Here is a 55,012-nt window from a genome sequence, read left to right as displayed (position 1 = left end):
ATTTATATTTTTTCCCTTTCCCTCTGTTTCTGTCTGTCTGTCTCTCTGTGTATGTGTGTGTCTGTCAGTCTCTCTCTCTCTCTCTCTCTCTCTCTCTCTCTCTCTCTCTGTGTGTGTGTGTGTGTCTGTCTCTCCCTCTCTCTCTTTGTGTCTCTGTCTGTGTGTGTGTGTGTCTCTCTCTCTCTCTCTCTCTCTCTCTCTCTCTCTCTCTCTCTCTCTCTCCTCTCTCTCTCTCTCCTCTCTCTCTCCGTGTGTCTCTCTCTCTCTCTCTCTCTCTCTTTCTGTCTCTGTGTGTGTGTGTGTCTCTCTCTCTCTCTCTCTCTCTCTCTCTCTCTCTCTCTCTCTGTGTGTCTCTCTCCCTCTCTCTCTTTGTGTCTCTGTCTCTGTGTGTGTGTGTGTGTCTCTCTCTCTCTCTCCCCTCCCTCTCTCTCTCTCTCTCTCTCTCCCTCCTTCCCTCCCTCCCCCTCTGTCTCTCTGTCTCTGTCTCTGTCTCTCTCTCTCTCTCTCTCTCTCTCTCTCTCTCTCTCTCTCTCTCTCTCTCCCTCCCTCTCCCTGCTTTTTGTTTAATGTGTTGGGGTGGTGGTGGTGTTTGGGGGGTTTCAAACTCAATTTTTACACCTCCAACAAAATTCTTGAGAGGTAAAATTGTTTAGCTACTAGTCTACAGACATTCAAGGAATAATCAAAATCAAATTTCATATCAAATCATTAATATACAAAACAATGTTATTAATACATAAGTTTATATTTTTTAAAAGCTCTGTTAGTGGGAAACGGGTTCCAGTGGTTAAAGAAATAGTAATGTTCACTTAATAATGAACTATTAATAATTACTATAGTTATGAAAGACAGAGGGAAGGAGAGAGAGATGGAGAATGAGAGAGGGCATATTCAATCTACGTTTCACATAGTAAGCCTTCATAAATTAACCATACATTATATTTTTGAAGTCATAATTTATGAATTGGTAGACGTGTATATTAGTTTCCTGATCAATACTTTTCATTTCCATGTCACGCAGTGTCACTGCTTGTAGTTGAAGCCAAACTACACGCAGTGTATTGCAGTGTAAATCAATACTCATGGTGACAAACATCTTTGGTGTGCAAATCCTTAATTACAGAGATATTTCTCCTCACTGGTGTAGTATTCCAGCAGGGGCTAGGTGGTGTTTATATTATATGTACATGTTGTAGGGTTGGGTAGAATACTGTTTTCACTTAATGCTGAGGCAAGTCTGCCTTGGCTCAGTTTACAAAGTATCATTCAGCATTCCATATTGTATGCTGTATTTCGTAGTATACTATATATAGAATGATACCTTGGTTGAATTTTTAAACATTATTATTAGTTTGTTTTTAAGGATTAGTGGTTTTATAAATATATCTATTGTAGTGTGGTACTGGTATCATAATTATATTTACATGTATATTATTATTGTACAGGGCTGTAGCTAGGATTTTTTGTTGGTTGGGGGTGGGGGGGGATTAATTCTTGGAACAAACAAGCATGGAAGGCGCAAGACACTAGGGGGTCCGGGGGCCTGTACCCCACTCCCCCAGTACATTTTGAAATCTAGAGGCTCTGAAATACCATTTTGTAACCATTTCAGGGAAGTTACATACTTAAAACATCAATATCAATAATCAGTATGTTTCTATTATTTTTATCAGATTTTGTTTTTGTTTAGCCTCCCCCAACCCCCCACCCCTCACCCCCATGCTAGCTACAGCCCTGTTGTAGTAGATTGAACCAAAAACGGGAAGGGGAATTATTGTTTGTTATAGCATGTGAGACATCCAATAGCCTTAACAGTGTGCTTGCAGTGTCATTAAAACAGATATTCCTTTCTTTTCTTCTTTGTTGTCGTCATGCATATTGTATGAATCCGAACTTAATGAAGCCATTTTCATGAATTTCATTAAATTCATTTTAAGGGCCTCAGTAACTTTTACCTGGTACATTGAGACCATCCTTGAAATTAATATATAACAGTGCCATATCAGATATACACGAAGTATTCAAGATTTAAATAAAAAATTGACTTTTACATTTGTTCTAGCTTGTTTTATTTTTATCGTGTACAATTACATTTTATTCAGAAACCTGGTACGTTGTTAGATTTTTATGTTGTAATAGTGTAAATAACTGAGGTTGGCCAATCCCAGATTTGATCTGCAAATAAAATTGTGTTTACATCAAATAACTGAGAATTTATTGTGCTTTAGGAATAAAGAGAACATTGTGTTCAATGTCAGATCACAATTCCCCATGCAGGAGTCCGAGATCTCTGCACAATTTTAAAACATTAAATAGTAGTTGCTTCTCAATTTTCAAGCTGATCAACATTTTTAAGGCACCATGTTCGCTGGAATAAAGTCTAACTTTGAATATGATATTTAAAGCTACAATTTTGCCATGATTATAAAAAGACAATCATGTCTGAGGTTGTTGGTTTTTATACACCTGGCTTTGACAGGTCATATTATGGTATCATGTTGTCCATCCATCTGTCTGTACATATATCTGTTATGTGTTTATCTTTCTTGTCCAAGGCATATCTTCCTTATAAATGTTTATAGTTTGGCATTGTCCGTCCATCTGACTGAATATCAAAGCATATGTTTGCAGCAATCATTTACATAACGTGTATATGTAGCTAAATCTGGCTAATCATTGGTGCTTGAACCTTAGTTGGATATAAGTACAAAAATAAATTGAAATTAGGACACATGTATGTACTATTATAACTATTTTTTTTATCTGTGAACAGTGATTTCAAAGTCATAATGAAAGAACAGTTCACTAAGTGGTATGCCGACAAAGTTGTAGCGAGCTTGAACAGTAAAAACAGAGAAACGGTCAACCTCAGCATTATAGTGTACTAAAACCCATTCACACGCGATGGATCATGTCGGCTGTTGACAGGGTGGCCAAAGACACGACAATTGTAACACATGGCTGGCATCTTGCTGGACAATTGGACAATTTGGCATCTTGCTGGACAATTGGACAATTTGGCATCTTGCTGGACAATTGGACAATTTGGCATCTTGCTGGACAATTGGACAATTTGGCATCTTGCTGGACAATTGGACAATTTGTCTATCTCGCTTAGGGTGATTGTTTTCCATTAGAATTTTAATATTTGTTTTGTTTTAATAATGTGGGATACATAGACAAAAACAGAGAAATAAATGCATCATATTAATGCGAATAACACAAACTCGCAATTTTCGCATTAATATTATGATCACATTCTTTCAGGATCTACAGTAATTGTTTTAATGTGGAATATGTTGCAGTAGATTGACCATGGAGTATAAGCATGTTTATCATTAAATCATGTGTAGGATTTTATTGAATTAATCATGTTGTAGGCTTCCTCATTTACAAGATTATAAGGAATCAAAGAAAATATACTATTTTAGATAAAACTATATAATTAAATGATGAAGTGTTATCTTTTCTGAATGCCAGGTATATGTGATATCCTTGTGTGTTGTTCTCTGTATATATTTTAACGTTTATGTATTGGTGGCTTTTGTTTAAAAATAAATTATTTCTTTAATTTTCTTATCGACTTATTTTATATTGTTAGACTAGCTGGAACAAACATTTCCCTGAAAAGGCCTAAAATACTTCATGGGTCCAGTGATATGTTCTCTCAGAACATATTCGACTCATAAGGCAATGTCACATGATACGAGTGCCTTTGAAGAGGATAGCCATGAGAATAACCCATTGAGACAAGACAATAATGTTATCATTTTATTGGTTATGCAATCAGCTATGTTTATCGTGTGGTTTCATCTATAGACACCCTTCAACAACGATATGCCCGAAACCTTCACAACTTTCACTTGTCTGCAGGACAACCACCAAGGTACATTTCGCTTGTCAGAATATATTTTTATTTGTCAGGACAAACGGACAAGTGCTTATTTCGAATGCTGATGACATGAATGGTTTCATCATGATGTAGGGGTGGGATGTAGCCCAGTGGTAAAGTGCTCACATGATGTGCGGTCAGTTTAGGATCGATCCCCACCATTGGGCTATTTCTCCTTCCAGCCAGTACACCACGACTGGTATATCAAAGACAGTGGTAGGTGCTATCCTGTCTGTTGGATGGTGCGTATAAAAGATCCCTTGCTACTAATGGAAAAATGTAGCAGGTTTCCTCTCTATGACTATATGTCAAAATTACAAAATGTGTGACATCCAATAGCTGATGATTAATAAATCAATGTGCTCTAGTGGTGTTGTTAAACAAAACAAACTTTTTTTCATCATGATGTATGTGTTTGTTTTTTTTGTTTGTTTTTTAGGGGGGTTTGTCACATGATTATAACGGATAGCCTAACCAATTTTTTTTTTTTTTTTTTTTTTTTTAATGTCAGCAGTGATGATAAAACATTCCTTTCTCATTGTGCTCAGGTTAGATCTATACCTAGAGTATAATCTTATTTTTAATGTTATCTTAAACATGACCTTGTTTCTGTGCTGCAAGATGGTTGTTAAGGGTCACATCAACAATGTGTAGTGGTGGTGTCATTTTTTCTCTCTCCCAAATCTCCCACCGTTACACTCATATTTTTAAACTTCTGACATGGTATTTGCTTTTTCTATGTAAACCACCTTATTGTCATGATTATTTGGTTTCTGTGGAAACTGTAGGTGAATAAGATAAACGGAATGTTAAAGCTGACACCTGGAGTATAATTTTAGTATTTAAGTATTATCAAGATTAGAGGGAAGGATCTAGCTCAGTCTGAGGTCATTGGGGTCAAAGGATCAAATCCCCATATTCTCTGATTGTTTTTTCCCCTATCCTATGCAGTGTCACACAACTGGTATATCAAAGGCCATGGTATGTGTTGTCCTGTCGGGGGAAAATGCATATAAAAGATCCCTTGCTGCTAATGGAACAATTTAGTGGATTTTCTGTGAAGACTATGTATCATGAAAACCAAATGTTTGACATCCAATAGCTGACAGTTAATAAATTGGGGTTCTTCAGTGGCATCACTAAACAAAGCATACTTATCAGGATTTTGTTTTTTTCCTGAGACGAATATCTGTTAACAATGACTGCAATCTCAATTGTATACCCATAATGAACATGTTTTTTTCTTTCTTCCCAACCAGAGCCCCCACATCTAGTGTTTCAAAGACTTAAGTATTAAACATATGGTGGTATAAAAGAATAAAAAGGGTTGGGTGCATTGTTAAATTACCGTAAACATTATGGGGCAGGTTTATGAAGCCTGGGTTTTTTTCAACGCAGGTGTTTAAGCATTGTAAGTGTATGAAGTTGCACGTGTTTAAGTCAAAAACAGTCATTGTAAATTTGGCCGTAAATGTTTTGTTCCTTTAAGTTACTAGTTTCAGTAAATCAATCTGTATTTAACATGCAGAAAAGATACATGCCTTGGGAACTGAACCTATTTTTCTATTGGTGGTGACAATGAGGGTGATCAGATCTCGCCATCGCAACAAATGCTTATGTTATCTACCGGTATGTATACATAAAAAAAAGGTAACTCAGACTTGTCAATGATGTACATGTATGTATTTGGACTATTGTAATACATTATATAATAATTACATATAATAAAATTTATGTTACATTCATTAAATATATAACGTCATCCCATTGGTCCAGCCATAGAAACAGGAATTTGTTCATTTCACATTGAATGTAAAAATTACATCATCAGGGAACGTCATACCTGATGACATCATTTTCTATTGGTAATTTGTCTTACTGAGCATTATCTTTTTAACTAAAAAAAATAATTCAAAATAAAATATGAACTTTTAATGCTATTATTAGTAAGTATGTTTCAAATTTAATTACAAGTATTGTCTTTTACGTTCATCGGGGTATGAACAAAAACAATCATCGGCAAACTGTGTGAATTGGCAAAGAGACAGCGATAGAGGGATACAGAGTGTGACAGTGTGTGAAAGAGAGAGAGACGGAGAAAGAGTTTTCTTATATGTACCCATTTCTTTATCACCTTCATTCCATATTAAGTAATTGTGGAAATACATCATATATTTTCCAGACATTCTGAGAAGTTTTGGACATACATGTATTTGACTAGTTCTAGACTTGTATAAAAACAAACCGGCATTACAAACAAAATGCTCTTTTCTTCTGGTGGGGGCAGAATTTAGCTCAGTCGGTTGAGTGCTCGCCTGAGGTGCTTGCGTCACAGGATCGAACCATCTCAGTGGATCCATTCAACTGATTGGGTTTTGTCTCATTCTAACCAGTGCACTACAACTGGTCAACGGCCGTGGTATGTGCTTTCCTGTCTGTGGGAACGTGCATGTAAAAGATCCCTTGCTACATTAGGAAAAATGTAGCTGGATTTTTCTGATGACTACGAGTCAGTATTACCAAATGTTTTACATCCAATAGCTGATGATTAATTAATCAATGTGCTCCAGTTGTGTTGTTAAACAAAACAAACTATAACTTTTCTGGTAGCACTAAACCAAATAACTTCCGACTGGGTCAAAGTTTGAGGTGCACCCAACTTTTGATAGAGAAGTTAACACCACAAGTCCTGTGAGTGTGTTGGTTGTAAAAAAAAAAAGGTTTCATCTGGGCAAAAAATGTATGCAATTTTATTTCATCTAGTACCACTGTTTTGCAGGAGAACACCCTAAAGGTATATAACTACATGTATGCCATGATTCTGTCCAATTTCGATTCCATCCAGTACTTTTAATACAATTTTTAATATTATCTATCTGTGATATTTTTATTTTTGCACAGTTCTTTACACTTTATTTTTATTTAACTGTTGAATTTTTATATTGCTGTTAAATATTACTAAGTTTTGCCTTTACCATAGTTTGACATCAAATAGCCGATGTATTTTTCGTGCTGGGGTGTCGTTAAACATCTATTCTATTCTATTCTATTCTATTCTATTCTTTTGATTCTTTTAGTTTCTTTCTTTTTAACACCCTCCTCCCCCCCCCCCCCCATTATTTTAGGGTAGGTATGGCCCTGGGAAATTGCCCATGCATCTACGCAGTACACAAAGATATCTAACAAAGATAAAGACTGTCCAACCCTTAGCGACAGTCTGATATCCTCTGACTTGACTGTCTTACTTTCAGTTAAGAAGATTATCAGTACCGGTATATTCTAGAATTGGAACTTATTGTTTCACTTAAATAAACTGCACCACAAACATGTCAGTATATTTTTAATCTTGACCAGCAGTACTTTGAACTAGGAAGAACTTGAATTAGTAATCAACTCATAAAAGGAGATATCACAAACAAAGGACAGGACTTTTATGTTTGTGAAGGGAAAAGTAAGTACTTGGTATTGTGACTCTTACCTTTTTTTTTTATATGAATGATTGTATAGAATCTTGTAATAACCTGACAATAAATGTGTCCTAATTCGCAATTTGATCAAAATTTATTTTATTGAAGGAAGGAAATGTTTTATTTAACGACTCACTCAACACATTTTATTTACGGTTATATGGTGTCGGATATATGGTTAAGGACTACACAGATATTGAGAGAGGAAACCCACTGTCGCCACTTCATGGGCTACTCTTTCCAATTAGCAGCAAGGGATCTTTTATATATGCACCATCCCACAGATAGGATAACACATAAACACTATGCCAGAACCCGAATCCATGGTGGGCGTGCCCGAACTGTAAGGATGTGGGCACGTTAATATAGTTGCCTTCCCTTCCTTCCCATAAACACTGTGCACTGGCTGGAACGAGAAATAGCCAAATGGGCCCACCAACGAGGATCGATCCCAGACCGACCACACATCAAGCGAGTGCTTTACCACTGGAGCTATGTCCCGCCCCCTGAATGGATGGAACACAAACATTTACTCCACTATATCATCAGATTACAAAAGTTCCAACTTTTATATGTGTATGAAGATCAGAGAAAGTTTTTTAAAAATTTATAATAATAAAAAAACTAATTAATTTTCTCGTTCTGTTTCAGCCAGTGTCCATATTCGGCAGACTGATCAGAGAAAGTTTTTAAAAAAATTTATAATAATTTTTTTTTTTTTTAATTTTCTCGTTCTGTTTCAGCCAGTGCCCATATTCGGCAGACTGTTCTGTCTATGTGAAAATGCATTTTAGTAGCACACCACGACTGGTATATCAAAGGCTGTGGTATGTGATATCTTGTCTGTGGGATGGTGCATATAAAAGATCCTTTGCTACTAATGGAAAAATGTAGTGGGTTTCCTCCCTAAGACTATTTGTCAAAATTACCAATTGTTTGACAACCAATAGCTGATAATTAAAGTTACATTCTCTGGATACCATATTATAACATCATGTACAAATATGAAATACAAGCACAAATGCACTTTTAAAAAAACTTGTGTGTGTTCGCTATGAACGGAGATCGTCAAAAGTATACGCTCGATTCGTCGCCTGTACCGCCATTGTTCGGCAAAGCACAAACGACAGCCTGTTGTCAGTTTCAGTTAACATGTGCGCTTGTGGATTTGAAATTGTAGGGTTTGTCTCAAAAAATGAAATGAGAAATCTTGCGCTGTATGAAGAACGTTCAGTTAAGTATACGGTACTAGAGTCTTTCGTTAAAACCGGTTTGATCTTGACAACGTATTATCGACAATCGTACCTTCCTATTTCAGAATTAATATTTTATAAAATGTTAGTAGAACTTTCAAAGTTTAGTTTATATACTAGTAACACATTGATCATGTTTATATTTTTAAAATAAAATATACTAACGTAGACAATGAACGTTTTCATTTCTTAATTTTAAGTGTGTTAAAATCGACAAATTCAAATAAATATTCTTTCATTTGGAAAGGGTAAAGTTAGTTTGTTTTGTTTAACGACATCAATGTTAGAGTATATTGATTTAAGAGGAAATGGGTGCATGTGCAGGGGGCGGGTATTGGGCGTCGAAATCTTTTCCTGCCCAAGCTAAAAAATAAATAAAATTGAAATATATTTTCTGGGGGAGCATCACCCCATATATAAACTTCGCTCAACACAGTCTATAACCCCAACCCCGCTGAAATCCCTGCACATGCGCCTTTTGATTTTTTTTTTTTTTTTTTAGCAAGGTATCATTTATATGTACCATCCCACAGACAGGATATCACATACCACGGGCTTTTATGTACCAGTTATGGCGCACTGGCTGGAACGAGCCCGCCGATGGGGATTTATTCTAGACCGACCGCGCATTTGAAAAAAACACCTTTTTAGGTCTAAGTAATGAATAGAAATAACATATAGTCTTGATAAATGTTACATAAATCGAACACAGCACCCTCTTCCTCTACCCCTAGAGCGTTACGTAATTATTAACACCCCCTTACATGTAACGCATATGCCAACCGCTGGCCACTGTCAAAATTTCAAGACAAATTCCCTACCGACCCCTGGAAAGGTGTTGTCCTATACCTCTGTGGATATAAATATGTTTTGGAGATATGAGACAACTCCTTAAGCAAGACAGTTAAATTTGTTCAAAATCACGTGAGAAGCTCCGCGCGTGCGCAAATCAAGTAAAGTCCCAGTTCTACTGGCGTCCCGCTAAATGAAGAAAAACAAAGCTGGCCATTGAGTTTGTAGTTGACCTAGATAATGTAGATAAGCGAGCATTGCGAAACTATAGCGATGCGGTGGACCAAACAGAACTGAATCATCTATTCTAAATGACCGGCCTCGGTGGCGTCGTGGCAGGCCATCAGTCTACAGGCTGGTAGGTACTGGGTTCGGATCCCAGTCGAGGCATGGGATTTTTAATCCAGATACCGACTCCAAACCCTGAGTGAGTGCTCCGCAAGACTCAGTGGGTAGGTGTAAACCACTTGCACCGACCAGTGATCCATAACTGGTTCAACAAAGGCCATGGTTTGTGCTATCCTGCCTGTGGGAAGCGCAAATAAAAGATCCCTTGCTGCTAATCGGAAGAGTAGCCCATGTAGTGGCGACAGCGGGTTTCCTCTCAAAATCTGTATGGTCCTTAACCATATGTCTGACGCCATATAACCGTAAATAAAATGTGTTGAGTGCGTCGTTAAATAAAACACTTCTTTCTTTCTTTCTATTCTAAATGCTTAAATAATAAAAACATTCCAGGGACTGTAGTTTTAATAAATCAATGTGCTCTAGTGGTGTCATTAAACAAAACAAACACATTTTAGTACCATTGTGATGGAAGTCGATATTATCTCTCTCTTGATATAACCCTAAGTTTCAAAATAACTTTAAGCAATGCATCCAATAGCTACAGGGGGCGGGATGTAGCCCAGTGGTGAAGCATTCGTTTGATGTGCGGTCTGTGTAGGATCGATCCCCGTCGGTGGACCCATTGGGCTATTTCTCATTCCATCCAGTGCTCCACAAGTTAGTAACAAAGGCTGTGGTATGTACTATCCTGTCTGTGGGATGGTGCATATAAAAGATCCCTTGCTTTTAATCGAAAAGAGTAGCCCATGAAGTGGCGACAGCGGGTTTCCTCTCTCAATATCTGTGTGGTCCTTTACCATATGTCCGACGCCATATAACAGAAAATAAAATGTGTTGAGTGCGTTGTTAAATAAAACATTTCCAACATCTGCTGAGGTTTTGTCAAAGAAATATTTCTTTTCTTTCTTTTCTTTCTCTAGTTAGACAAAAGAGGTCACTTCTGAACTTAAAAGTGAATTTTAACATACTGTTTTCTGGGGGTGGCCGTCTCATTCCACTGGACACTGTCCATAATTAATGTTTTATAGGTAAAGAAATAGGGACAGGCCTGTTTAATAAAATGAATGAGAGGATAGACTCTATTTGCCACAGAATCCCTGCTGTTTCAAGCGGGGGGCGGGGGGCTGGAGTGCCCCTCCAATAAGTCTCAATAAAAAATATTATTTGTAGTAAATGTTCTAACACAGCGGGTTTGCATGCTAATACAAATGTACTAGCAACATTCAGTGTTTAATATTGAGTACTTAACTAAAGAACATTTTGATCAAGAACCATTGATGGATGTATGAAAGGATAGATTCTGTTGCCTGGTTAATTTAAAATTTAACTTTATCCACATGATCAGTAACCATTTTTGTTGTTGAATAATAAGATTCTTGTAATACCTGTATAAAGTTGGGGGCTTTAGTGGATGTTTGTTGGGAAGGCTGAGGGATGCCAAATTATGTTTTGCTCAGGTGCCTGATATTCATATACTATTATATTCTGGTCACTAATAGAATTATTTGGGACTTTTCAAATGATACTAGTATGCACATTCTAGTACATTTTTTTCTTTCTTTCTTTTATTTTTTTCATTATAGAAATCTTATTTGAAAGGCAAAAGCAAAATGGATGATTCTTTCAAGTACTACTCTGATAAAAGAGACCAAAGATCTCTAAACAGTCATCGTAACAGTGACGTTATCACAAGAAATGGTTTACATGGAGAACTCAACTACCGTGCCTCCGTTCCCATCCATGATTATAGCACAAACTGGCAACTTTCTGGCAGTCAGGAGTCTACTACTAGGAGAATGGATGGGGGTAATGTCAACTACGGTTTTGAGAACCCAAGTGATGGATATATGATTTACAATGGAAGAGAAAGCATACCTATCACACACCCACCAGTGCCACTTGGAGAAAACGTAACTGTGATGCCAAACCGGGATTCAAGCCAGCCGATGTTCAGCGGTTTCAGTACTGGCATCCCAACAGATGACATAGAGCTTCAGGCCTTTGGACAAAGATCACAAGCAGGGTCTCTGAGAAACGAGGATTGGAGGAACTCTCAGTTTGAGCAGAGGCAACAACACCATGTGGGGAGAGATACTTGTGGACTGAATACGAGTACTGATATTTCCGAGTACGAATCTGACATCTCTAAACGGGAAAGAGCACTCGGTTTGACCTTCTTTAAACTGTTTACCATTATTGTGATTCTTTGGGACACTGTTGCTGATTGGATGGTTGTACTGAAGTTTGATGACCATACTTGCTATACAAATACTGAAATCGATAAAACATTACTTATGCAGAGACCAATGTGTGGCACAGATAGAGAAAAAATGCGTCAGGTCTTTTCTGTAGTCACGATGTTAGGCTCTGTAATTGGCACCCTTCAGATTATCAGCATCATTCTTGACATTTTGTACAACTGGGGATTGGCGACGTTCAGACTAAGCCATGCTCAGTATGACCTATATGTAAGTTTGTATTTTGAAGAAATCCCACAAGCCATCATCCTTCTAGTTTTCAACTACAACTGCACCTGCGATGTCCAAGGCCGCACTCTTTCACTTGTGGCAATGATCAGTGGATTTGCAAGCTGCGCATTTCGATATGGGTCAAGTTTTAGAAGCCTCAGAGGAAACCGTGGCTGCTGCAACACCTGGTGGAGGTGCTGCTGCTGCCGACAGCAGGAATATTTTTGCCACATTGGTTTTGAGGATTGCTTCTGCAAGTGCGACATCCCCTGCCCGTTGTTGTGCTGCACACTGCGCTGTGACGGCTGCCGCTGGACAATAAACACATGGTGTGCTGGATGGCTGCAGATGTTTTCATGCCTCTGCAGCGGTTGCTCGGAGGATAAGACCATGTTTGGAGTACGCATCATGAACAGTCTGGGCGTAATATGTTTGTTCACTTGCATTTTGGCCATTGGTATTCTTTGGGGTGTCGTACCTCATGCAGGTTAGCAGTCATTGAGAGCCAACTAAGCTCCAAGCTGGCAGCTAGATTGTGATTCTGTGGGGAATCGGGCAGAATTACAAACATACATTCATTATGTGCATTGAACTAACACTAATTACTTTTTGTTCTAAATGTTAGAGTTGTGTAGGAAAATAAACCAATAACTAACACGAGAGATGATTGTGTGTGTGTCTGTGAGTGAGTGTGTGAGAGAGACAAATAGAGCCAATAACTGGTTTTTGTTTTAAGATATTGGCTTTATTCTGCGAAGGATCATTATTTATTACAGTTTTGTGTACATAAATAGAGTATTTTGCCGTATGATGTTATACAAGATACATGACGTCATTATTTGTAAGACGCTAGCTACATTTTGTCACAATAAAAAAGCATATATAAAGTTGTATATTGTTATCGCAAAATGAAAAGTTATTTGTAGGCCTATTTACTGCACTTCGGCAAATGATTTAAAGAGTATGTTTATTGAAAATGTACTCTGAAATACTCAAGTCGAGTTGGGCTTATGTCACGTGACCTATATTTTTGGTCAGTGACCGAAAATATAGAGATTTATCTACTAGTCATCATATCTTGCCAATGTATACAATAATTGCTGGTTAAATAGGGATACAGAGTGGGACAGTGTGTGAAAGAGAGAGAGAGAGATGGAGAAAGAGTTTTCTTATATGTACCCATTTCTCTCTCACCTTCACCCCATATTAAGTAAGGTACCATGGCATTCCACCTTTCTTCTTTAGGTACTACTAAATGCTATACGAGGACAAATTTATGCAGAAGAATTTATGCATTCATATGGCAGTGTTCACAAAGATGTCAAAAGGTTATCACAATATTATAAAGTTGTGCACAAGGCATCAGAACCGTTTTCACTCCCACACATTTGTACTTTTAAAATATTTAAGGATTGATGGCAATTGTTTTTGGTTCATGCAAGTATGAACCGAAAAAACACAATGTATGAGTGTGTAGATAGTCATACAAAACTGTGCACATTGTTGCAGTCAATTCTTATAATTAAATTTATATGCATATTTTGACCATACATGTCTGAATTTGTTTTGTTTAGCTTTTAATAATGTAGTATTGTTTGTGCAAACTTCATTGATACTTATACAATCATTCATTCACTATTATTTGATTCAGGTGAATTTGAATTTGGTAAATGACGTAATTTTGATCAATGACTCCATTTCCACTAATCTTAGCTGTTTGCATTTTGACGTCTTGTTTAGTTATGTTTGAAGAAATTGTTCGATTTGTGTTAGTTTATATTTTATAAATGTGAATGAAGGGAACATGTCAAACATGTTGGGAGAAACCATTAATTTTTGTTAACAGCTGTAGAACAATGCTTACAAGTAAGTTTCAGACATAAACTTCCCTACATTTCTTTGGCTGCTGTCCGACTCCTTTCATTAGCGATGAGTTTTTCATCAATGCATATGCCTACTTTGCTATATCATTTTCCATTAATTTATCATATAAAAAAAGTGTAGTAGTCCTGTGCCACAATTTTATTGCTTTTTGATTCTTTGTTGTGTTTTCTTCAAAATATCTAAATATGGTTGCCTGAATAATCCAGCTACTTGCAGATAAGTAGTGTGAGTCAAGCAGGTGTAGGGGAGTGGTAGGCATGGCTTAATCTTTTTTAGTTCATCAAGATACAAACGCAAAAAAGTAAGCATCTCTCAACCAATCAGATTGTAATAAAGTGTATAGACGCAAAGAAAATTTAATTATTATAGAAAAGCAATAATATCCAGCATAACACCAAATGGCACAATTTGTAATCTATTCAGACTTTTTTTTATCAAAAAGTTCATGACCTTCATTGGCAAAACTATAGTCAACTTTGTGCTCCATGAATAAATGAATAAATATATAATGACACAGGCAAGTACATTTTTTTTATTAATTTGCATAATGATAATATGTCATAGTATATTAATTGAGTCCCTCTGGACACATGTTCAACAGAATGTGAAGAATATAAGGTAGACCTACTCCAGAATGTTTATTCTAAGTCCAAAACTAACACTAACGGCAAGTCTACATGCCCATAGGAAATGCTATCTGAATAAATGAATGAATATTTAATGATTTCCCCAACTTGAAAAGCACACTGTCTATTGGGTATCAAAGATAAGTGTATGAATATGATTTACATTAAAATAAACATATAATTATGTAAAAATATAGTGTTAAACAGTTGAGGGTGGGGGATACAAATATCGCAGGTAAGTACATTTTTTAATTTTTCAAAATAGAAATCAAATACATGTAGTTTTGAAAAACTTTGGATTAAATTTACATATGTCACAAAGGAATCATTTTTCAATTTAACTTATAGAGCAATAAATTTTAGTCTTATTCATTTCACTGGATGGTATGATTGTGGTTACCAGGTCATCATCACCTTGGAGCAGGCAGTCTGATATCAAATCAATGATTTATCCCACAAATGAGAGATCTCTCTGCGGTACCAAAAACCTCACACATTGTTCTCTGTAACAGGTGTGTAAGAATATATGGATGAGCACATTTTAATACAGGTGCATGTAATTAGCCTAATATGTAAATAAATATTGCTGGTTTGTTTATGTTTGTTTTTGTTTTTTTCCATTTCATAAATGTTTCATTCATATCCAATTCATCAATATTTAGTAGTTTTTAAGAAATGCACATCAAATGTTGAATTATGTAGCAAATGTTTATCAACATTTTTGTTTTAAATGCATATGCTAACATTAATCCCATCCCTCCAAGTGTTTGATTTGTATACTTGTAAAAATTGTTAATAGTCCCTTAATTATATTATATTTCAAAACGTTAATTGTTCCTATTTTTCTTTTACCATCATTAAAACAGAAGTTTTGTAATTTAACTTTGGTAATTACTATTAGAGGATTTTATTTCAAAATGACGTTTATAGTGAAACTAGTTTTTATGCATATAAAAGGCAGTTATTTTGCCCAACTGTCAATTCATCAAACTTGTGACTTATGTACGGGATAGTTAAAAAAAGTTAGTTTTAACAAAACAATCTTGAACTTTTATGTACTGGATAGTAAATAGTTGAAAAAAAGAAGTGGGATTGTGGTTATTAGTTTCAGCATACATTCTGTTGTACTCTTATACAGGGTAATATCACTTCCCCTTATAAGCTCGCGTTCCATTAACACAATTTCACGCACAATCTATCATGTGCATATCTGTGCACTGAAATGTGATTTTCCATATGTGCATTTTCGCAAGTGTATTGCTTTACAACATTTTACATTGTCAAAATATACTTTGATGCCGCTAGTAAATATTTTGTGTTTTGACATCACAGAAAATTGCTCCAGCACGCTCAATACTCTCACATGGAAAAGTAACTGTGTATGCACTATTTTAATAAACTCCCTCGTGAAATCATGTTGCAGTTGCAGCTTCCCTAATAACTTGAAAAGGTTTTCATTTATTACTAAATAATTTCAACCATGGCCAGATGTCACCATCGCTTATAATGGAAAGAACAACACGGCATATTTTAACTGTTTGGGTTTCAAACTTTGGTCGAGAGGAAACCTGCTGACACCACATACTCTGAACAGTGAATCATGGCAATAATGATTTATCTCTCATCCTCAGGTATATAGGACAGAGCTATCCCATGAAAGAAAGCCATGTAAGAAATTTCTATCTTACAATGGGATATCACGCGCTTGCGTTTAACACAACGTTGTTGGTAATATATGACGTCATATTAACGTGACGTGGTGACGTGAGGTCATTAAACAGTTTTAAATTAATATTTTGTTATTAAAACCTTCATTTTAAAAGCTATCTTGTTAATTTGTAGTGTTAAATTTTATTTAACACATGAAACAAACACAGCAAATCAGGGCCGTAGCTAGGATTTTTTGTTTTGGGGGGTGGGGGGCAACCAAGTAATTAATAGTCTAAAACACCTCAAACGGTTAAGAAGAAAATTTTCTTTAAGTTTCTATAATGCTTTCCAAATTTTTTACTGCCCTCTTTCTAGCTACGGCCCTGCAAATATGATATTGTAGTCAAATAAAAAAGTTACTTGTTCAGCCATCTTTGTCTGTTCATGTAAAAGAATGGTTTATTTATTTACTAAAATGAATGAGATAAAAAGACTCCCATCATATGCGGTCATGTAGGATAGAAAAAGTACACTCTCGGTGGTCAAAATTTCGACCATGGGGACTCGGCAAGACTCATCCCAGGTTGAAATTTCCACCACCTCGGATGTACTTTTTCTATCCCACATGACCGCATATGATGGAGTCTTGTAATCACAGATGGTTGTTGGATGACCACTAATTTGGCATTAATGTAACAAACATACAAATGAAGATGTGTATATGTATGTATTGTAACCTCAACCAATAAATCCACTTTCATGACAACATATGCCTCGCCATTTTGTTAATTCTAATGTTTCACCTGTCACATAATTAGGGAATAAATGAAGATGTATACTGGTAATGGTCAGGGTCCTGTGATAATCATCATGTGTGCTAGATTTGGTTGAAATCTGCATGGTGGGACTGAGAACAAGAAAATCTCTTAGCCAGTCAGAGGTCAGGGTAGCCATATTATATTTCAAATTGTACAAAGTTGGATTTAAATCTGCATGGTGGAACTTGAGAAGTAAAAATGTCGACTACACAGAGGCAAGGTGGCTATATTGGTTTTTGAATTGGCCTCAAAAATAACATTTGGTAAGTTTTTGTTAAAATCAGACTTGTAAAACTGAACAAGAAGTTGAAAATTGTTTCAACTAATCAGAGACCAGGGCAGCCATCTTGCATTTCAAATCTGCCCAAAAGTAATACATGATCTGGGCCATGAGAGGATCATCTGGACAAAGTATGATTTAAATCTCCACTAAAAGTGTGGTCCCCTCCACCTACCCCATATGGAATCTCAGCTATGACATCGTTTTTGTTTTGTATAAAATAAATTTAGAGTTCCCACAAACATCAAGATGACCAGAAACACATTGGACTGACTAAAATTGATACCTTGAGCAAGACTAATTTAATTATTCAAAAGGAGGAAAAAAAGAAAAAGTAAATTGCCCAACTAAGGTTAGTGTCATTAAGAATTACTTTATGTATCTTATCGCAACACACATATTAGGATACATATTGTATCGTGACCTACCAGTATCGTTACTGGTAAACATCTAATACATGCAGACAAGAATGAACGTTTTTAAGTTTTCAAGTCAATTGAAAATCATATTAACTGGTTTCCTCATTATATTTGTAAATTCTATGGATTACCACTTCAGTTCCCAGAATGCTAGCAGTTAGTCGAGTGATGTCAACAAAACATTTTTACCAACTTATTAAAAAAACTCATGCATCCAGACTTGCATCTGAACAAACTCATGATTAGGAATCTTGCAAAGCCATGGCATGTCATCAATCAAACAAGGACTCTACAGTCATCAGTGGTTTGCATCACTAACATTGGGTCTTTTCCAGCTAAACCCACATTAACTACATATTTTTCAAGATGTGGCCTTGCAGCAGGGGTGGGGAAAAGCCCTTTTCTCCTGGTCTGGGACCGATTCTCGATCTCGGAGATGTGCGTTTGCCGGGCCCACTTTTGTCATTCTTGTCGGTACAAAGCACCTATCCATTTCTATTACTGGAACAAATTCAAAGGCTTGCAGGGCTAGCTCTAGGTGAGCAAAACAATTCACCAAATTATCTTCAAATGTGCAAAATCCAGTTATTTTTCAACAAAATACCAATTATTACATTAAATGTTTCGCCAGATCAAAATAAAACTTGCCAACTATTCCTGAAATTTGCAATTGGCGAATTTGGCGAGTGGCAGAGTTGGCCCTGGCCCTGGGATATTTGGTATTCAACAGTGCTAGTTGCACCCTATGTCATAAGATATCTGCTGCAACACAGCTAAATTTGTTAATCAGTAGCAGCTAGTGGTATTTAACATGCACTTTTCAACACAACTCACCCACTTTCCCCACAGAGGATATCATAACATACCCACTTTCCCCATACATAAGAAAACACAACACATCTACTTTCCCACTTAGAAAATAACATCACACCCATTTTCTCACACAGAGAAATTGAGTAACATAACACACCTTGTTGTAAAGCGGTCTGTAACGGAGAAAAGTTTCCATCTACAGGATCGATCCTTTGATCCATTGCACCTCGAGTGAGCACTGTACCAGCGAACTACATCCTGTTCTACTGATTTGATGCATCATAAGACACTAAATGTTAGTGTCATGCAGCCATCAGTAGTACCTGTTAGTCAACAACAATCATGCTTATACTATTGAAAACCTTTATTTTTCTGAAGAAAATCTTACACAAATGTTAAGAATAGAAAGATATTAAAATTATTTTAAAAATATAAATAACGTGTTAGCAGCAAAAAGATCAAACAAAGCGACCATGAATTTTTTTTTTCTATTTGGAATAATTTTGACAGTGATGAATGCAAAAATTCAAACATTAAGCAATAAATAATAATAATTTTAAAAAACAGAAACAAGCTACCAATGACACCAGTGCAGTGTTCATTGTTAAATAAAATAAAAACAAGACTTGTTTTATTAAAACATAGAAACTTTATAATCCGTAACTGCATTCAACAAAAATGCTAAGAAAACTCCCCATATACAAAACACAACAGGTGTGAAATTGGTCAAGAAATTTTAAGATTATACATGCAAATAAAATATTCACCATTAAATACTTAGCTAACTGATGGTACAAACAGTTCAATTTACAAGATTCCAAATAAATAGCAACCTACAATATATACTTTCCTCTCTTAAAAAAAATACAGCTCCGAAAATAAACAAAATATAGCATAATTTTCTTTGTTTTTCAAACTCGGTTACATATTACAGTGTATTACAAAATATGAAACATTCTAATACTGAATCACTTAATAAGAATAAATAAATAAATACACAGCATACACAGTAAAACTAAATCTTTTTTTAAACATTAAAATGCTTGTACATGCCGTGTTCTAGTACATAACATAGGTTTCAACATTTGACAAACCGTTTACTGCAACACAAGACTATGATAAATCTTGACTCTGACAAATATTTACTATAACCTCAATAATACCACAACCACATGAACTGAACTGTTACAAAAAAAAAAGGTAGGTGAAAATGTTCGTTGTTCAGCACATGCATGGGATATGGATATTTAACAAATTTAAATCTAACTTGAGGACAAATATGTTTTATTATTTTAGATATATGAATCATTTCACCATTCATGGGTCATCAATTTCAAGGATCTATGTATTCATGTACTTAATTAAATAGTCATACATATACCATTTGAAAAACCATCTACTGATGAATTACATTTGAAAGTGATTTGTTATTACAAATGAAATGTCAGAAGATAAAGGAAAAATATAGGATGCCTTAATGATAGGAATTAGTACAAGCAATCTTTGGCATATACACCTAGTTGTTGTTAAAATGAAAATTATGCAAATCTAAATATTTGTGTTTTGTTTAGTTTGTTGAATATGTTAACTGGCACATTAATATTATACACATTTTAAAAAAGAAAATCTCAAAACCAAAACGGACACGTTTGCCACCCATGATGAACTCAACGCAGAGGAGAGCTGTAATGGTACTGCATGTGTGTTTTCTTATGTGAAATTATGCTATATCTTCATTGACAGCAATTTTATTTCAATTTAACAAGTCTTATTTTAACCCAGGTTAAATCTTCTGACCACATGATTTAACAGTCAACTATAAAATGACATATAACCCATTGTGGAGTATCGGATTAAATTTTAATTTTCTCCCATCCCTCCAACCCCAACCTTTGTACTGAATAGACATTTAGGTTAAAAACAAAACATTTTATGTTGTAAGTTTAGCCCTGAACAAGTCGGTTTACATGCAATTTACCCCCACCCATAATTTTGCCATATTTGTTACAAAAACATCAATCGTCAAATATTGAAACCTATGTAAACAAGAAAACAATTGAGACATGCCAGTGATCCTTGTGATATATAAAATCATGTACTAAAAAAAATAACAGCAGCTGTTTATTTATTAATGGAATATTATAGCATGCAAATGGGTATATATCTTGGTTAAAATCACAATATTGATACAATCACTGTACTGACATATATTAAGTGCTATAAAAATAAGCAATACGAATACAATGACATAATAACCAAAATAGAACATCTCCTGAAATATTGCACTTGTAAGTTTCTGCTTAATCCCAACACCAACAGAATAAATATGGAAACAGTGACTTTTAACAGGCAACTTGAAAATGAAATCCTCGACTAAGATGTGTTAGTGAGCTATATTAAAAAAAAATAAAAAAAATGCAGAAACAAAAAAAGACAACACTTCTAGTAATTTGTATTTATGTGTATGTGTACGTGTACGTGTGTGTGTGCTCACACACATCAAAGCAGATGAAGGAGAACATCTAATATTGTTCAATTCAAATTAACCACGTTTAATAATTCTGTTATCTAAAGAAAATATATCTAGTTATGCTTACCAAAATTCACATAATTAATAACTCTTCTGTTAAGACTTAATTAATTAGTTAATTAATTGAAAGAAAATAATTCAATTGTAATTTATTTGCAGTGAAAAAGATGGAACAAAACAACCATGAAATTATCTACTTGTAAATTTTAATATATTAGATGGAATATATAATAAACAAGTTCATGCTGGTGAAAAAATAGATAGAGACAGAGACAGGGTTAAAGTGGCAAGCACTGGGATTTACACTTTCTGTAACAATCTGTAAATAAATAAATAAATAATGGTATCTTCAATTTGCCCATTCTTTTAGAACAAGCAAATTGCAGCACCATTTTAATCTGTTCTCAGAATTTTTCTTTATTCAAACAAGAACAAAAAAAATATATAAATAATAATAATAGTAATAATAATAATAATAATAATGTGACAACAAGTTGCCACGTTATTGACTAGCATTTGTATTTGCACTTAAAAATATCATCTGATGGCCTGTACTCTAATTAAATATAAAATTCACATGCAGAAAAATATAACTGGCCACAGAAAAATAAATACAGGATAAATACATATCTACAAGTGAAACATGAGTAAATAATTTTTAATTATATCACTGTCGTAATAAATTTTATTTCCACCAGTCCATCAATCTGCCACTAAAAGCATAACACACTTTCATTTACACAATAGTGACAGAGAGATTCACAGAAAACTGAAACAACATTTAACGGATACACTCTGCTAATTTTAATACAAAAACATAATAAATATATTAAACTGAGTATCAATGTAAACGGATAACAAATAAGACACTTTGTGTTTCAGAGTTTTGTGAATACCAGTTGGCAGAAAAGTAAAACAACAAAATAAAATTATAGCTTTGTGGAACCATGGTTTAAAATAAAAAAACCAACATGTATGTTTATAATCACTACCCAAGTTTTTTTTTTTTAACTTTAAATTTCATATTTTTAATGTTCAACAAAATCTTGTTGGCTCGAACTCAGTTTGGTCAAATTCTCTATACTTCTTAAACAAAGCATGGAATTTTAAAAAATACAATCTTTGCTTTCAATCATTGGTCAAACTGTCTACAGGTTGAAGTCACATCTTCCACTTAATAATCAAATCAAAGATTTAGCAGTGTCCATTATGTTTCATTCTGTTTCAAACAGTTAAATTAAATAACAACATAACACTTGTGTTGTCACATATTTAAACAGTTATTGCAAGCTCACAACTGATTTTGCTGCCAACTTTAAATGCATATCAATCCTTCCCCCATCCAATAACACTGTTTGTATATGATATAAATGCAATGTTGGATTACTATGTACTGATATAATTCCTTTAAATAAAGTTAAATGAATAAACTTAACAAATTTATTTACTGTATCAAATGTTCATAGTTGACACTGATAGGAATGAAAAAATATCATGACACTGCCCTTCGGCAATCTTTTTATTATCATCATCGACATAAACTTTGTTTTGTCTCAATTACCATTCATATTCACTATCTAATCAATAGTGAAAACAAGGATTAAGCATTTGTTCACAAACTGTGTTCAAGGCAAAAGTTACCTTACAGTATTTTTAGTTATTTGTTAATTTAGTTTTTCTTCTTGGGAATTACAAATCAAATCAAACAGAAAAATGTTGCAGATTTCGGGGGGGGGGGGGGAAACCCCCATTCTTTCCACACATTTACAACAGAACTTGTAAATGTTTAGTTTGGTTCCACATTCAAGCGTAGGTAATTTTGTTTTGCTAGTTTTACCATTTATACAACTTAAAAATAAAGTGAATAAAAAATATGACTCTTTCTACATTAACAATGATAATATAAAAAAGGAAATATAAAATGTACTTCAAAAATAGCAAAATTGTAACAAACAAAAAATCATTGAAGCTAATGATCAATAAAGGAAAATTTACAGTAGTGTGCACATTTTGTTTTTAACATCTGATTAGAACCATTGTCCAACTGGACTCAACAAACATGTTTCAATGCTGAAACAAACAGCCAACCTGGTGTACATGTCAAAATGGTATTATTTCATTTCTGAATTTTTTACAAGATTCACTTAATGATCACAGTTAATGTTATTTAACCCGCAATTGTTTCAGTGTGGAAAAATATAACCGTACAAAAGTCTTTTGTAATTGTTTCATTGTGAATGAGCTAGCAAGTTATTAGAAAATGATCACAGATCTGTGAATAAAGGCAATGTTAAGCACTGTCAACTAAGTCAACAACATAAGGAAAGACATCAACTAAGGATAATAAATAAAAACAATCTGAGTAGATCTCACAATTGTAGATTATGTGCATCAATACCCTTCCTAATGTTAAATATGGAAGCATATCATTTGTCTCACTGCTTAATTGCTAACAATATAAAAAACAGACAAAAGTACAAAATACCCAACATCTAGTTATTCAAAATATGTTGTAGATAAAAAATAATGTGAATTTTTTTTTTTATTATAAACATCATGCAAAAATTGAAAAAGTTCAAAATTCAGAACAGCGTAACAAATTCTGCAAACTGCAAAACATTAATTATAGTCGATGCAATGGTTCATATTTTTCAATATCACCTAAAAATTATTTTATCATTCATACACGCAAATAACATTCTACTTGGTGAAATAATAAAAGGTACCAATGCTACATATTATTTAACACCGAGCCCCTATGGAAGCCAAGTAAGTCTGAAATTTGTGTACGAATTTCATTTAAGTAATCAACTGTATCAATAAATAGTAACAAAGATTGGAAATCAATGCATTCTAAAATGCACATTGTCACAATCACAGATCCCAAAATTAAAACCGAAACCAAAACTAACATACAAACTGAGTCCACTCTAAAAGACTACATACCCCCACTGTAATAATTCATCCTCACCTCAGAATATTATCAGGTCATTTTTCATTAATACACGTAAATGACAAGAAGTCTCCATGGCCACAACTGTGACAAATGTTTTCACTTTTGACCATCACCAGACTTCATACGGTAAATACGTCAAATGTCCAGTTCTTCAACTGTCTCTAACTTCAAATGTTACATTTATATACCCCCACACACCTAACTTTTACATCAATTTCGAAAATCCTGAAATAAAGTATATTAGTTAGCAAAAATAATGATTTGAGGAATAATTATTATGTATCTTTTGTACTTACTACTGCAGTAAACAACTGAGAATAATCCGAAACGGTAGAACACCAGTAAAGATGATGGTAAAAATATTGTCTGTTATAACACTGACAAACTGATGTCAAAGTATGTTGACATACATGCATGCATATTACATAATTCTACCATTTTAACATAGTTTATACATGTTTTTCACGTATTGCTATTTCATCAGTAGTGATTATAAAACAAATCAATGTAATTCTTTATGATTTAACAACAAAACATTAGTTCATCCTCTTTGAGCAAAATATAACTGTTATCGCACAACCTTTAAATAAATTGCACAATTTTTGCTCAAGAGCACATTACTTTTAAAAAAAAAAAACCCAATAAAATATATGCTTAAGTCTCACTAGATCATAAGATGGGCATTTCCAAAGCCTTATGGCACTATTAACAGGGAATGCATGTGGGGTAATGCCATGGCACATTGTGCCCTTGATTTATATTCCTAGCTAATTACAATCATTATAAACTGATTTCATTTGTCCAAGGAGGGCATTCTATGATTCATGACGGCTTCGTACAAAAAGTGAATGTGTTAAGTGAAATCACAGTAATTGTTATAAAAAAGAAATGGCAATTTAGTAACAAAAATAGTTTCTGCATGCAATGAAAGATTTCAGTTTTGCGCAAATGTATAAAACTGACTATATAAATAGTAATCTTACAAAGTGATAAATGCTGAAAGTTCAAACGAACATGTTACAATTAACATACAATTCTCTCTACAAAATATATTTTCCCTGCAAATTTACACATATGCATAACCACATTATGGAACTGGAAATTCATTTTTGACTAGATATGATATCCACACAACAAGAATTTTTTTTTGTCTAATCTACAAATGTTAAATACGGCCCAAAACAATTAGTCTACGTATTCTCTCAACTTTGACCAAAACACCAAAATGCAGACTGAATCTCTAATACATATTAATAATATATATTTATCTCAAAAAAGACTATAAATTTGACAAGATTCACCACTGGCTTGCAAACCATCTATTTCATAAACATACATGAAACTTCTTTGGTATTTTGAGATCATGCCTTTGTCTTAATAGCAAGCACAGATGTAAATATTTTTCATCTTGAGGCATGTGTCACTTTATGCATTCACTGGCAAGTAAGTAGTATCACTCTGTGGATAGCATACATGTATGTTTTGCTGAACAATGGCCTACGGTTAACAGGATAAATATGTAAAGTAGTATCAATCTGAAACAATTATTTTAAAGACAATATCACAATAATAATAATGAGGCAACCCTGAAAACATTAAAACATATATAAAAAGGTGGATGAACTTGAAAAAAGCAGAAGCCCTATTAAAAGATGGCAGTTCATTAGTTACTTCCTGTTTTGTTCATCCACATGATCAACAACCTAGCACCAACGAAATGGCACTGCTCTTGGCCTATCAGCTCCCTCTTTGACAAGAGGCTTGTGAAATTCTCTTCCTGGACGAGAATGAATTTGTGCCCAACAATACTCGCAGTAGTACTGCAAGCATGTAACATTTGCACAAAAGAAGGGTGCAAACTTGCCTCCGCACCTTGCACCTTGGCATTCATCACACATCTGATCATCAAGAACGTACGGCTTTACTTCAACCTAAAATAAACATAGGAATGTGTAACAACATCATGTTGCTTTTTAAACTATGGTGTAGTTAGGGGATACCTATATTGTATCTGACCAATTATGGGCGTTAATGCTGGTTTTACTGTCACAATTGAATTTTTCCCCCTGCAACTCAAATCCATTAAAATTTACTTAAGTATTGCAGTCATCATCACACACAACCCCTGCAATTGCCCGTGGCAATTAAGCAATGCTGTGGAGAGAAAAAAAAGAGAAAGAAATGTTTTATTTAACGATGCACTCAACACATTGTATTTACGGTTACATGGTGTCAGACATATGATTAAGAACCACAGATATTGAGAGAGGAAACCTGCTATTACCACTTCATGGGCTACTCTTTTCGATTAGCAGCAAGGGATCTTTTATATGCACCATCCCAGACAGGGTAGTACATACCACAGCCTTTGATATACCAGTCGTCGTACACTGGCTGGAACGAGAAATAGCCCAATGGGCCCACCGATGGGGATCGATCACACACCGAATGCGCATTAAGCGAGCGCTGTACCACTGGGCTACATCTCGCCCCCTGCTGGGTCAAAGACAATATTTTAAAGTACGAATGTCCAAATAAACAGAGAGAATGTGTAAATACATTTTTGGAGAATGCCTATAATTTCTGAAATGTTAATGTTGGTTTTAATGCCACAAATGGATATGATTAGCCGATCAAAATTCGCATCAAGCAGATTGAATTACAATTGGTGTCTCAACATAAACCCAAAATAAACAAGCTACTATATTAAAACATTATCTAAAAACATTCAACATAATAATGTCTTGCATTGATCTTTCAGAAAATGTACACAGTAATTAAATTTATAAAATAACATTTAGTGAAATATCGAACATATTTGTGAAATAAGAGTTACTAGCCACTGGCGAGTTTTGATGTTATCACCAATTTAAACATGGTTTGCACCACTCACCAAACCAATATCGTTGGTTAGGACGATTTACACGAATTGCATATGAACATTTGGTGACTAGTTCTTTGAATATAAAGATAAACTGATGCTAAAAAACAACAAAAAGAAAATTTCATGTGTTCAGACTATTCTGTTTGCTTCCAATGTAAAAGTAACTGTTGCACTCACAATTTCATTTACTAGAAATATGAACATTAAGTTAACATTACCAGAATTATGTTAAATCCAGTCCAAGAAAGGAAAGAATGCTGTGATGCTGTGAAATTTTGGAAAGAGTGATGACAAAATAATTGACAATCTGCCAGGGGTGGGGAAAAGCCCTTTTTTCCTGGTCTGGGACCGATTCTCGATCTCTGAGACCGAAATTATTTTTTAAAAACACGCGTTTGCCGGTCTCACTTTTGTCATTCTTGTCGGTCCGAAGCACCTGTCCATTTCTATTATTGGAACAAATTCCTATCAGTTAAGCGGACCGGCCAGCCCAGACATTGGTATCTCGTGCATGATTTAAAATAATAAATAAATAGTGGTCAATAGTGGTCTGGTGTTTCAGACGTTTGTGATTTTAAAGTCTGCCTAAGTATATCGCCAGTCACTGAAGTCGGACCTACAGTAGTGTCAATCGACTGCCACTAGGCTAGACATTTGTCAAAGTCGCTGAGTCGGTCAAGAGATTACACAGACATTAACGATAGCACCATTCTTGGTTTAGAGAGCCATCAAGGCATTACACTCCAATTAAAACAAAGGACCCAGAATTGGCAACTGGTTACAATCAACATCTGTCAACACCTGTGTACGGAGCTCTGTCTGGTCGAGTGTCCTAGTCCGAAGCAAGAGGCTTTTGTGCAATACAAACTGCTTAAAATAGCATAAAATAAAATGAAATAATCTATAAATGTATTTATTGTTGACTGTTCAATGTAGTGTATCCAATAATTATAAAGGATTTTAAAATTAACAAACGGTTTTCACCTTTTTTTTTAACAAGTGGGAGTAAGCAGAACAGCTACATGTACTGTTATCTCAAGAGCCAGTAGAGGTCAAATTTCATCCAATCAGTGATGACGTTATTACTCCATTTGTCTAAACATGTGCTAGCTAAGGCTGTCAAACGCTTCAACGGTGCCATCTTTTATTAATTTTCAAGATACAGTACTGAGTACGCGTACTTTTTATACATATATGGGAATTAAAATTCATAACTTTTATTCCTTTTTTATATTATTTATTCTATTATGTAAAATATATACAATTTGTGTGGGTTTTCACTGATCATATGTGATTAATTTTTTTTTTTTTTTTTTTTTCATGTTAATCGTTTCGCGTTCATGATTCAAGATAAAACTATACAAATATCACTATGATTTTTAAAAAAACTATTTGGCAAATATCGTTTTTTTAATTTTTAATTTTTTTTTTTAATTCCTCCTCTCCCAACTGAAAGTGATTTTGAGAACATATTGGTGCCAATTTACACTACTTTTTATAAGCTTACCCGTTTGTCAATATCACCATGCTGAAGCTGGACAAATCTTGCACTAATAGCAGCAATATAGCTCTGTTGATTAGAAAATGCCACTCGTCCTGCTCCCTTAGGATATTTTAACTCAGGATCTGTATCAATCCCTGCATAGCAGACTCCACCATATAAACGATCCATAATCATTGCAAGTTCAACTGCAAAACAATGTGAGCCACAATACAATAATTGCAAAATTACTAAGGACATGCAGCAGCTATTGCTTACGACAAGAGACAGCATTGACCAAAACATATAATTAGTATAGTTTGCATTAATATGACATTTGGGAGAACATAACCTAACTGTAACAGCATACATATGACCTTGGATAAGAAACGCAGAAAACACTGTTAGGTCTCGTGATGCAGGGGCATAGCATAGTATAGATGGGGTAGAGGGTGGGGTTTTGAATTGAAACCAGTGGACTCTTTTTGTCTATTTTCCCAGGACATCTATATGAATAGCCCAATACTTCATTAAAAAAAGTTATAGCTGAACTCCTCCAGTCTATGCCTGAGAAATGGGGTGGGTACTTTGAGGTTTTTATTAGAGACTAGAGTTTGCTGTTGTTGTTAACATGTATCCAATTAACAAAACCTTTTTAACCTTTAACTACTGGATTAATTTTTGACAAAAACCACATTGAGTGGGTACAAGTTTACAATTTTTTTCTGACATATATTCACTTAAATGTTTTATAAATACATGAAATAAAGTTCATATATGAATCGGTAAGTATTATTTTCGTGGGTTTTTGTAAATTTTATGATTTTTAGATCAGTTAATGGTGATTAAAATTAGGGGAAAAAATCTAAAAAGTTGCATTTACTTACAGGCATTTGTGACCAGCTGTCCAGTTTTTATGTCCATTATTCCCGATAACAGTGGGTTTCTGACCAGATTTTTTTTAAAACCCGAACTATGATTCATATTGGAATATTTGGTGATTTTCATTGTTGGTAAAACGATCAAATTTATTATCAAATTAGCTGTCACAATCAGCTATCGATCCCTGAAAATGACTGCGACATGCCGCCATTGTTGTCAAGCAAAAATACTTGCCGAAAACCACTTTTTGAACTTTCAAGGTATTTTTCAATTGAAAAAATCAAAATAAAATCAAAAAGATTTTTTTTTAAAATGGTGGCTTTTGTGTTGATTTTTTTCAATTAAAAAATACCGTGAAATTTTTAGTTCAAAAAGTGGTTTTCGGCAAGTATTTTCGCTTGACAACAATGGCGGGACGTCGCTGTCATTTTCAGGGATCGATAGCTGATTGTGACAGCTAATTTGATAATAAATTTGATCGTTTTACCAACAACGAAAATTACCAAATATTGCAATATGAATCGTAGTTCGGGTTTCGGGAATAATGGACATAAATACTGGACAGCTGGCCACAAATGCCCGTAAGTAAACGCAACTTTTTCGATTTTTTTTGGGCTAATTTTAATCACCATCAGCCGATCTAAAAATAATAAAAATTACAAAAAAGACACGAAAATAATACTTACCGATTCATATATGAGCTTTATTTCATGTATTTATAAAACATTTAAGTGAATATATGTGAGTAAAAATTATAAACTTGTACCCACTCAAAGTGGTTTTTGTTAAAAATTAAACCAGTAGTCTAAAGGTTAAATCATACTTTACTTAGATTTTATTGTTTAGATTTTCAATTTCTGTACATTCGAAGTGTTTTTGGTCATCCTGGTGTTTTTAATATCACAAAATGCATTTCTCATATTTTTTAAAAAGCATGTGCGTCTGATAAATGAGTTATGGAGTCGAGTTTTAGTCTATTTTTAGAAGGCATTTCACCATTTCAAAGTCACAGACTCCTGTTTCACTCATTTGTAACTTTATCCAAATGTGTTACAGGTTTGTAGATTAACTAAACTTAGTGTTAATTTTCATGGGTTAAAACTAGGGTATGTCCCTTTAAGAATATATGCAAAGCATCAACCAAAATCATATCGTAAAGGTTAAGAACAATAACAGGAAACTTTCTGGTACCTCTAAAATGAGGTATTTCATGAAAATCAACCTTTCGAGTATTCACATTATCAACAAACTTAATAATAGTAGTCAAATAATAAAACCAGAGATAACAAAATGTAGCTTTTTTGTCCATATATTAATAGCAGTCATTCTCATAAGCTTTTTGACACATTCATATCTTAGTATTATTACCAAACACAGAAGGAAAAAAAAGCATAACCTTCACATACACTTTTATTAGTTTTGGATTGTATGTACCTAGTTTAATTATCAGTCTTGGTTCAGGATTATGTAACAGATAATACCACCACTGACAGTGATTTTAGTTCATATACATGTAGAAATATGTAGGCTTTTTATAACTGCCCTAAGTTATGAGTGGTTATAGCTGTTTTACTGCTGAAGAGTGGTTCAAATTTCATATTATAACAAAATCTGAATGCTCATTAATTAACGACAAGTTTAAAAACACACATGACCAAAGTGTATTATTTTAATTTTGGCAAGTGGAGTTTTCCTGCCTAATTTTATTTTATTTTGGAATTAAAACTGTTCAGAGGCCTTGTTTAATGGTTAGAAAAATATTAGTTTGAGACGTATATTTACCTGCACGCAATGGTCTTGGTACACCCCCAACAAATATTGTTTTTCTAGGATCCAGTGGTTGTGATCCATCCATTACAAAATCAGAATCACTTAAATTCCATGGTCGAATTTGAACCTGTTTAAAAGAAAATAATATAGAAAAATTTCATGTACTAAACAGTTGTTAATACTTTCACAAGCATACAAAGTGTACTCGTTTTTATTAACCACTTAAGGGTACATGAAAATTGTCAATTTTGAAAGTAAAGTTTTATAGATGTCCCCCCCCACCCCCCAATTTTAAATGCACATTAACATACACACACAAACACCTCCCCATTTCAATGTTTTTTTATATGATATGCATGATATAAAATCAAACATTAATTTAGAAATTCTGATTATTAAAAAGAACAAATTTAGAGGAAAAAACAACAGAAAAAGTTTAGTTTATTACAAGAATTAATTTTAGGAAACTGTTCTTACTACATAGTTGCAAGTGACATGTTTTACATTGACAATAAATAGCTACAAATTAATTAATTACATCACAACAGTAGGTAACAGACTTACTGGTTTATCCTTCATTGTAGGGCTGGAAACACACCAATACAATTTATCCTCATCCATTAAACAAGCTTCAATCAGATGCTGTACTGACATTTCATCTTGAAATATCAAAAAGCAATATCCTGAAATTAAAAGTGCATTGAATAATAACAAATCAATGTCAGTTGTTAAAAAATTAGCTAGCTTAACCAGTGATTAAAAGACATTTTCAAAACCAAGGACTCTATCAATACAAATAATAATTAAAAACATGAATGTTCAGATTTGACTTACAACAACCAAAGGTATACATTCATTAACAAATCTAAAGTTACCGTGACATTGCCAGTGATTTGGGGATAATAAAGGCTTAGAAGGGGGAAACAAATGTAAAGTTTATTTTGCATTTGTGCAAAGATAATTTGAAAGAAAATATTAAGATAACCAAGGGTTAATTTAACTAAGCTCTGAACAATTGGACCTAGATTAAATTAGTACATGGCAATAAAAACAAAACTAGGAATCTCTTTCAAACGGATTACAAAACATAATGATACAATCATCTAAGTGTAGGATTACTGTCTCAATTAAAATCTGTTAGATGCTAAACATAAACAATTATTATTAACAGATGAAAATTGATTATTCAGAATTCAATTAATGTTTTTATGAGTTCATAGGTTCTAGAATACGGTGGTCCAATGCCATTCTGTTTTTAGACTTGGACCACCAAATAATTCCTATAGACCGTCCAATGGCCAGTGGACACACACAAAAATTTTATAAAAATATTTTACTGTTGATTATTTCACAAACAGCAATTGTGTGACCATAATCACACTCGTTCCTATTCCATTTATGTCTATCTTGAGAAGAAAAAAACATGACACTAAAGTAATATTTAAATTATATTTGGATTAAATTATATATTTGGTTTATCATTTATTTAATCGTAATATTAAAAATCATAGTTATATGAATAAAATAAATGGATTTTAGTATAACTTAAAAAAAGAAAGAAATGTTTTATTTAACGATGCACTTAACACATTTTAATTACGGTTATATGACATCAGACATATGGTTAAGGACCACACAGATAGAGAGGAAACCCACTGTCGCCACTTCATGGGCTACTCTTTCCGATTAGCAGCAAGGGATCTTTTACACGCACCATCCCACAGGATAGCACATACCACAGCCTTTGCTATACCAGTCTTGGTGCACTGGCTGTGACGAGAAATAGCCCAATGGGCCCACAGATGGGGATCAATCCCAGAACGACCGCGCATCGAGCGAGATATAACTTGAAACACCTTTTTTTCTATACTGAAACACAATGAAAACGCAAAAACAACTTTTCATTGCAAATAACGACAAACTATTAATGACTTGATGGATAATGTAATATGACATTAATGACTGGTATTCATGAGATACATTCACATGGAAACATGGCCAGTTATCGTCAGTAATAGAGTTGCATTCATAATCAAAAAGTTCAACCCCTCATATATCAAGGTCAGTATCTGGTGTGTCCACCATTCGCCCGTGAGTATGCGTGAAGACAACAGGGAAAGGATTGGCACAAATAAGCCACAAGAATGTTCCTCCACTCCTCCTGCAATGCCTGTGCAAGCTCAGCGACGTTACGCGATGGTGGCTGGCGGTGACGTACACAACGTCCTAAATCTGGTGAAACGGCGATACTGGCTTGTTGCAGGAATGCCTGGGTAATTCTTGCAGTATGTGGATGGGCATTGTCTTGTTGAGACAGAAGGGGACCTCCTGGTCTTCGGTGACGCCGCAAAAGTGGCTGGAGAACTGGTCTTAGAATAACATCAACATAACACTGAAATCACAGTTGATTGCCCCCAATACCATCAGACAACCGCCGCCAAACCGATCACGTTCCCTCACACTTCCGTCAGCGTACTGTTCATGGAGTCTTCTGTACACATGTGCTCTTCCATTGGCAAAGGAGACAGATAAACGGGACCCATCTGAGAAAACAATGCTCCGGTAAAAGGCTGGTGGATGATTACCATTCTGGAGAGCAAACTGTAGTCTCGCAGCACGATGTGGCGGTGTCATGATGTTACCGTTGTACGGGCGTCTGCATCTGAGACGGATGACCGTCATCGGATGGATAGGCCTTCCATGATGTCCTATGGTGTTGCTTGCTGTCATCGTTGCAGTTCTGAACTGGCCACGGAGGTGGTGTTGTCGAATCTGCCGATCTTGGCGTGGGGTCGTAACAGGATGTTGACCAGGTCGAGGTAGATCACGGACACTCCCGGTCTGTTGATGACGTTCAACAAGTCGTCCAATAGTTGAAGGTCCTAGCAACTTGGCTTTGCGAAGTCCCCCCTTGAACCATGCCCAACGCTCGCTCCCTTTGTTCTTCTCTGAGTTGTGGCATTCTTAATGTGACGAGGAATACGACACCGTTAAGTGACTTTTATGTGTCCACATACTAGCATTTCATGTGCATTGCATACAGCATGATTGAGCATATAGTGAATACATTTCACACCATTTTGTGTGTTTCTGCTATTGTATGTCTAACGAGAACAAAACCAGGATTAAAACCCAGACAAAAGTACCAATCAATGGCTTCCTCTCATAAATTGTTATTTTAAGTCCAATAAATATATTTTTCATTAATCACAACAAAATATTGAAAAATATGTTTTGCATTTTCATTGTATGTCAGTATAGAATGACAAAATATTTTGAATTTTTTAATATAATTATTATTTTGAAAAAATAAATCATAATACCTTTTGGAGGGAAGTAACTTTTGGATTCTGCTTTATGAGGCCAGTCAACAACAAGCGGTCCAAACCTCCTGAATGCTGCTGTAATTTCATCTGTTAAAAGCAATGTAATATGTGTGAAATAAAATCAACACATCTATGATCAAATTCATATGACCACAATTTTGAATATGAAGCAATAGGTTTGTGAACAGTGTTCTTGCTGGGTTTGTTTCATTTTCAATTTTGTCACAATAGTTTCAGAATTCTCACTAGATCTGAAATACTGTCAAAAATAAGACGGAAAGCAAAACCTGCTTGTTTAGTTAATTATTAGAAAGTATATTATGCACTTTGAATGGCATTTGATGGTCCTGCATGAAGTAGTAAGAAAGATATGTCCTAGACAAGGATTTATTTTAATGTGCAGTACACCACAAAAATGTAGGTCACAGTGGCCCAGTAATGGCAGGAAACATTTTAGTTCAGTATCAATTTGCTATGTAACTTTTAGAGATCGCTACACAATTTTGAAACATTAAACAGTAGTTGCTAATCAATTTTCAATTGACTAGAAATATCGCTAATCAAGATTTTGAAAACAAAATGTTCAGTGAATGGTATGCAATACCACCGCCTCATCCCAAGTTGTTCCTGCATTTGAGGTTTGATGGTTCTGCTACATTAGTAGGACAAAGATTTCTTTTAATATACAGTTATTTTTAAAACATAGGTCAGAGTGACCTAGTAATGGTATGCGACACATTGCCATCTTAAGTTGTATATTCATACAAGGTTTGATGATCCTATACAGGGATTTATCCGGGCATTCTGTGGTACCGAACATGGACCCCATCCGAAAAGCATGTGACACTGGAAATTCTCAATTTAATGTGTAAATATATCTTTAATTGTGTAAGTTCTGGTAAATTAGTTTAATAATGCTGCATTGCCTGAATGAATAAATTGAAAAACATCCCAGTTATGAATAAATAGTGCTAATTTTCCCAATCCCATCAGGCATAGGACCCTGTAAAAAAAATCCATAATATGGTGTCCATATTTATTCTGCTGGAGTTGAACTTTGTTTTTAGCAGTCCAGTTTGTTCAAGATGCTAACATTTCAGTACAAAAAATCAATCCATTTCCAAGACAGGGTAGGTCTTGGTTTTAATTTTTGGGTACAGAAAGTTAGTCAGTTATAACAGGAGTCCAGTTTTGTCAGTATTTGGTTTAAGCAGGTTCCACTGTATCACTAAGACATATTTTTAAATGAATACCACATTAATTACAATCAAATGTGTGAAATATGTCTTACCTTCATCAATATCTGGTGGTAATCCACCCACAAAAACTTTTCTAGAAAACCTTTCCACTCTTTCGCCACCATTTTGAGAATTTGGAGATGACTGTGGAGAAGCCAGATTTGGAACAGTCTGGTCGAGATTTGCTGAAAGATTTTCATCTAGTTCAAATGGAGATTTACCTAAAATTGTAAATGTTAACATTAGAAAAATACTAATTTAACTTAAAATAACTAAAACTAAATACAGAATTATTTCAGAATGAGCTGAAAGTATTGTTTATAAATATATGAGACCAGTTGTAAAGTTTATATTGCAAACTAAAACAACTGTCATTATTTGTCATTGCAAAAGTACAAAGTCTACTTTGTGTTCAGGAATTAGTGTGGCACACTTATGGGGCTACCAAATTTTACTGAGGGCTACCCGATTTTATAACCTGGTATCCCGGTTGGCTACCACTGAAAAAGGTAACGGTCAAGGCCTGTTAGGATCACCAGAAATACACTGAACATAAAGCACTGATTTTCTAAACAAAAAACTATATTTAGTATGTAATTTTAGTCGTTAAAAGATTTTATTAGTCGGAAACATCTTACAATGACAGCAAACTTAGTAACGTATATTGCCATGTATTAACCAACTCTGTGGATAGGCCGACCCCTTAGTTTGCCCCTTAATATCTGGTACAAAAAGGTTGGTGTGATGTATAAGCCGACTCAACCAGTAGTTGAGCCAGATGAAAATCGAATTAATGTCGATCTCACTGTTGCCAACAGTCAATCACGGGCATTTGTTTTGGTGAACTGATCCAAGTACAAATACTACTTTAATAAAGATTTCAAGTATGCTGAAAAAGAATAAAGGTTTTTAAAAATAATCCCCTAATGTGGGATAACTTTGATTTGTTGTTCTTTTATTTCTATCTTCATCTAAAAAATTTATCACATGGACATCGCTAGATTATAAATGTAGTTTTGTTTATGAAGGCTGTGGAAATATTATTTAGCACCCAAGGTAAACAATGGTCATGAACACTACCATATCCATTGAAAGTACAAATCATCAGAAATGAGTTTAGAAAAACATCCGCTAGGCGGGTTTATGCACTTCACTCTAAACAGAATGACAATGTCGGGAACCAGTCAAATTAGTTCGCAAACGTTGGTGACAAAGTTTAACGGCTGGCTGGACTTCGGGCAGTTATGACTAATAAAATCTACAATGAGGACAAAATATCAGTAGTCACGAAAGATTTTTTTGACCATTCTGATCACATGACAAATTTGGCACCAAATAGGTCCTACTAGGCTTTAGTCGGAGATTGCCAATCAATAAAAAGAAAAGAAATTTGTTTTCATTTCTCAAATAAAATATAACTTTTTTTGTCTGTATCAAACAAATGAACACTGGAATGGGACTTAATTATTAATAGAGTCTGTTGATAATACGGATTAAATAACGTAACAGTAAACTTTTGGAGGCTGCAATGACAGACAAGTTTTTGCTAGTATTGAATTTCCATAAACGCCAAAATTTTATTGTATTTTTTAAGAAACGTTTTGTTGACTATGTATTGGCCGACACATTCTCATGGATGTAGTTTCACTGCATCATGTAAAGTAGTTCCTACGGGTATGTAATAATACATGATTAATAAAGGTACATTTTCATTTATGACACACTCAAATTGATTGATATAGGCAATTTCTTTTTCCAGACCTGCGTTGCAGGGCGAAAATCAGAAAAACCTATATTCACATACTGTTTGCTGTAAATAAAACACATAACAAGTTTTACCCTTAAAATGTTCTATTTGTGCATCCTGAGTTGTCCTCATTATATCAAGAAGTTGCGTTTCGAGAGTGGGAAATCGCATTGTATCAAAACTAGCAGGGCGATCCTGAAATAAAAAAAAATGCAATTAAGTATATTTGTTTATATAATACTATTTTCTACTTCAGACAATATGTTCTCAACATAATCATTATCTAAGTGGTGTTCTCAAGGTTTAATTTATAAATCCAAATCAAGGAAGGAAGGAAATGTTTTATTTAACGACACACTCAGCAGTTTTTATTTACGGTCATATGGCATCGGAGATTCTGACTGCAATTTTTATTAACTTGAAGATACAAATATACCTGTCAACATTTAGTCAAGTGAAAGCAGATATGTGTTAAGAAAGCAGGAGATTATTTAAATGCACACAATTTAACACAAAATCGTAAGTTTAAAAAATTTATTACATTAAGTTATACAAACACTACATATCATGTACATACATTGTACTTGTCAATCTTAAATCTTGGAATTTAAAAAAAAAAGAATAATAAATAAGAAGTTTAAACATTAATTAACTAGTACATTTACAATATTACACTAACAGACCACCGTAAATCATTATTTCATATTTGTGGTTTGTGAAAAGTAACTAAAAACAAATTTATAGAAATCTTATTAATAGTTTTTACTAAAATGACGGACAATGTTGTGGTACATACATGTACCGTATATCTTCGCCTATAAGTCGAATTTTTTTCACCCAAAAATTATTTTATAACTTGGGGGGTCGACTTATAAGAGGGTAAAAAAAATTCACCCAAAAATATTACCGTTTTTGGGATTATTTTACAAGTTTTATTGTTGAAGTATGCCCCGTATTTATACTCAAATATGTTAATTTGACACATTTATTTTTTTATAACCTATTTTTTTTGGCATTATAACGGTTTTGGTTATTTGAAAAAGTGTGCAATCTCACTCACATGCCAAGACAACAGTCCATTTAGTTAAAATAACAGTCATCACTAATAGCAAAAATGTAAACAATACTAACTACCTGTTGCCTGAGTTTATTTTGAAATCTGGTCACTGGCATTAATGGTTGTTCAAACAATGTTTTGTCGGTGATTAACTTCATGAATATTACTGAGCTTTCCCTTTAATAGACTGATCTCTGCAGTTCACTAGAGCAATAGGGCACATATCGTACAAAAACCAGTGTACTTTCCAGAGTTATCCTCCTTACATGTATTAATATGGCGGCAAAACATGTGATTAACCAATGATACATGTACTTTCAGTTTTATCGTAGTGATCTGTTGTCAATGTTTATAAATAAAGTTGTTGTCTTTGCACAAAACCATGCTGTACAGTGCCATACAGTAACAGTCAAACAGCTTTCACTTTCTACTAAGGGAATATTTCGTTTTGATGCTATGTAGTTTGATTGGAATATTATTGCGATGTACAAAACGTGAAAAACGAAGTTTGTAAAATAATTTTCTTTTGTTCAGATATTGTACATTATTGTTCTCATGAGCTGAAAATAAGAAATACTTCAATATTTATACGTTGTTTTTCATGGGTCGACTTATAAACGGGTCAATAAAAAAATATGTTTTCAGGGCTTGAAATTAGGGACTCGACTTATAGCTGAGATCGACTTACAGGCGAAGATATACGGTATTTAAAATCTTCAAAACGATGCCATAAACATTATATTTCCACTATCGTTAGTAAAACCTCACTACTGAAATAACCAGCCTTGGTGGCGTCGTGGTTAGGCCATCGGTCAACAGGCTGGTAGGTACTTGGTTCTGATCCCAGTCGAGGCATGGGATTTTTAATCCAGATACCGACTCCAAACCCTGAGTTAGCAATGGGTAGGTGTAAACCACTTGCACTGACCAGTGATCCATAACTGGTTCAACAAAGGCCATGGTTTGTGCTATCCTGCCCGTGGGAAGCACAAATAAAAGATCCCTTGCTGCTAATCGGAAAGAGTAGCTCATGAAGTGGCGACAGCGGGTTTCCTCTCAAAATCTGTGTGGTCCTTAACCATATGTCTGACACCATATAATCGTAAATAAAATGTGTTGAGTGCATCGTTAAATAAAACATTTCTTTCTTTCATTACTGAAATATACCATTTCCATATCTTAATATCAAACTTATTTATTAATAAGAGTAGACATTTTGTCCAACACCCGTGTAGTGTACCAACATTTTACTGCACGAAAATACAAAACTATCTAATACAATTATTGTTTGTATCTAGTTAATTGGTCTCATTAACTTGCCTTGACATGATTATCGTTTTGATGTCTGGGACTAAGTCACTGGAGATCAGTAGAAAACAATGCCATGTTATAGTTGCATTGTGTAGTCTAGTGTGGGGATTTTTTACTATTTAGAGGTGTTATGATAACTAACATGGATTGATTAAGTTCAGTTTTATGTCTAGCAACACTATTACCCGGGAGAATCATCCTCCCGGGAAGGTGTGATGGAGACTTGATCAAATACCAGGAGTCTCCCGTGGAATCCGGTACGGTTGACAGGTCTGCACATAGTTTAACTATCTCGAAGCTATACAATGTGTTGCCACTAGAGCTGTAATGATACAGGAGGTCACGATACATTACTTCAATACTTGGGTCGCGATATGCTACACTTACATTTTCATATCAATTAACGACAATCAAACTGTTTAGTTCAAGTTTATGAAACATGTACGTCGAAATTACATTTTCATTGCTCTACTGTGCATGTTTGTAAATTTCTGCTTCAACTTTTTGTACCAAAATTATTGAAACATGAATGTATAATACTGTATCGTGATACAGCTGTCCTGAATCGAGTTGTCGTTTGATACTGCATCGTCATATCAATACAGCTCTAGTTGCCATATCCAGATGCTATAGACATTGATTAGTGAAAAACTTAAGCTCTATATTACTTCCACAATTAACTATTCCATGTGAAGTGAAGCCAGCACCTTCTAAAATCATGCAACCGATTCAATGTTAATATTAAACGAATTTCACCGACTGTGTAATGTAGTTGCTGAAGGTAACATTTTCTGTGGGTGTACATTGTCTTCCCAACTATCATAGGGTAGTGTATTTAAAAAAAAGAAAATGAAAGCAACCGTTTGCTAATATTTGTATTTTATGAAGATACACGACTACTCTTTTATTGTCATGGTCAATGAAATGCAAGAGACAGAACATGGCAATGATAGAAACTGATTCCATATTCTTTTTCAAAAGATCAAATTATTGGTTGCAACTCACAGCAAGGTCTATATGATGCAAAATTACATCAAGATCATTCAAAGATATGTTGGTGCACCCATAAGAAAAAGAGGTCTGCTTAAGAATGATTATTTATTTTAGATGTTTTAGATAACTTTATGAGTAAATATTAAAATATTTAAAAAATAGATAATATACCCTCAAATTTTTTATTATTGTTTTATGCGATGCATATACCATGGAAATTTTTTTCATTTCTGAAGCCATTTTGGTAGCCATATTTGATTCAAGCAATGATAAAAGTGGTGTGCATTAGAGAGTAAATTAATGAATTTCTTGACCCATAAAACTTGATCACGAACATCACAATCTTGCTGTAGTTGATGTAAAATGATGTAAGTTGTAATTTCCTTGTTCTGGCTTTTATAGCTTTTATAATTGCAGCAATCTTCTGTTGTTTTTATAAGCGGTGATGAAAAGTTCCTACTTTATTAGGAATTGTAGATAAAGAAATGACACAGTAAAAATCATCAGTTACGACCAATTAGATCCTTTTTTCTTTTTTACAGGATGTTGGTTAAATTGTTTTTTCATTTGATCATCAAGATGATTTATTTGTTTTCCCCTCACTGGCCACCAAGATCTAACAATGTACATTATTAAAATAGATCTTAAAATATACCCTTTCTATAAGTATACATGACACCCACACAGGCTTTCTGCCAGAGGGTAAAACGGGTATGGCGCCATACCCCAATTTTTATTTTTTTTTATTTAAAAAGTTAACTTTTTGACAAAATTAATTACTCTCATCATTACTGTATGATTTTCTTAATCCTAATCCTAAACGTAACCAATTTTTTCTTTCTGACGGAGGACTGGCTGCATTCAGTTCCATAGCGCTATATACCAAGGGGTTCTAGAATACGGTGGCCCGATGCCCGAGGCCAGTGTTTTTTTTATTCAGGCCAGTAAAAGTTACTTTGTGCAATCCCAATGGTTTTAGTGGAAACAATTATTTTAAAACTTTACACTAACTTTATTTTAAACTGATGAAAATTATTCGCATATTTTTCTAAACAAACCATAAAGTATGCCCATCTGTTGTGTAAATTGACAAATTTATTAAACATGATCTCAGTATGAAAAATGGACATTAAAAAAGTTAATTATTTTAATTTACTGGTTTTTGTTTTATCAACAGTTAAAAGTGGGCAAGTGAATTTTTCACCATGGCCAGTAAATTTTCAAATCCACCGGCCCTTTGGCAAGTGAATTTTTGTAATATTCTAGAACCCCTGCCATACCCAAAAATTTCTTTCTGGAACACTGCCATATGTACTCCAGAATGCATCTAAAAGCAACTGAAAATTAAAAAAACATGTACTGAGGAGCATACCCCGAACCCCCTAGCATTTTCGCCCCCTCTGGGGGCTCAGTTTATGTCAACTATTTTGCCAACCCTCTGAAACAAAATCCTTGGGGAAACCCTACATGACACAGCAGAGGTGGAGAAAAATGTAAACAAATGCATGTTTGCACGGTTTGTTGTGATTAGCCCTAAAGTCTGAACCAAATAAATTACTCTCCTACCTTTTAATTAGTTAAGATTTCCCCAAAATTTGGTCCAGACACAAAACGTGAAAAAAACATTACAGTGACACAGATCCCACATACAAGACTGTAACGATGTCACCGATATCGACATTGCTGAGATTGCACAGGGCAAAATGCATGCAGTTTTTTGCTGTCTATCATTTTGCTTGTTTATGGAATACTCTTTTTAAGAGGGGTGGGTCGACATGACGTAATCTAATGTCATGACATGCGCTAACTTAGAACGCACTCATCATGGTGTCATATTGATTATGTTACATACTTAGGAGGCTTCCACCCCTCTTAAAGAGTATTGCACAAAAAAGCAAAATGGCAGATGGTGAAAAATTGCATGTATTTTGCCCTATGCAATCTCGGTGAAGTCGATATCGGTGACATTGTTAGTCTCCTACATGCAATCTGTGTCACTGTAATGGATTTTACAATTTATGTTTAGACAAAAAGCAGAGAAAATCTAATGGTAATTAAAGGTAGGAGAGTAATTTATCGTAGTTGTTAACAATTTGGTTCGGACTTTAATTTCTGTATGGCTGTAAAATATTAACCAATCATAAATTTAAGAAATAATATGCACTGGAAGTGAACTGATGTGCTATGTGATAAGATTTGTGAAATGTACGACTTTTGTTTTTGCGATTTAATCTCCTGACTACTGCAGGCAAGATATCTCACCAAATGTCAAGCAAGCCGATACACTGTATACTACATACAGTACAAGCACTCAGTCATATTTCCCATCCTTTTGCAAAGGCACTAATAAAAGAACAATGATCGAGACTAATCATGATAAGGGCTACGTTTACAAAAAGGGGCAAATAACAGTAAGCAATTAAGAAATATATATGTTGTTTTTCACGTCTTTAAAGGCACTCAGTCACAGATTTAGTAGGCCTTATTTCTCTAAATATGGATTATAAATGGTAATTACATTAATTTAGAATACCAAACCTCGCTCTTATATCGCCCAAAACATTTTAATTGAATTATTATTAGTCCTACAGGGGAAATATTACGCTATTCATATACGGTAGGTGTCTATGGAAAATGTACACAAAAGGATCTGTTAGATTTATATTCAACCCTCCACCCCACCCCACTCCTGTAGACTTGCCAGAGTTCATACTTAATATGTATTCCTCCTGTTCCATGTAATATGTATCAATCAAATACTGATTTACCACCTATAATATATACATTTTTGCTGTGTAATAGTCAGCCCTTGTTAGCAGAGGTCATATAGACGGCTGTGACATCGCATATATATATAGCCACTCCATATATAAACTCTGTCTAGTTCACAGTATTCTATAAAAAATGTAACAATTTCTATCCTAGTGGTTTTTGTCAAAAATTAATCCAGTAGTCAGAAGCAGGCCCTAATCTAAATTGAAAAAGTAGAAGGGTCTTCTCCTTCCCAGAAGAAAAGGGAGAAGTTTAATAAACATAGATGAAGTGAAAATTTATCCAGTGCTACCTCTGGCACTCGCCAATTGTGAATTTCAAAAACAATTGGCAGATTTTATTTTAATTTGGCGAAATAATTTCATGAAATATTTGATATTTTGTTACAAATATTTAACTGTATTTCTGCACTATTTCAAGTTTGCTAGATCATTTGGCGAAGTTTTCTGATGACCCAGAGCTAGCCCTGTTTATCGGTGCATTTTGTAATGTGTCGCAATGTTCCGTGCTCATTTGGAAAAATTATGAATTGTAAACTGTGTGTTCTGTATTGTGATTGGTTAATTACATTCTTTTTCAGGGATCAAATGAAAATAACAGCTGGAAAGCTAATGATGTCATTAATAAGTGATGACATCAGCAATTGGAACAGGTGAAGTTGATGATTCAAGGGTCTACAATTAGATTGTAGCCAGGTATTTTTTTCAAGAAATACCAAATATACAGTTAGTTCCGTAGAAAAATGATTCAGTTTATAATGGACAAAACCATATAGAGTTTTTAGATTTGCTGTGTTATTGTCTATTTGATGCCAGCAAATGTTTAATTTTTGACCTCAGTATTTGGATATAAATTACCACTACTCCCGGAAATAAACTTTAAAATAAGTTTTGTGTTTCATTAAAAACATGATATTATTAAATAGTTGATAATGTGTCTTTATGCTAAAATGAAAGTGATAATTAGTATTTTCTGGCATTACTGAAATGAATGTGGCCGAGAATTAACAACACTTGACTGGTCATTGCAAACGGTGTGACTTGTGTTGATGTACAGCCTGGCACCAAAGAGAAAAAACAGATCGACAAGGTGCCAAGTGCACTAAACAAGTCGGGGTCTTGATGTCTGTTGTGTGATTTTCTACTGCTAATAACTTGGCGGCTTGAGTAGACTTTTGGTGAAAAAAACTTTCATTTCACTGCTTAGATTCGGGTCTGTAGAAAGTTAAAGGTATTGCCATGATACGAGTGCTTTATTTGAGAATATCCACCGGTCCCAGTATATGATTCATTCTCAACTTACTATTATTATTACAAGATGGGATCATTTAGGTTTATGTTTGTGTTATTCAAAACTTCTTTTTGACAATGTGCATCCCAAACCGGCCATGCTTTACCACTGGACTACGTACACCCCCATTTCAAAGAATTTCAAAACACATAACAACCTAGTACCTAGGCCACTTATAATAATAAAAAAATTATTACATACCCTCAAATTATATTTTTGCAGAAAGCATGGCCTGATATTTTCAAAAGTGAAGGATTGGTATAACATTGTTTACAAAAAAAAATTCTTACTACAGATATGTAAAAAGAAAAGAAAAGAGGAACGTTTGTTTTCTATAATGACACCAATGGAGCACATGATTAATTAATCATCGGCTATTGGATGTCAAACATTTGGTAATTTGGACTCGTAGTCATCAGAGGAAACCCTCCAATGCAGCAAAGGATCTTTTATATGCACTTTCCCAAACAGGAAAGCACATACCACAGCCTTTGTCCAGTTGTGGCGCACTGGTTGAAATGAGACCAAAAAAAAATATAGGTGTGTTTCCGGTCGACCGACCGTCCCTAGTTTTACCTGCCCGACCCTAATTTTTCTCTCTCTTAAACTGAAAAAAAAAAGGGAAAAAAAAAAAAAATTAAAAATAATAATAATAAAAAGTAAAAATAAAAGAGGACATCACCACCAAACAAAGAGTATTTCCTTCCTTGCACATTGTTTACGTACTATTATACGATACATTTTGCACATGTAATTCCCTTCCGAAAAACATCGAGAAATTATGGAAAAGCTTTTGTAATAGAGTTCCTTCCCCTGATTAGCTATCACCGAACAGCTTGGTCGGTCACGGAAGTAACCGAATGTACGGACATAGCCTTGGTACAGGATTTCGATTAAATATAATTGTATTAATTCTCGTCTTCACTTAAATCAACAGGTCTTATTATTAATGCATCTCAAATGTTTGCATAAAGTATTTAAATTAAGAACAACGAAATTAATACAAATGTCCCATTAATTTAAGGAAATACACAAACAGTGCATACCAATACTACTACTACTACAACAACGACAACAACAATAACAATAACAATAACAATAAATAACAATAAATAATAATAATATATTATTATTATTATTATTATTATTATTATTATTATTATTATTATAGTATTCAATTTTCAAAAAAACAACAAAAAAAACCTACCTACCTACCCTAATTTTGTGGGGGATGCAATCAGAAACACACCTATATTTTTTTTTGGCCCGAAACAAACCCAATTAGCTTAAATGGATCCACCGAGGTGGTTCGATCCTGCGACACAAGCACCTCAAGCGAGCACTCAACCAGTCTTGATTAGTTCATAACTTAGCCTACAAAGCTTACGTGAGGTCACGAAAATGATAAACGTGTAACTTTCTATTTCGCTTAAAAAAGAAATGAAATTTAGACAAAGAGAATTCAAAAGTAGATGGAATAATAAGAAGAAAAAGAAGTGATAATAGGTATGTAGGAATAGGCCTAGGTTTCATTTACCAAAAAAACACTTTTTTTTTTTTTACGTCTATTATTTTTCTTTTTTTTTCTTTAAAAAAATCAAATAAAACTTTATTTAAATATTTTTATTTCAACCATGATGAGCAGTACTCTGTGGCATATTGACCAATCAAGAGCTATTGGGGTCAGATTATTTTTACTCTTGGAACTCTGGCTGCACGCACACGCTGATCTACTTGAGAACTTGTTATGCATTTATGATAGTGTCTAAAATTATGGGTTTTTTTTTTTTTAAAGATTATTTTTATTATGGCATCACAGTGTTTCCCCTAGGGGCCGGAAGAACCCTGTACCAACCCTGTGAATTTCTTTATCCGGACCGTAAAAATTGTAACCATTAAAAAAAGGGACGAATTCACTTCTGTGATTAATTCGCCGATATTATAAAAAAATGCAAATAAAATGCAAATAGTCATAAATATACTATATAGACCCAGTGGTTTTCCGTTTCAAAAAAAATAACACAAGCTGTGACAAATTAACATAACAGGCAGACAACGCTGTTTACTTTTTACTTTTTCATAATTCTTGACAAAATATTAAATTTTTAAGTTTTATAAGGTGAAAACAAAATTAAAAGTACCTTTTGTCAAATATATCATATAAAAAAAAAATACCGTTGGGTCTGTTTTATTTACTTTGTACGAGACTAAAACAAGGGTCCGAAAATTGACTGGTGTCGACATATGTCGCTATTTGTTGTTAAATCAAAGAAGGCCTTCATATTAGTAGTGAAAAATCGGAGCAAAGGTTACAGTTATAACAACTACATAAAGCATATTTGTTCAACAACTGAGTGCAGTTTTATTCAACGGGGCTTAGTGTTAACAAAACGTAAAAATCAGTCTTCCATGACAAACGTTAGCGACAAACCGCTGACTGAACTTACTCCTGAAAAATACAAAAAAAAAAAACACCTGTCCCGTCTGCGCAGGTGCAACAGACTAAGCAGTGAACCAGTCCCAAGTTCAGCCAGCAAATGTTTCGCTAACGTTCGCGAAGTATTTAGTTCCCAACGTGGCCATTTGGTTTACGTTTTTCCGCTCGGTCTGGCTGAATGTAGCACCGGTAAATACGACACTACGTGTTTGCCACGGGCCAATCGTCAGTTTTACAGTGTGTGGCAATAGTAAAATGGTATTAATTTTTTTAAACTTCGCGGAAAATCGTAATTCTGTTTCACAATGGGAATTCTGTCCGTTTTCCGCGATAGCGGAAAATCACTGGGTCTAACTATATTCCACAAATATGTACATTGTTAGATCCTGGTTGCCACTGAGGGGAAAACAAATAAACCATCATGATGATGATCGAATGAAAAAATCTATTAAAAAAATCAACCAACATCGATCATATGTAAAACGGAAAACAGATCTACAAGTCAATATTTTCTATTTCCTTTCACATGCAACAGTTCACTAATGAATATATGGTCACCAGTAATCTATGCCCCATCCCTGAAATAAATATACCTACAGATGTAATTTTATTAAAGTTCAAGTTAACAAAATGTTGCAATGTCATTTTGGCGCAAGTTTCCTTTAACTACTAAGTGACTGGTACCCAAACAGTTGTTACTCTAACACAGTGCAGGTGTAACAAAATAAACAGTGACCAGTATAATCAGATCAGGGAGTTTTTTAAAGGTTGCAATAACCATATTGTTTTACGAACTTCCAAATGTTTTGGTTTTTTTGGTATGTTTTTGTTTTTGTGTTGTTTTTTAAATTATATTTAAACATTACATAATTAAATTTGCAAGATTTGCAAGAAATAATTTTAAAGTGCATTATATGATGAATTAACACAAATTTAAAAATGTACCTACATATATAAAAAAATATTTACTTTCTTTCATTTGTTTTATCAGTGATTACAATTTAGCAGGTGAATTTTTTATCCACTGGTCAGTATGGGAAGTATTTTTTTTATTTTTTTTTAGAACCCCTGATATACATACAGAAGTAGGGCTAATGAATATCCAACCATGGCTAATGAATTTTTAAAATCACCAATCCCATGGTTAGTGGATTTTTTTTTAATTCTAGAAGTCCCGGATTTTACTTTTAGATAAATAAATTACAATCAGTAATATGTATTATATGTTTGTGCTTAGTCTAATATTTTTATACTTCTTTTTCAAATTATTGTTTAGACATTATGGAAATATTTAATAATAATAAACATCATTATTAAAATATATCTTAAAATAGATCCTTCTATAGGTGTACATGGCACCTACATGTACCCCATAATGCATCTAGAAGCAACAGAAAATTTATAACAATTTTACGGGGTTGCATGCCCCCTAACTCCAATTTATAACAATTGTACGGGGTAGCATGCCTCCTAACTCCCCTAACATTTTCGCACCATTTGGGGGCTCAGTTTACGTCAAACTATTTTGCCAACCCTCTGAACAAAAATCCCGGGGGAAACACTGATCACATGTTTGGTATTAAATCCTTTGTAATGACAGAATCATATTGTTGGAGTTTGTATATTTTGTTTATCAACAACATTGGGACCGTTCTAGATCAATAAAGTAACACAGTTCGTAACTGCTACTGATAGGTCAAATGACGTGTTACAAAATGTTGGTTGCGAAATTGCTAAATTAAAAATGTCAAGTGAATGTCAATGCTTCAAGTTCAACAACACTATCGTTTGAACTAATTGTAGGCCTACGTTTAACAAGTTATTTAAAAAAAAAAAATAATAATATGAGGGATCCAATTCAGTCAGTAGTGCACACCTGAAATGATTGGTTCGTAATTCTAATTGAATCACCTCCTCAGAACCAGTGGGGTTTTCCCATCCCAACTATCCTAATCATATTCATTGTACATAATAATGAAATTCAAGACACGTTAATTCCTACACGTTTACCTGCACGTTCATCAAACCATCTAACACTGAAAAGGTATCTATAATTGTGTGCATCAAATTATCTGAATAATACATATTGTAATTAAAAAATCAAATTGCATCAGTGTATGTCATAATTATATTTCTATAGCACTGCCCCGTAACTTTTTTAATAACTCCATTCCTGAACGGGAAAAGAAGTCAGACTACATTAATGAACCAAACATAAAATTAGAAGAAAACATTATTGGTTTATAGGTTAATTTTTGCAACATGTCTTTACATTTATCAATTACTTCATCAATTAATAATGCTTGGTTTTCACTCGCCTTAGCATTTTGATGAGCATGATTTTTCACTCGCCTAAGCATTTTCAGGTGTGCGATTTTTCGAGTGCCATGGCTTTGCAAAAGCCAAGGACTGTGCCTTATATAATCATTGTAAAATTGTTATAATTGCTTATAAATGACATTTATTTATTTTTCTATTTAAGTTGTACGAAATTTCAAGAAACAATTGTTACAATTTTGCTTTTAAATAAGTTTTTAAAACCTACCCACACAATGACAAAACAGTAAAGTGCAAAAGGATGTTGTAGCCTGTTACCACTATCAAATGTTTTGTCCATTTGTCGATTACACAGCTAAATTCATACGAACTGGCAGTTGGTTTTGTGGTGAATCGTTCCATTCTGAAATTAAATGTTGTACCAACACAGCAACAGGCAACGGAAACTTACATTTCTACCACCATGTCTTCTTTTGTTGACACTGTTCATTTCCTTGACTTTGTTACTTATGTCCATCTGCTTGATATTACAGTCGCCCTAGTAAAATATGAAAATAAATGTCAAACATAACACATAAAACTTTACAACTGTGTAAGCAAAACCAACCTCCAATGGTTAATATTACACTCACTGGCCAATGGCAGTTATAATTTTAAACAAGTCTTCCTTATGGGCTACTAGTCAATAAAATGTTTCCAAAATAGCTTGAAATCTTGTTTTTCTACGTCGTTAACTTTTAGTGAAGACTGGTAATTTACGATATCCACATAATAAATAAAATAACTTAAAAATACATGTGTTCCCTTCAGTTTTTATGGGCATCTTTAGCTGGTAGATGTACCCAAAAGCCAATGTCATACTCACTTGGTTGTACATAACAGAATTTATTCCATCTCGATGAAGGTCATCATAGGACTGGTAATCAAAACCGGGCTTTATTCCTAATGAAGCCTGGTGAATCTGTCCAGGAAAAGATGTGCTCCGACGAAACTTGGATGGAGCAATGAAAGATGATGGGGGAATTTGGTGAAAATTGCCCTTTTTAACAGGATTGAGAGCATTTATGTTTGGCACTGATCTGCGCTGTTGATTTTGTTGCTGCATATTTCCCCAAGGTGAAAGTGTTGCTGGATTTTGTTGTCCTGAAAATGTTGTTTGTTGTGGTGCATTGGTACTCCAGTTATAACTCTTAGCATTATTAATCACAATATTAGGATTTTGACGTAACGAGTTATTGTGGTTAGCAGTGATTGCCCTTCTCTGAGGAGGGGGGACATTCATTCCAGGTATTCCTGCACTGAACATCGAATTTGGTGCTGGGGGAAATTGCTGAAACGTAACGGTTCCATTTAATGACTGAAATCCTTGCAGGAATGTATCATCTGCAGATGCCGTAGACCAACAACTTTGAGTTGTGACAGCTGTCGATTCACAAATAGGGGAAATCCCCATTTGATTATGCGATCCATTTTCTTCAGGTATTCCAACACTTTTAATAGCCTTGCTAGAAATTAAATCCACACTCTGATCTGGAGAAATATTCCCAGGATTTGGTGACACTTGTAAATTATTTGGGGATTGTTGTTCATCTTGCATGGTTTGACAAACAGAAACTGTCGACGGTGGTTCCGGAGAAAATAACGACTGATTGTTTGCAAGATGATCCAAATACACTGGCGATAAAGCTCTTGCGAGTGTTAAAGTGTTCGATCCAAATTCCCCCATCAGCCAATTAAGATATTATTGTCTCCAGTTTTTCTTTTGTTTTTGTTGATGAAAAGTACTCAACCTGTAAAATGTTGATTTTTCCACGCCACGTCTGCTATTTCCTTTGGAGACCACGTCTGCTACAGCTGTACTCTCGCACCAAATGCTCTTTGTTTGCGGTTTTTGTTCAGGGTTTCCAGACACCCCACCTGAAATAAATATTATTAACTTAGAATAATTATTCCATGTTAAATGTTTCAAACAATTAGATCTAGTCTTTGAAAATTTTCGAGTATGTATTTTAGTACAGTAAATATCTCACCAAGTCCACATACGTGTAACGCAATATGCACAGCGCAGATCAAATGGAGCTGCTTGAAACGGACTAAAAATAGTTATACATGGTTAGGGTTCACGGAGGTGTGTTCATGTCGACAGGTTGCCATTCGTTCCATTTAGCGCTGTTGGATGTTGACGTCAATAAAAATGAGAGAAAAAATGTCTGTATGTAATAAGATGCATACATGCGCTAACAGTATTCATTCAAGTTATAAATATATTAACACAAGTACAATATAGATTATTGGTAATATTAATATTTCAGTGTTTCATTCAATTTTAGTGTTTGGGAACGGTTTAGATTCTAAATCGGACCGTTCCAGTCAGTTTGTGTACTGGTATTGTCTACATCCAGACAGTACACGAGTTTGGTCCCTTTGTTTCACATCGGATAAAATAATTAGCAGAATTGATTATTTATTTGAGTAGATTGAATTTTTAATTATATATAAATAAATGTTCACTTATTCCGGTTTTTTTTTTTACGTTTATAATGAAAGCAAACCAACAATTTGCCGAATTAAACAAGTTACAAGATACAACCATGTTTATTTATTTATTTTTAATTTGGAGGGGCCAGGGTATGCCCACCCCCTTCAACAGTTTTAATACGACCTGAGTTGATTATAAACATTCTAAATTTATATATCAATATATATATATCAATATATCAATGCCTTTTGAGATTAGACCTTCCGCGCATTATAGCCTATATATATATATATATATCAATATATATATATATATATATATATCAATATATATCAATATATATATATATATATATATATATATATATATATATATATATATATATATATATATATATATATATATATATATAGAGGCTATAATGCGCGGAAGGTCTAATCTCAAAAGGCCTTCCCACAGGGAACACCTTCTTCTTTTTTTTTCGTACTGTAATTTACTACACCTTCTTTATTTCTGAGCTGATTGTTAATTTCTAAATTGCACACAAAAATAGTATTTTGTTTTTGTTAGGGGATCGATCCCCGTCAGTGGGCCCATTGAGCTATTTCTCGCTCCAGCCAGTGCACCACGACTGGTATATCAAAGGCCATGGTAGGCCTATGTGTTATCCTGTCTATGGGATGGTGCATATAAAAGATCCCTTGTTGCTAATCGAAAAGAGTAGCTAGCCCATGAAGTTGCGACAGTGGGTTTCCTCTCTCTATATCTGTGTGGTCCTTATAACCATATGTCAGACGCCATATAACCGTAATTAAAATGTGTTGAGTGCGTCGTTAAATAAAACATTTCATTCCTTCCTTTGTTTTTGTTATTTCCAAAACATTTTGATTTTTCGTCTTACATCAAACCAAACAAACATTTTTGTAGAAGGATGGGACGGACTATAGGTGGGCTATTTCTCGTTCTAATAGCTACTATCTTGTCTGTGGGATGTCGCGTATAAAATATCCCTTCTTACTAATAGAAACATATAGCGAGGTTCCTATCTAAGACTTGTATGTTAGAATTGTCAAATGTTTGATATCCAATAGCCTATGATTAATAAATCAACGTGCATGTTCTAGTGGTGTCGTTAAACAAAACAAACTTTATTTTACGTAAATTTCATCCATAATGAACTCATGTTCAAATTACGACAATAACTCACAATGTAAAAATATTTAACGTACTAGTATTCTGAACATTTTGCAAATCGCCGTAACACGTTCACACGTTCACAAAGTGCTCTATGTCATCTGTTAATAACTACGGTTATCTTCTTTCATGTATAAGCGTACGAGACAGGGGAGGGTGGCGGGGGGGGGTGCCCCCCCCCCCCAAGTGCTGGTACAAAACCTCAAATTCGGGCAAAAAATATAGAAATATTCGGGCAAAATGTACCACCAAGACCTTTTTACCATGTATTTTTATCATTCTACCCTCCAAATTAGTTGTAATCCATGTAAAAATGCGCAGTGGTTCGTTTGCACCTGTATATAGTTGTTTGGTAGCAATGTTAATATGAATAAATGTTAATATCCAGATTCGGGCATTTTCGTTTAATTCGAGCAAAAGCCAGCCTGCCCGACTACAAAATTGTGAGCCCGTACGCCTATGCTTCATATTTCATATCTTCTTCTTCTTCTTCTTCTTCTTCTCGTTCTTCGTTAGTCAAATCATATCAGACCAGTCATTTATAGTTGTGAACAAATTTTAGTATATATCAGAATATTTTTAATGTTAGTACTTAATGAACAAGAATACATGAAAAGGAAGATAAACAACCACTGAACAAAAGAAGAAATCATCATTCAATAAGACTGTTGCGGGAATAGTCCAGTGGTAAAGCGCTCACTTCATGCGCGGTCGCTTTGGGATCGATCCCCGTCGGTGGGTCCATTGAGCTATTTTTCGTTCCAGCCTGTGCACCACGACTGGTATATCAAAGGCCGTGGTATGTGCTATCCTGTCTGTGGGATGATGGTATGATGCATATAAAAGATCCCTTGCTACTAATGGAAAAATGTAGTGGGTTTCCTCACTATGACTGTGTTAAAATGACCATATGTTTGACATCCAATAGCCTATGATTAATAAATCAATGTGCTCTAGTGGTGTCTTTAAACAAAACAAATAAACTTGTTCAATAAGACGTCACAACTTCATAACTTCATAAGCTGTCATAGGAAGGAAGGAAATGTTTTATTTAACGACGCACTCAACACATTTTATTTACGGTTATATGGCGTCGGACATATGGTTAAGGACCACACAGATATTGAGAGAGGAAACCCGCTGTCGCCACTTCATGGGCTACTCTTTTCGATTAACAGCAAGGGATCTTTTACATGCACCACATATATGTGTGTGTGCCCCCCCCCCCCAAAAAAAAAACCCCCAACAACAACAATAAAACAACATTTTGGCACCTTCCTACGCCACGGATACATGTAGACCAAAACTGTCATGCGCGATCTTATGCACGCACACTCGCACGCACGCGCGCTCTCTTCTCAATAAGTATCCACGAGTGATTATGCATGAATATACAATTGCAATACTGGAGTTGACATAGTACTGTGTTTTAACCCTTTACATGATTATAATTATATTGTTCTAGGAACGCGACATCTGGTTGTGATTAGCAGACTATATATCATATAAGGTTGCATATTAATGGAAACAATATATGTATATAGTTGTGTTATCTATACGAAATAATATACCATTTTGACATAACACGTATCAGTATTAACAGGTCCGCTGGGAAATAATTTATGATGGGGGCGTTAAAACAGCGTCGGATTAAGCCTTCCCAGAGCAGGCGTGGGGGT

At 34.5% G+C, this 55,012-nt stretch overlaps 2 protein-coding genes across 3 annotated transcripts; one reads left to right on the top strand and one right to left on the bottom strand.

The window, feature by feature from the left end:
* The first annotated feature begins 11,362 nt into the window (after nt 1–11,362).
* On the top strand, nt 11,363–13,785 carry LOC121383580. The gene has a single exon (XM_041513669.1). It carries the CDS (start codon nt 11,363–11,365, stop codon nt 12,710–12,712), a length of 1,350 nt encoding a protein of 449 aa, XP_041369603.1. The 3' UTR covers nt 12,713–13,785.
* A 5,274-nt stretch (nt 13,786–19,059) lies between these two features.
* On the bottom strand, nt 19,060–52,160 carry LOC121383274 (cytoplasmic polyadenylation element-binding protein 2-like). 2 transcript variants are annotated; one of them, XM_041513189.1, is made up of 10 exons: nt 51,691–51,738; nt 50,526–51,577; nt 50,112–50,198; nt 37,616–37,718; nt 35,830–35,997; nt 34,536–34,625; nt 31,777–31,895; nt 31,225–31,339; nt 28,588–28,769; nt 19,060–26,127 (listed from the first exon to the last, which is right to left on the bottom strand). In XM_041513189.1, the coding sequence occupies exons 2-10, from the start codon at nt 51,384–51,386 to the stop codon at nt 25,900–25,902; spliced, it is 1,953 nt and encodes a 650-aa protein (XP_041369123.1). In that variant the 5' UTR covers nt 51,387–51,577; nt 51,691–51,738; the 3' UTR covers nt 19,060–25,899. The 2 variants fall into 2 exon arrangements, with proteins under 2 accessions (XP_041369123.1, XP_041369122.1); XM_041513188.1 differs by having other exon boundaries at nt 50,526–52,160.
* Nucleotides 52,161–55,012: the final 2,852 nt, after the last annotated feature.

The sequence above is a fragment of the Gigantopelta aegis genome, chromosome 10 (assembly GCF_016097555.1).
Source record: "Gigantopelta aegis isolate Gae_Host chromosome 10, Gae_host_genome, whole genome shotgun sequence".
NCBI classification, from domain to species: domain Eukaryota; kingdom Metazoa; phylum Mollusca; class Gastropoda; order Neomphalida; family Peltospiridae; genus Gigantopelta; species Gigantopelta aegis.
The sequence above is the reverse complement of the archived record's forward strand: the minus strand, read 5'-3'. Positions and strand labels throughout refer to the sequence as shown.

What these genes read in the sequence shown, in the direction of transcription:
- LOC121383580 (XM_041513669.1), top strand. Translation starts at nt 11,363, where the DNA reads ATGGATGATTCTTTCAAGTACTACTCTGATAAAAGAGACCAAAGATCT.
- LOC121383274 (XM_041513188.1), bottom strand. Translation starts at nt 51,386, where the DNA reads ATGGGGGAATTTGGATCGAACACTTTAACACTCGCAAGAGCTTTATCG. An exon ending in CTACAATGAAGGATAAACCA is followed by an intron (nt 31,340 to 31,776) that starts GTAAGTCTGTTA and finishes TCTTTTAAACAG; the next exon opens with GTTCAAATTCGACCATGGAA. An exon ending in ACCAAGACCATTGCGTGCAG is followed by an intron (nt 28,770 to 31,224) that starts GTAAATATACGT and finishes ATTGTTTTGCAG; the next exon opens with TTGAACTTGCAATGATTATG.